This window comes from Eschscholzia californica, unplaced genomic scaffold (genome assembly GCF_041429995.1).
Source record: "Eschscholzia californica isolate CP2 unplaced genomic scaffold, dmEscCali1.0.p SCAF_2, whole genome shotgun sequence".
NCBI classification, from domain to species: Eukaryota; Viridiplantae; Streptophyta; class Magnoliopsida; order Ranunculales; family Papaveraceae; genus Eschscholzia; species Eschscholzia californica.
This window is the reverse complement of record NW_028238309.1, coordinates 26368174-26440262: the sequence shown is the minus strand read 5'-3', so window position 1 is coordinate 26440262 and position 72089 is coordinate 26368174. Positions and strand designations below refer to the sequence as shown.

The 72089-nt window shown below is 37.0% G+C and overlaps 2 protein-coding genes and 2 long non-coding RNA genes across 7 annotated transcripts; 1 reads left to right on the top strand and 3 right to left on the bottom strand.

The window, feature by feature from the left end:
* Nucleotides 1-8204: 8204 nt before the first annotated feature.
* Nucleotides 8205-11520, bottom strand: LOC147557164 (uncharacterized). Its single transcript, XM_086658154.1, has 3 exons — nucleotides 11033-11520; nucleotides 9351-9580; nucleotides 8205-8775 (listed from the first exon to the last, which is right to left on the bottom strand). The coding sequence occupies exons 1-3, from the start codon at nucleotides 11379-11381 to the stop codon at nucleotides 8497-8499; spliced, it is 858 nt and encodes a 285-aa protein (XP_086514280.1). The 5' UTR covers nucleotides 11382-11520; the 3' UTR covers nucleotides 8205-8496.
* A 14498-nt stretch (nucleotides 11521-26018) lies between these two features.
* Nucleotides 26019-42155, bottom strand: LOC147557163 (uncharacterized). Its single transcript, XR_015233875.1, has 2 exons — nucleotides 41506-42155; nucleotides 26019-28353 (listed from the first exon to the last, which is right to left on the bottom strand). It is a non-coding gene; the product is annotated as an uncharacterized LOC147557163 (long non-coding RNA).
* A 12169-nt stretch (nucleotides 42156-54324) lies between these two features.
* Nucleotides 54325-60090, top strand: LOC147557161 (uncharacterized). Its single transcript, XR_015233874.1, has 5 exons — nucleotides 54325-54695; nucleotides 55546-55727; nucleotides 56979-57101; nucleotides 57950-58084; nucleotides 59981-60090. It is a non-coding gene; the product is annotated as an uncharacterized LOC147557161 (long non-coding RNA).
* LOC147557162 (uncharacterized) lies at nucleotides 56137-59563 on the bottom strand. 4 transcript variants are annotated; one of them, XR_015233873.1, is made up of 6 exons: nucleotides 59402-59563; nucleotides 59128-59323; nucleotides 58667-58778; nucleotides 56610-58351; nucleotides 56339-56512; nucleotides 56137-56252 (listed from the first exon to the last, which is right to left on the bottom strand). XR_015233873.1 is itself a non-coding variant. In XM_086658153.1 (4 exons), the coding sequence occupies exons 1-4, from the start codon at nucleotides 59539-59541 to the stop codon at nucleotides 58230-58232; spliced, it is 570 nt and encodes a 189-aa protein (XP_086514279.1). In that variant the 5' UTR covers nucleotides 59542-59563; the 3' UTR covers nucleotides 56137-58229. The 4 variants fall into 4 exon arrangements, 2 of the variants coding, with proteins under 2 accessions (XP_086514279.1, XP_086514278.1); XR_015233872.1 differs by having other exon boundaries at nucleotides 56339-58351; XM_086658153.1 differs by having other exon boundaries at nucleotides 56137-58351.
* Nucleotides 60091-72089: the final 11999 nt, after the last annotated feature.

Below are 72089 nucleotides of genomic sequence, written 5' to 3'. Positions count from 1 at the left end.
GCTGGGAAGCGTCTGGCCTAGGGCCAGGACTCGTCCACCCGAGGGACTTGGCGCGGTCAGGGACGTGCCAATCCGGGTCCGACCTTGGTCTGGACCTTGACCGAGACTTGACTGGGTCTAGTCAAAGGGTCCCTTGACCAAGTTTGACTTAAGTCTTTAAGTTAGACTCGGGTCTTTTGGGCCTTGACTTAAGTGGGAGGTTTCTGTTTTCTTCTTCCGACTTTGACCATATTTTTTCCGAAAGCGACCCGGGCCAACCAAAGCCTGAATCGGAGTTTTTCCAAAACGATTTCAAAATCTTTTAGGATAAAACCAGAACGAGCCGTTAGTCAGAATTATGAGATAATTAGACTTAAGGCATGTTAGACATAGAGATGTCGGTAGTATCTCCCGAAAAGCTATCTAGAACATAGCAAACCTAGATTCGACCTAAGTAAGCGAATCTCATACATACTTGGGTGTTTTATGATTGTCATATTATTATGTATGTATGGATGTGAATGCGGGTTCTAGTATGGCCATAGAATTGTTCTATCTTGTTTTTAAGCACGGATGGGTGCCCGATGTAATTAATTTAATTTCAAGTTTTATACGATCTGCGAATCGTTGAGTCTTGTAATTAGAGTTAAGGGTACAATAGAGTCCATTGAAGAGCCAAAGGATGAGATCGTGGTTCGAGTGGGAGAATTCAATGGATGTTCGAGGATGGAGATCCAGGCGAACGGAGGCTAAACAAGCAAAGAACCTAAGAAGATTAGATCTTTTAGGTTAGGGGCCATACTAGGATCATATCTGCTTGATTTATTTTCTCGCGCGCATTTACTTATTTACGTTTTGTGTGGTGTATGATTATGTTAGAGTTCACAGTAATGCATGCAAACAAAAACGTAAGAGTCCCCAAAAAGGAATTTTGAGTAATGCCTACCCAGATTAAGACACCTGTTGCGCCCTTGTTCATCGATGGTGGGTCATGCCAAAGCAGGGTGCCATCTTTAACCTCGGGACAATACGGGTAGACCTATGAAGAGGTCTACATGTCTAAATGGTTATTCTAAACGAGTCAGCAAAAGAGTTTTGGATTTCGAGGCAAAAGGATGAATTGAACACATAAGTGTTATTCATCAACCAAGAGTCATATGAGATATGATCAGTAAGGAGTTACTCACCCAGGAGGGTGAAGTTAAGGGCAGTGCCAAAGTACGCTTAGCTTCACAGGAATGGGGTCTTGGAATCGTATTATTCATAGGGGGACGGTTTTCATTGAATAATATGGCAAAAAGTGTTTTTGCGTAAACATTGAATGTAGTACTTAGCAAAATCCTTATTTTGTTTCTGTAGAGTAGAGATGGCAAATAGTATTAGTTCACGTTTAGATAGAGATCTATACGACTTTCTAGATTGGGAAGAAGATCAGAGAAGAGTTCTCGATGCTTCAAAGAAAGAAAGCGTAATAGAGCTACCAGAAAGGGAAGTGGAAGTCGGTGCCTATGTTATAGAGGTCAATTTGGCAGATATGGCTGACTCTCCCTCATGGGTATATGATACTGGATGTGGAGCACATATAATTTCAGAATTAGATGAGCTCAGGGAGGTCAGGTATCTGACAAAGAGCGAGATGGTTCTACGAGTCGCAAACAAGGCAAGAGTTGCTGCTGTGGCTGTAGGAACTTTCGAGCTCAGTTTAGAGACTGGGTTGATATTAATGCTACGTAATTGCTATTACGTACCGACTATATCGAGGAACATCATCTCTGCGTCGGTGTTAGACAAAGAGGGATATCACGCTATAATAAAGGACAAGAGTTGTTCTTTATACAAGGGTGAGATGTTTTATACCAGTGCTAAGCTGCGTAATGGTCTTTATGTTGTGAACATAGAAGACGAAATCCTGAACATAGACATGAAACGGCTTCGTACTCATGATTCTAACCAAAGTTATCTCTGGCATTGTCGTTTGGGTCACATTAACATGAAACGCATGCAGAAGCTTCATGCAGATGGACTTCTGGGGTCGTGTGATTTGGAATCATACGATACATGTGAGCCATGCTTAGTGGGCAAGATGACAAGATCGTCCTTCAAGGGGAAAGGAGATCGGGTGAGTGAACCTTTAGGACTGATACATACGGATGTATGCGGACCTATGAGTACACTTGCGAGAGGTAACTATGGCTACTTCATAACATTCACTGATGACTTCACTAGATATGGTTACGTGTATCTAATGAGGCATAAGTCGGAATCGTTTGAAGTGTTCAAACAATTCCAGAATGAAGTAGAGAATCAGCTTGGCAAGAAAATAAAAGCCATTCGATCGGATCGAGGTGGTGAGTATTTGAGTCAAGAGTTTGAGGATCATCTTCGGAGTTGTGGAATAGTTTCACAACTCACTCCTCCAGGAACACCTCAGATGAACGGTGTGTCCGAGAGGAGGAATCGAACATTGATGGACATGGTTCGATCGATGATGAACTTGGCCGATCTTCCTAACACTTTCTGGGGGTATGCTCTAGAAACGGCTGCTTTCACACTTAACCGAGCTCCGTCAAAAGCTGTAGAAAAGACGCCATATGAGATATGGACTGGAAAGGTTCCAAAGTTGTCTTTTCTCAAAGTCTGGGGTTGCGATGTTTATGTAAAGCGTTTACAAGGAGATAAACTAGCACCAAGATCAGACAAGTGTCTCTTCGTCGGTTATCCGAAAGAGACAAAGGGGTATTACTTCTACAACCCATCAGAGAACAAAGTGTTTGTTGCTCGCGATGGTGTCTTCCTTGAAAAGGAGTTCCTTTCCAAGAAGACAAGTGGGAGAAATATAGAGATCGAAGAGGTTCGATCTGAGCAACAAACTGGCACCGTTGCACCGATGTCAAGGGTCGCGATTCCTAACTATTATGAGCCGATAGAGAAGGAAAGAGAGGATGAGATGGTAGATCTCGGAGATCCTCCCGCGCAGAGCGAATGTGATTCGCAGGAGAACCCTCAAGGAGTTGAGAGTGTCTCACCTGTTGCTCAAGCCCCGCGTAGGTCCGCAAGGCTGATTGAGTTATCTCAACGACAAGAGTTGTTGTTGGTAGAGGATAATGAACCCAGCACCTACAAATAAGCTATGACGAGCCCAGACTCCGAAAAATGGCTGGGAGCCATGAAATCCGAAATGGAATCCATGTCTGAGAATCAAGTTTGGAACTTGGTTGATTTGCCCGATGGGGTAAAACCCATAGGATGCAAATGGATTTTCAAGATGAAAACAGACAAGGATGGAAACGTGAGCGTTTTCAAAGCTAGACTCGTGGCAAAAGGTTACAGACAAGTCCAGGGTATAGACTACGAAGAAACCTTTTCCCCTGTCGCGATGCTTAAGTCCATTAGGATTATTCTAGCAATTGCAGCTCATTACGATTATGAGATTTGGCAAATGGATGTCAAAACCGCCTTCCTGAACAGTAAACTGGAAGAGGATGTGTACATGACACAGCCTGAGGGTTTTGAGGATTCCGGGAATGCTGGAAAGGTTTGCAAGCTTCAAAGGTCCATCTACGGGTTGAAGCAAGCAAGTCGGAGCTGGAATCTTCGATTCGACGAGAAAATCAAAGAGTTTGGTTTTCTGAAGAATGAGAAGGAATCTTGTGTATACAAGAAGGTTATTGGGAGCAACCTAGTTTTCTTGGTCCTGTATGTGGATGACATACTGATCGTTGGAAATGACATCCCTATGCTTGACTCCGTGAAAGAGTGGCTTAGGAAGTGTTTTTCAATGAAAGACCTAGGAGATGCAGAATACATATTGGGCATCAAGATCTATAGAGATAGAGCGAGGAGGATGATTGGACTTAGTCAAGAGACTTATATAGATAAGGTTCTTGAGAGGTTCAAGATGGAAGACTCTAAGAGAGGATTCCTACCCATGACACATGGTACGACGCTTAGCAAGACTCAGTGTCCCCGAGATCCTGATGAGCTAGCACACATGAAGAAGGTGCCTTATGCTTTGGCAATAGGATCTATCATGTACGCCATGATCTGCACTCGCCCAGACGTCTCATATGCTCTGAGCATGTGTAGTCGTTACCAATCTAATCCAGGTGAGAAACACTGGACCGCAGCCAAAAATATCCTGAAGTACTTGAGAAGGACTAAGGATCACTTCTTGGTGTATGGCGGGAAAGACGAACTAATCGTGGAAGGCCATGTGGATGCGAGCTTCCAAACGGACAGAGATGATTTCCGATCGCAGTCGGGTTATGTCTTTTGTCTAAACGGAGGAGCAGTAAGCTGGAAGAGCTCAAAGCAGACTACTGTAGCAGACTCTACCACGGAAGCAGAATACCTTGCCGCTTTGGAAGCAGCTAAGGAAGGAGTTTGGATAAAGAAGTTTATCTCCGAACTTGGTGTAGTTCCTAGCATAGAAAATGGGGTTACTCTGTATTGTGACAACAATGGAGCTATCGCCCAGGCTAAGGAACCAAGGGCACACCAGAAATCCAAACATATCCTAAGGAAGTACCACGTGATTAGGGAAATCACTGAGCGAAAGGATGTGGTCATTTGCAAAGTCGATACGGACGACAACGTTGCCGATCCGTTAACTAAACCACTGCCTCAGCCCAAGTATGAGAGTCATAGAAGGGGCATAGGTATAAAGCGCATCGATGAATGGCTTTAGGTTGTAATTGGATTAATGAAAAGGGGTTTTCATGTAATCAATTAGCTACATTCAATAAAAAGGAATAAAGGAGTTATTTCTGTCGTTAAATAATGGTTTAGTGTTTAATGGCGGTCCAAAATAATGAGGAATTCCAGGTAGGTTTATCAGATACGTGATCTGGTAAATGGAACCCTACTAAGTGAACGTGGAATAGATTCATTATTGAGTCCCTAGTCCAGGTCATTGCATGGACAACAATGACTCAAGAAGACTAGCATGGGAATTGACTGATAGCGCAGTTCCATGGGCTATAGGAATATGGTATTTAAGTCAATTACATGAATGTAGATTGGGGAATCTACATTGGATTAACCCAAAGATGAGAGTTTTTTTCAAGGAGTTGAAAAAGGCGTCACAAACTCTCATAGGCAAGATTGGAAAGATTCCGTAAACATGAGTGCTCCACTCATCTTATGTAAGGAATGTCGAACTTTGGTACTGTCAAACGCCGCGCCGTAAAAGGAGGTTATAAAGGCAGCATACTGGGGGAGACAGGATAGACATGAAGTTAAGTGAGAGTACAAGACTGGATGATGTCCTTCTATTAAGTTAGGAATAAGTATCTCCGGGCCACTTGAGGAGAAGCAACTGGAAAATGTGTGGCCGCACTCAAATGGATTAAGAGTTAATCATTTGAATTGACAGTTGTTCTCTGGATCAAGAAAGTCTGAACGGTGTGACGTATCAGATGAGATACTAAGCGACATGGGAATCGAGCATTGCACTTGTTCTAAGTACAAGTGGGAGACTGAAGGATTTATCCGTTCGGTCTGAAGGAGATGTCCTTCCGAAGGAGTGTCCTTCGACCAAGGTGGCAATGCGGTCAATTTGTCAGTTAGGATAACGATGACCACACGTAAAGATCATCCAGTCCGGTCCAATTAGGGATCGTAATGCTTTGCTAGAAGCCAACTACGATCGTCGGATCAAGGAGTTGATTCGCGACTAACATAGACCGGATCCTACAACGGGTTACACATAAGAGTGGTTACTTGATCGGAGAGATTTGACTAGACGGGAACTGGCTAAAGTTGGATGGGATTCAACTGGAAAGGCCGAAAGGGTCCGAATGGAGATTCGGGACAAGATAGAAGGAAGGCTCTTTGGGCCGGCCATGAGATGGCCGACCAGAGTAAGTGGGCCGGCCATATAAGGCCCATAGTGGGCTGCCCTGGCCGGCCACACTTAAGGGGATTATCAAAATACCCCAAAAAGGGTATTTTGGTAATTATCTTTTCTGTGACCCAGAAAATAGAAAACTTAATCTGAATGAGATTCTAATTAGGGTTTGTCTATATATTGGGTCAGTTGAGAACAGAAAAGGTGTGGATTTTTCTTTAAGGAAAATTATACAGCTCTCTCTCTCTGAATATACAGCTATTGGAGAGAGAGGAATATAGAGAAAAAGTTCCCATTCTATCAATCTAGTCAAGAAGAAGTGTTCTTCTCAACCTTCTAGTAAGTCCTAGCAGTCTGAAAGGAAGGGAGATCAAGTCTATTCACTCGGTGTCTCAAGTAGAGGAGCTACAGTTGGAGCTCTCGATCTTTGCATGCGATTGGAATGGTTCGAGGGAAAAACGCGTTAAGGTATTTATCCCTCTCTAGTTCATTGATTAGTTTATGCATGTCGATCCTGGGCAATCTAGTGTTAAACATGAGATGTTTGAGATTCCGCTTACAACACTAGTTAGTGTATAGGATACACAAAACCCTACAGTGTCACCAACAACTGATGACGAGACGGAGTACATGTGTCGGGTGCCTTATGCAAATGCAGTAGGTAGCATTATGTATGATATGGTGTGCACAAGGCCTGATATTTCACATGTTGTTAGTGTAGTAAGAAGATACATGGGTAGACCTGGGAAAGGTCATTGGCAGGCTGTGAAATGGATACTGCGGTATCTGGGAGGAACTGCGGAGCTTGGTCTGGTTTACGACAGAAGGGCTGACACTTCTAGACCGGTAGTTGGATTTGTAGATTCGGATTTTTCGGGGGATCTTGATCGGAAGAGGTCGCTGACGGGATATACGTTCACACTCTGCGGGAGTGCCATTAGTTGGAGAGCAGTGCTGCAGTCGGTAGTAGCTCTGTCTACAAGGGAAGCTGAGTATATGACAGCAACAGAGGCGGTGAAGGAGGCAATATGGCTGAGTGGTTTAGTTCGGGATTTGGGCCTGAAGCAGGAAGTGACAGAGATCTACTGCGACAACCAGAGTGCTATTCATTTGACCAAAAATCAAATGTACCACGAGAGAACTAAACACATTGATGTCAGGTATCACTTTATCAAGGACGTGATTGAACAAGGGAAGATAACGATGAAGAAGGTTTCTACGGCAGAGAATCTAGCGGATATGCTGACCAAAGCAGATACAACTTTCAAGTTTAAGCATTGTTTGGACTTGATTGGGATTTCCAGATGTTAGCCCTACCATGGCTTGAGCGACGATGGCTCAGAGGCGCTGAGCTATGATGGTGGTAGATTTAAGTCAAGAAGAGCATATTCAAGTCTAGGTGGAGAATTGTTAGAAGTGACTCGAATATGGATTGATATCGGACCCGGTTTACGACCCTCCAACCCGCTTACAAGGCGAAGGTCTCGGCCGAATTTTGGACCCGTTAGCGGAGCTGATTACTGAGACAAGGCTGGTATGCGAAGCAAGGCTGTGAGGCAGAGCTGGACTCCGACACAGAGCTTGGATGCGGAAGCTAGGCTTATGTCGGTGATTAGTGTTATCTGTGTATAATGTCGGTTGTAGAGAGTCGGTGAGGCGGTGGGATTAGGGTTTAGTGGCTACATAAACTAAACCATAAGGAGATATCAGTAACACAATCTCACGAATCTCTTGTGTAAACTTGTTTGCTTATCATAGTGGAAATCATCGTGCCGTTGTCGCCCTGGAGTAGGTCTCACCAACCGAACCACGTAAATCTTTGTGTTTTGTTCTTGATTGTTCTTTACTATTCCTATTGCTTATCTTGGATTACTCGTATTGATCACATTAAACCCCGATTGACATAACAGATTTCATCAACATCCTGGTCTTTTCTTTTTCCACAAAAGTTGAGAGCAAGGTAGAACGGATCAACAGCCAAGAAAGAGACCAGTGCAAGAGAAAGTTTGTCTGTTGCTGAGTAGGTGACTTGGGGAGAGATGAAGTATCAGTAATGCCTGTTGTTGTAAGTTTGGCATTGAAGTCCATGTTATCCAAACCATTAGTTGGAGAGACTGACTGATTATTGGTCCTGGAAACTTTTTGTAACTGAATTTTAAAACATTACCACCATCAGAAAGGATAGAATTTACCACTGCCAAAAGTGGAGCACTGAAGGCATTAACTAAAGCCACAAAGATAGGAAGAAAGCACACAAGGTGAAAGGTAAGCAAGTATCTGTTTAAATATTTGTTGTTCAGACTAAGGAAAACCAAATTCATAAACTAGCTATATTTGTGATTACACTGGTTTTGAGACTAGAGGCAAGAATCAACCGTGATCAATTGATTCTAATTAAGGTTCGATTAAAAAAACAAGATCATAATCATAACACATACAGAGAGAGAGAGAGAGAGAGAGAGAGATCTGTCACTGGCTTTGAACCTATCTAAACCATCTCAAAAGAGATTACATGACAAAGAGTTCATGTGAGGCACATATGATTAAATCTTGCAAATGCATCAATCTTTATCTGCTACCAGTCTAGAACTTATAGATGTCATTAAGAAATTAAACTGCGAGAAACATAACCATAATCCATCAGTTAATTGAAACCAGACGGAGTAATTTTAGAGAGAGGAGAAAATAGGAACTCCTGGTAGGGTCTGTCCTGCATCAACAATGAACTCGTTTCCAGTTATATACTCTGACGAGTCATGAATCAAGAACCTAACAAGCGATGTTAATGCTGGATCTGTTTCTCCAAATTTTTTCAGGGGAACGGTTCTTTCAGCGATTTTCTTGAGCCATTTTTTCTGCATGAGTTGCTCTGTTATCTCAGATTTGAAAAGTCCAGGACATATTGCATTCACTCTGATGCCATTAGCTCCTAATTCCAGTGCCATTACCTGTCACAAAAAATAAACACATTTGGTTGAGATCAGGAGGGTGTTTCAATAGGCACCCCTTGGTTAGCTATTGGCAGTCAGCCGGTCAAAGGCAACCGAGTGTCTTGAGTTGGATCAAGGGGGCACCAAAGAAGTGGGCCCACAACCGACATCGGACGGAGCCTTCAATAGTGTCAAAACAGGCTGATAAGAGACAGACATCACTTAACTTGACCGAGCCTTGACTAGGGTTAAAACAGGACTCTGGGGTGGCTATAGTCAAATGGGACTGTAGAATTTTCTGAAGGGAACTTCTAAGAGGGGTTCCTATTTTTGCTGAACACCCCTCCTTGCACAAGACTTCCTGTAGAACGAGGCAAACGGAAGGCGCCTTCAGAATTTCTCTTTACGCAACGTGTTTGGTAACTTGAACCCAAATAACAAGCTGGATCGAAAATATCATAGTCTTAATAGTAGCATTATCTAACATTAACCCTTCATTCGAGGTACTGGTTAAACTTTTTTTTATCATTTCATCATTCATTACCAACGTGGGAGTAGTAAATGGAAAAAGATCTAAGTGTAAAATGGAGTACCTTAGTGATGGAGTTCATGGCCGTCTTCGATGCAGCATAGGCGATACCTCCTGGTAATTGTCCACGTTGAAGACCAGCGATGGATGAGATATTGATTACTGATATTTTCAGATTCGCAGCACGACTACGTCTACATACAGACTTGGAGACTAGCCATGTTCCTGTTAAATTAGTAGCAATAACGTTCTTCCATTCTTCTTCGGACAAATCTATTGCTGAATTCACCCCACCTATATGCACATAGAACACAATGAGTTACAATATTATACAAACAGATAAACCTTTCTCCTGCAAGGACCATAGTTTGGGACTACATGAACAAATGATAGTGGCAGCTGATATGGCAAGAACACGAAATCATCATCCTTCACTTTACCCCACATGGGCTACCATATCATATGAATTGCTAATGTAGTCGAAATATATAGTACTGAGAGTAACAAGTTAACACTTCATATTGGAATTAAAACTATTTTGGTTAAGGTGAGGATTTTTCAATTTGGCTGCAGAGGTGACAAACATAGTTTTTTTACTTGCATGAGGCAGCATTGATTGTTCTTGAAGTAGTCATATCCATCCCCTTAAAATAACATATATTGCTCCCTTCATTAGATATTTATTTTAGGTCCCTGGCATCCAAAATATTCTTCGGGACCTAAAGACTTGGTCTTGACTTAGGAGCAACCTAAAATTTAGCCCAAAACTCAATTTGATTGTATTTTATATCATACTCTTCATCTTCACCTCATCTCAACTTCCAACCACCCGCTACCACCGATTCTTCTCCCCAATTTGTGCTTTTCTCTCTTCCTCTGTCTGAAAAGAACCCCATGAGAGACGTGATGGCAGATGAAGACAAAGGGGGACACCCTTTGTGGTTATATGCTGCCTTGCTGCTAAAAAGGATTCCTTCGTCTTCATCATCCCACGTTAGATCTTAAATCTATTGGAGTTCTTTCAGAGGGAGAAAGATAGGATGAGAGAGAGTGAAGAAGATAGATATAGAAAGAAAGAGAGTGAGTGAGAAAAATAATTGGTGGTGGGCGGTGGGTGGTGGTAGGTGGTTGGAAGTTACGGTGGTTGTAGAGGTAAGAGTTGTAATTCACTAGTTATTCGAGATGCTCTCCAAATCTGAACAAAATCCGGAGGTTATTTGTAGTCATAGGAAGCCCCACCCACATCATCATTCAATATCTCTTGGCCCACGATTTGCCAAACCACTTGGGCGTTCGGTCAAATGTGACTAGGATCGCTTCATAGTTAGAAAAACGGGCACTATGGAAAATATGCAGTTTCAATTAATCCAGCCAAAGTAAATTAGACCTAACACGATTCCAGAGAGTAAAACTTCAAGCATTTGGATACAAGTTAGATCTGAAATTTCAGACAATTCAAAGTCTATAGACAAAGAAAACCCCCATTGTGGGTCGGAGTCAGATCTGAAATTTTAATAGGTTCTTTTCAAATTTCCCTTTCAAAAAAAATGTCTAGAGATCTGTGTAGAGGTATGAAATAACTCATACTCCAAAAATCTTTGTTTTTCTGTGACTCTTCTAAAATGTCTAATGTGATCATAAATATTTTGGATTCATTCAGATTTATACTAATCAATTTCAAACAACAATTAATAAAAAAACAATCACCAAATATGAAATCCCAAATAAATAATCAAATCAAATTACCTCTAAAACCACCATTATTAATAAGAGCATCAATCCGACCAAATGCATCCCAAGCTTTTTGTACAGATTCATCAATTACAGAACCAGAAGCAGTCAAATCAAGTTCAACAGCAACAGCAACTAATTCACCTGATGAAGATGAAGAATTCATTAATTTATTATTGATTTCTTCACATAAGGATTTCAATCGATCTGTTCTTCGAGCAGCAGCAATTATCTTACAACCTGCCTTAGCAAGATCTAAACAAAATTCTAAACCTAAACCTGATGATGCTCCTGTTACCATTACTATTTTTCCGTTCAAACTCTTCCATGGTTCTAAAGTTTTTTCTATTACTTTTTCGGCCATTGGTTCAGTATCAAAAGGGTTTTAGAGGTTTTTGAAGATGGCAATTCTAGGGTTCTCGTTTGGTTCTTATAGGATGATATCTGGGTATTCAACGTCGTTTTTTCTCTCTCTTGAATCATGGTATGGGATTATGCATTAATTGAAGAACAAATGGAAACAGAGAGACAGAGAGAAGAATTTAAAGTGACAAGTGTTGCTGATGTTTGACTTATCTAGTGGTGCTTATAGCTGTAGATTTTTTTCCTTTTAAATATTATATTAAATTAAAATTATACCTCATACTAAATAAATCAAATGAAAATGTTACAAATATAAAACTAAAAGATAACGAGTCAAGCATGAAGATTTTTACTTTAAAACAAATAGATCTTAAAATATAAAGTAACGAGTAAAAGCGTAATCCCTAATAATTAGTCGGTAAAAATTAATGCGTCTAAGAAAATTTATGAAGCTTACGTAAAAAGTTCTTCACTAACATAAAAAAATAAGAGATTTTATCGAGCTTACCTTAAAAATTTGTTATCGTAGTACAAAAAGACAAAATTTATAAAACGTACACAAAAATTTCTAATGAAACTTAGCGAAATTTTTATATATTATTTACCTAAAAGATTTTATAGTATATACCAAAAAAAATTTCACTAACTTAAAAGTAAAAGAATTTCTAAAACACACATTATAAATTTTTTTATAGAACTAATATACTCCCTCCGTCCCAAATTAAGAGTTCCGTATTAAAAACGTAATTTTTTTCACAATTTTTACTTTTTCATTTTTACCCATATTAATTTTTAACATGTTTTTTGAAATTCAAAAGAATTAGCACTATATATATATATATATATATATATATAAGATTAGTTTCCATAAAGACAAATTATTCTTATCTCTTTCTAAAAAATTACCAAAATACGAATTGTTTTAATTAAGTAATAAATACATTATATATTGTCAACACGGGTATAATTGGAAAATCTATGTATTTTATATGATAAAAGAGGAATGGGTCTCTTAATTTAGGACAAACGAAAAAGAATACGGGACTCTTAAATTGGGACGGAGGGAGTAAAAGATTTTATAGAATTACCTGTTGTCTTCTCTAATATAAAAGGAAAAGATTTTATAGAAATTACTTAAAACTTCAATCATTTTATATAGAACATAATTTATAATATATAAATCCTTAATAGGAAATATCTTTTTGGGAATATACCTTCCTCTGTAATGGTTGAGATCTCCTCTCCCCAACTTATATTGAATGGGTGGGATTTCTTCTCCCACCTATGGAAAAGTGTAATTTTGATCAACTGCTAGGGTTTTAAAGTAAAATCACTTAATTTTGAATTTCATAGTCTTCCTGAACTTCTCTTTCTCCCGCTCTCTCCAGCTCTCCGTGTCTGAAATTATTCTCTCTCTCTCTCTCTCTCTCATCTCATCCCATCCCATCCGGCCATCCCCCCTCTCTGCTTTCTCTCACGCAACTCCCTTTCAACTTCTCTCATCATCCTCAACATCTTCAACATCTTCTCTCATCCAGCCACAACTCTGCTCTCTCTCAAGCAACTCCTAATGTTGGAGGTTTTAGATTTCTTTTCCTTTACTCAGGAGCTGGTAAAAATTCTTTTCCATCTGCTGTAAAAACCTAGACAATAGTTGGGTTTTTATAAAAAGTCTAAGAGCATGTGGTATTTCATTTCATGTTATAGACTTCTCACAGATAATACTGTAACATGAAACCAGTATTATCAATTTTTCCATATGCTCTTGGACTTTTCATTGTAAAAATCTAGGGTTTTTGGTTCTTCATTGTGCTTCTATATTTAGTGACTAGACATGGTTCTCAAACACTAATTTCTCAAACATTAATCAAAAAAAAGAATTTGAGATTTGTAAGTCTTATTTATCGGATTTGATCTAAATTTCATACATTTAGGTTAATTGCAAGTAAGCAATTTGATAATGGGAGTTGGTAGTTTCTTCAACTAATGAAGATGATGTCTGAATTCTTTTTTCCTCTCTTGCGCACATACATACACACAAAAGATCGAGTTTGGACTTCCTCTCATCACCTTCGGTCTTTGTTTCTCTCTGTTGCTCGCAGTCGTCTCTTTCTCTCTCTCCCTCTCTCTCACACACAGACACACACACACACACACAAAACCTCTTTCTCTCTTTCGATGCAGTGTTTTGGTTTACCAATAAGATTGAGATTTAGGACATCTTTCAGTTCATATTTAATTGTTTCATCTGTTTTTTTCTACTTCATTTGCGTTCATTTTTCTGTATTTAGGTGAGGCTATGTCTATAAAACTTTGTGTGTTGGTTGCTAAAATGGTGATATTTAAAGTTTGTCTAGCTCACTATATTAACACTATATTAATATGACTCTGTGTATTGGTTGCTAAAACGTTTGGCCTTATCATAGCTGAAATGTTTTGGCTTATTATATGTTTGTACGAGGGTGTAACCCGTGCCCAAGGGCACGGAAAGTATTTTTGAATGAGCTTCAAGGTTGCGCATTTCTTCCCATCTGATTGACGTTGCAAATCGACAGCTTATTTAGTCGAGCTAGTTATAATATAATCTAGTCAAATAAGTTTTCTTGTTATAAAGTAAATATTCGACTGAGTATTTACCATTTGAAAAACTGTCCCTGACATAAACAACAAAACCATGAGCTTCAAAGGAGACGATTACCTGTCTTCTTCGTCTATAGGCAGACCACAAAATTGATATAGCCCCAAGCGTATTTGACCGTAGTCATTCCTCACACCTATAGGCGCAAAGGTCTCGGACCCTTCACGCACGTAATCTAGGGAAACAAATCAAATCAAGTTCGGATTATGGATCTTCAAGCTTGAATTTATTCATGAGCTCTAAATATATATCATACTAAATGATTTATGGAACTCCCATGGTGTTTGATGATAATATTTGTTGATTTTCAAATTGAAGTTTGAAAATTGAGAGAGAAAAACAAACAAAAAAGAAAATAAGAAAAAGTTTGTGCTCGGGGCGCCAATTGGATTTACAAGGTGTGCCTACAGATGGATGCCCCTATAGCAATTTTGGGAGAATGTACCTGAAATTGGGGTTTGCACCTGCTAAAAACAAATAAGAGGCTAGGCTTTTAGACTAATTTTATGGGGCTCAGACGCTGAAAAGTTTCCAGTCAAATTTAAAGTTTGGGTTATTTCCCTAATAGCCTCTAACTTTATGACCGGTTTCCTTCCCAGCCTCCTATTTTGTCAAAAATATTCATATGGTCCCCTTTTATTCCGCTATAACACCGTTAACTAGTCATCATCTTTCTCTCATCCAACTCATTGTCTCTCTCTGCCACCTCATTTTCTCGCCACCTCATTATCTTTCCCGGCGACCTTCAAACATTTAAAAAAAATAATCCGACCCATTATTTCCTTCACCCTGAGAACCCAATTCAGGAAACTTTGCAAGTGACTTATTCAAGATAGAAAAAATGAATCTTTTTTATGGTCTGGCCAAAGAGAGAATGATCTTGCAGATCCCAAAAGCACTTGCTTCCTTCTCAATTTTTGATATGTAAGCAATTAGGTCTGAAAATTCAGTATCAGTAGGGCGAAATACAGGAGCCAATGGCAACTCTTTGAGCCAAATGGGTATATCCACACGACCCATAAAAATCCGATTTTTTTTTTAAAACCAGAACAATACAAGGTGAAGACTGATGTGAAGTTGTTAGTCCCAAAATTGGTCCCCTTTCAATAGTTAGAATTGAAATAGAGGAAAATTATAAGGCCCAAAATTCGGGTCAAAATAGCAAATGAAGCCCAACCCCGAATAATAATGCAAAAAAAACCCAAAATTTGAAATTACAAAACATTTATGAAAATTTCTGAACAAAACACAATTTGCTCTCAACAATTTTGTAAATGTATGAACAAATTTGTTTTTGTTTACACATAATTATATATGTTGTCACAGTTTCAAAAGTGTTGTAATAGTTTCAAAAGTGTTGCCAACAGTTTAAAAATTGGGTTTTTTTTACATTATTATTCCCGAGTGGGTTTTTTTTTCGTATTTGGGCCCAAATCTTGGGCTTTTCTTACATAGTTTCTTCTTAAAATGGGTATTAGTTGAGTGTTTGTATAAAGCCTAGATTGTAATTTCTTCAAACTACAACCACATTCAAGTATAAATTGGAAGATCAAAAGAGCAATAAGTTAGGTAAAATTGGAGTGAAGAGATGAATATAATCTGCCATTAGCAATTGGAGATATCTAAGAAGGTCTGTTGCAGACCTTCGACAGACTCCGGCAAAGGGAAACCCCCTTCGTCGGAGTACTTGGAGAGAGAGAGAGGGGAGACAAAAAAAATTTAGAGAGAGAGATGAGAGTTAAAAAAAAAATTTAATGTTTGAAGGTCGTCGGTCGGAAACTTGGCCGCCCGACGACTTTCGCCGGGGAAGATGATGAGGTGGCAGAGAGAGGCGATGAGTTGGATGAGGGAGAGGTGATGACTAGTTAACGGTGATATAACGGAATCTAAAAAAGAGGGCCATATGAATATTTTTGACAAAGTAGGGGGTTAGGCAGGAAACCGGTCACAAAGTTGAGGGCTGTTAGGGAAATAACCCTTAAAGTTTTCAGTTTTGCCCCATTCAACTTTCTTTCTTTTCTTTCTCTAGCAGTCACACTGCCTCTCGCTCTACTTTATTTTTCCCCGTTTAAATTTTTTTCTCTATATCTTTATATACAAGATTTGAAGAATAGATGAACCTTAGAAAACTAAAGTTGATGGAAGAGAAACAATGGTGGTGATGTTCGAGGCTTCATCTTCTCTCACAAATATGGCATTCCTTAATTAGTGAATATGGTGAAGAAATCGGATTTGGTGAAAATTTAATGGTGCATTAGTCAAATCTATGATTATCAATTTCATAAGAGTTTGATCACTTCAACATATTTATTGAAACTTCAATAGTGAAGAAATTTGATGATGAATAAATTTGGTAAAATCAGATTAGGTGAAAGTTTGATGGTGAAGAATGTTTTTTTCTTGAACATAGATTCATGTGGTGAAGAAAATTTAGATTTTGGTTCAGAAACAATGTGCGTTGCGAATTTGGATCATCACCGTATCTAAACCGATCCAATAAAAATGATGAACATGTCAACAACAACATGATTTTATTTCTAGTTTTGCGTTTACTTTAATTGTGAAATTTTATCGTTGGATTAGTTTATTTTAGTTGTAAAACTAACGGTTGGAGGAGTTAACAACAAGAAGACTTAGTCAAACTTCAAATTCTAACCTTAAAACTATTATTACTTCAAAAAGTGGTTTGATTGGTAATATGATTAAAAAAAATAGCAAATAAACTTTAAATAAAAATTAAGTTGATATTCAGAAAAGGGGAACCTAGGGTTTTCGAATCCATCCATGTAATCAATTCTAAATATGAGGTATTTGCATTAGTTAATCAATTTTCTATTTTTCTCGGGTTTTATAACATTAATGGTATAAAATCCGGAATATATCATCGTTTAAAAGCAATAAGAATTCAAAATAAGGGAAATTCGATCTAAGAATTGATTAACTCACATATAAATCATATCGGTAAAACTAATTATGATGAACTTCATCTAAAACCCTAGATGGAAAAATTAGTTACTCATGAAAATTATGATCAAAATCAGAAAATAAAGTAAGAAGTAAAGAGGGGAGAAAACATAACTTTTTTCTCGCAGAAAATGATTTCCTTCTGATTTTCCCGTTTATCCGCCAAACGCGCCTTAAGGGAAAATGATTTTCTCGTCTTATAGGAATTGAATTCTCTGTGGGAAAATAGTTTTCTCGTCTTCTCCAACTCTCTTTCTCTCTCTAACTTTCTGTTTCTTTCTCTCTTTCTACTATAACTCCTTCTTTTCTATCTAATGTATGCCATGGTCTGCACTCGCCAGACATCTCATATCTCTGAGCATGTGAAGTCGTTACCAATCAACTCCAGGTGAGAGACACTGGACCGCAGCCAAGAATATCCTGAAGTACTTAAGAAGGACAAAGGATCACATCTTGTTATATGGCGAGAAAGAAGAACTAATCGTGGAAGGCCATGTGGATGCGAGCTTCCAAACGGACAGAGATGATTTCCGATCGCAGTCGGGTTACGTCTTTTGTCTAAACAGAGGAGCAGTAAGCTGGAAAAGCTCAAAGCAGACTACTGTAGCACACTCTACAACAGAAGCAGAATACTTAGTCGCTTCAGAAGCAGCCAAGGAAGGAGTTTGGATCAAGAAGTTTATCTCCGAACTTGGTGTCGCTCCTAGCATAGAAAAGGGAATAACTCTGTATTGTGACAACAATGGAGCTATTGCCCAAGCTAAGGAACCAAGAGCACACCAAAAGTCCAAACATATCCAAAGGAAGTACCACGTGATAAGGGAAATCACTGAGCGAAAAGATGTGGTCATTAGCAAAGTCGATACGGACGACAACATTTCCGATCCGTTAACTAAACCACTACCTCAGCCTAAATATGAGAGTCATAGAAGGAACATTGGTATACAGCGCATCGAAGAATGGCTTTAGGTTGTAATTGGATTAATAAAAGAAGTTTTATGTAATCAATTACCTACATTCAATAAAAGAAATAAATAAATTATTTCTGTCATTAAATAATAGTTTAGTGTTTAATTGACAGTCCAAAAAATAATGAAGCATTCCAAATAGGTTTATCAGATGCGTGATCTGGTAAATGAAACCCTACTAAGGCGTCATTTGGATAAACGGATTCTATTTGCAGTTGCTTTTCTTTAAGCGCTTAATTTTCAGTGCTTCATAAAAGTCAAATTTTGTTGTTTGGTAATATCTTGTAAAAGCGCTTTTTAGAAAATAAAATTTAACAGCGCGCATTTGGCAAAAAGAAAAAAGTGTTTTTACCTAACAATTACATGTTAATCTTATTCATCAAAACAAACCTTACTTTTTTTTTTGAAAGATTTTTAGACCTTACTTGGTTTAATAGAGATTCCATGAGAATGTTAATTAGTATAAACTTTTGATTTGAGGCACTCAAACTATACTCATATTTGTTAACTGAGTTTGTTAATGGAGTAATGAAAAAAACAAAATATTGATAAGGTATTGGAAGATCTTGAATCTCAATCATCTTTGCTTTCTTTCTTTACTCTTCAATGGAAAAAATTGGAAGAATACATTGATTCGATTAAAATATCAATTGAAGAAAGCTTTGATAAACTTGAATTGAAAGAGAAGGGGGCCATTAATGAAACTAATTCTCTTCCTCTTGTAAAAGAAAATGGATTGAAGAAATGGATAAGGAGAGGAAACACGTGATATAAGAGACGAATCAAGATGAGGAGATCCGACGATCAAGACTATTCCAAGATATTTGAAGATATGTGAAGATCAAGAATATTCAGTTCCATATATTTAGAATATTTCTTGTAATATATCTAATATTATTATTGAGTTAATTCCTATATGGCTCCCTACTTTGTGACCAGCTTCAAATATGGCCCCCAAAATTCTGTAAATTCAAATATGACCCCCTTTTTTTATGTAATTGTCCTAACTACCCTTCCCTTTAAATCCTTGTTCAAAATTAAAAATAAAATCTTAATTCCACCTCATTTCCCTCTCCACCACACATCTCTCTCCATGTCAACTCTCTCTCTCTCTCTCCACATCACCTTTTTTTCCAACTCACCTTCATCTTCTCCGATTAAAGTCGCCGGCCGGAAATTTTCTGGCCAGCGACCTCTAAAAAAAAAAAATTTAGAGAGAGAGAGAGATGAGAGAAAAAAAATATTTTTTTTTTTGAGGTCGCCGGCCGGAAAATTTTCCGGCCGGCGACTTTAATCGGAGAAGATGAAGATGAGTTGGAAAGAGAGAGGGGTGAGTTGGAGAGAGAGAGAGGTGAGTTGGAAAGAGAGGTGAGTTGGAAAGAGAGGTGAGTTGGAAAGAGAGGTGATGTGGAAAGAGAGAATTGACATGGAGAAAGATGTGCGGTGGAGAGGAAAATGAGGTGGAATTAAGATTTTATTTTTCGGGTCCGTTTGATACGTGTAAAAATGTGAGTAAGAAAGTCGTTTTTCCAGGAAAATCAATTTTCCGCTGTTTGGTTGGCCACTTTGGGTAAGTAAATCGATTTTCTAAGAAAAAATAAGTGTGCAAATGGTCTAATTTTTTTCCACCTTTTAGATGGAAAAGTTACTTTATCATTCTCTCCCTCCTCCCATAACTCTCTCCTACTGTAACTTTCTATCTCTATTTCTCTCCTACCGTAACTCTCTTCATCTCTCTCCAATTAATAAATAAAACCGAATTAATAAATAAAAAGAAATTCTAAAGGCAACCCTTAAATTCTAAAGGCATCCCTTAAATGCCTAACATTTATATATTGGTTAAAGGCGCAATTATTAAAACCTAACTAATAAACATTTGTCTAAAGGCACCCCTTAAATTGTAAAAGCACCCTTTAAATGCCTAACATTTATATATTGGTTAAAGGCCCAATTAATAAATAAAACATAATTAATAAATATTTGTCTAAAGGCACTCTTTTTCTCACCTTTTCTCACATTCTTATCAAACACCTAAATTTGACTTTGAGGTAAGAAATCTCTTTTCTTTCTAATGGGAAAGAAAGTTGTTTTCTTACCCATATATTTTCCCGCGTATCAAACGGACCCTTCATTTTGAAAAAAGATTTAAAGGAAGGGTAGTTAGGGCATTAACTTAAAAATAGGGGCCATATTTGAATTTACAGAAATTTGGGGGTCATATTTTAAAATGGTCACAAAATAGGGGGCCAAATAGGAATTAACTCATTATTATTAGATATATTTTATATTGTTTCTTAGTTTAGTTAGGAGAAACTAGGAAACCCTAACCCTAATTTCTCTATAAATAAGAAAGGGTTGTAAGGATTAAATCACTTGATTACTAATCAATCATTGTAACGAATCACCATAATTGTGGTTAATAAAGTATGTAGCCATTCTGGCTTTCTCCGAGGATGTAAGTCGTGAATGTCCGACTGAACCTCGTTAAATATGGTGTCCTTTATTTATGTTCATTTATCTCCAATTATCACATTATCGCGAATTTCTACAACAATGACTCATGAAGACTAGCATGTGAGATCGACTGATAGCGTTGTTTCATTGGCTATAGGAATATACTCCCTCAGTCCCAAAATGAATGACCTATTTTGAAAACCCAACTTATTAAGGGAACATCGTTAATTGTTGTTTGACTTTCAAAAATAACATGGTGTTTCCACTTGTATCCTCATTAACTTTTTTATTAAAATGAAAAAGTTGAACTTATCTTTAAATAAAGTTGTCATTAAATTTATAGTAATGGGTGTTATTGAAAATAACAAAAAGTTCATTTCTTTATTTTTAGAATTAGGACTTTAAAATGGGACAACTTAAAATAGAAATTAGGTCATTTATTTTGGAACGGAGGGAGTAGTATTTAAGTCAATTACATGAGTGTATGATTGGGATTATACACCGGATAACCCAAACATGAGAGTTCTTCAAAAGTTAAAAAACGTCATGAACACTCATAGGCAAGATTGGAGAGATTCCGTAAACATGAGTACTCCACTCATCTTATGTAACGAATGTCGCACTTTGGTACCGTCAAACGCATGCCGTAAAAGGAGGTTATAAAGGCGGGATACTAGGGGAGACAGGATAGACATGAAGTTAAGTGGGAGTACAAGACTGGATGATGTCCTCTTATTAAGTTAGGATAAGTATCTCAGGGCCACTTGAGGATAAGCAACTGGAAAATGTGTGGCCACACTCAAATGGATTAATGGTTAATCATTTGCTTTGATAGTTGTTCTCCAGATCAAGAAAGTCTGAAAGATATGACGTATCAGATGAGATACGAAGAGACATGGGAATCGAACATTGCACTTGTTTTAAGTACAAGTGGGAGACTATAGGATATATCCATTCTGTCTGAAGGAGATGTCCTTCCGAAGGAGTGTCCTTCGACCAAGATGGCAATGCAATCAATTTTTCAGCTAGGATAACGATGACCATAATGTAAAGATCATCCAGTCCGGTCCAACTAAGGGTCGTAGCGTTTTGCTAGAAGCCAACTACGATAGTCGGATCACTTCGGTGATTCGCGGCTAACATAGACCGGATCCTATAACGGGTTACACATAAGAGTGGTAACTTGATTGGAGAGATTTGACTAGACAGGAATAGGCTAAAGATGGATTAAATCTAACTAAATAGGCCGAAAAGGTTCGAATAGAGATTCAGAACAAGATAGAAAGAACCGAGCTCAAAAGGGGTGCCCGGAGCAAGGCTCTAAGGGCCAACCATATGATGGCCAACCAAGATAAGTGGGCCGGCCAGATAGAGCCCATAGTGGGCTGCCCTGGCCGGCCACACTAAAGGGAATAGCCAAAATACCTTAAAAGGGTATTTTGGTAATTATCTTTTCTGTTACCCGGAAAATAGAAAGACCTAATTTGAATATGATGTTAATTAGGGTTTCTCTATATATGGGCCATTAAAGAATAGAAAAGGTGTGGATTTTTCTCAAGGAAGAAAAATTATACAACTCTCTCTCTCTCAATATACAGCTAGTGGAGAGAGAGGATTGTAGAGAAAAAGCTCCCGTTCTATCAATCAGTCAAGAAGAAGGGTTCTTCTCAACCTTCTATTAAGTTTTAGCAAACTGAGAGGAAGGGAGATCAAGTCAACCTACTCGGTGTCTGTAGTAGAGGAGCGACACTTGGAGCTCTCGATCTTCACACGCGATTGGAAAGGTTCGTGGGAAAAACGCGATAGAGGTATTTATTCCCTTCTAGTTCATTAAATAGTTCATGCTATATGATCCTGGTAATCTAGTGTTCAATATATAGATGTTTGAGATTCCGCTTAGAATACTAGTAATAGTATGTATTAGATACCTACAAAACCCTACAGCATGGTAATGTAGGACTTCCCAGGTCTTTGTACTTAGATGGAAGGGTTTGCTGGATAAGAGAGCTCACTTGATTAGTCAAGAAGACTTTTTATGCACGTTCATCTTACGCTTTCTTGTACATAGGTCTTTAAGGAACTTAGCGTAAGCTGGGATCTGTTTAATAGCATCTAATAATGGAATGTTAATACTAACCTGTTTGAACATTTCCATTATCTCCTCAAACTGAGTCTTCTTCTTTGGTTCTACCAAATGCTGAGGGTACGGGGCTCTAGGAACATATGACTCAGGCACAATGGGTGGGTTTTCAAACTCAGGAGCCTTCACAGGCTCTTTACTAGGGGCACTAGTTGGTCAGGTTGGTGGTTCAGAGTTTGGTTCACTATCTTCGGGAACTTCTACCTTATTGTCAATTACCCTACCACTTCTAAGGGTGGTTACTGCACTGGTCTGGTCCATCGACATTTTACCCATCGGGTTTCGCTCTGGCTGACTAGGAAATATACCCTGTTCTCTCTGTCTAAGGGCTTTTGTAAGTTGACCTACCTCGGTTTTTAGACTAGATATAGTCTGGTTGGTCTGTTGTGCAAACTCCATTTGGGCCTTAGCTAGCTGCTTCATGGTTTCCTCTAAAGACTCCTTGTTTTGAGAAGGATATCGGGTACTAGATTGACCCTAATTTTGAGCATAAGGATTCCTAAGAGCATTAAACCCAGGAGGGTTCATTGAACTACTAATCTGACCCTGACCCTTTGACCAAGAAAAATTGGAGTGATTTCTCCAACCCGGATTATAAGTGTTTGAATAAGGATCATATTTTTGGCGGTTATCTTGCCTAGAGTTTTGATAAAGAGCATTAACATGCTCTTTTTCGTCAGGAACAAATAATAGGGTATACTTATTCCCAGTATGAGATGGGTCTCCATAGACCGAGCACGGATAAGAGATGGATTAATTTCCAACACTCATGACCTGAGTGGGATCCTCCCTGAATGCTTTAGGCTGACCAAGTAGTAGGGCTTCTATCCTTCTCATCATGGCGGCGAGTTCAAAATCTGACTCATCAACTCTATAGATGTCACCTTTATTCGGAGTAGGATTTGCCCTCATAGGAGGTCCTCTAGAAGTTTCCCATTGCTGGGATTTCTCAGCCAACTCTTCTAGAAATGCCATACACTCATCGGCGGTTTTATTGATAAACCCGCCACTACAGAATGATTCTACCATGGATGTAGTTGGGCAATCTAGTCCGTCATAGAGAATCTGGACTAGCCTCATTTTTTCAAAACCATGGTGTGGACACTGTAGTAAGATTTCTTTAAATCTCTCAAGATATTTGTAGAGAGTCTCTCCTTCTTACTGCACAAAATTGTTAAGACTTTGCCTTATAGAGGTAGTTTTGTGTTTCGGGAAGAATTTCAGAAGGAATGAACTGCTCAATTCTTCCCATGTAGTAGTGGAATGGGGTTGTAAGGCATACAACCAAGATTTTGCTTTCTCTTTCAGTGAGAAAGGGAACAACCTAAGTCTCAATATTTCGTCACGTATATTGGGGAAATTCATAGTCCCACAAATTTCTTCGAAATCCCTAACATGGTAGTAGGGGTTCTCGTTCTCAGCCCCACGGAAAACAGGGAGCATTTGAATAATGCTCGGCTTCAACTCGAAGTGAGTCGTGCAGTCGGATAACTGTATGCATGACGGTTGACACGTTCTAGTAGGATTCATGTAATCTCTGAGTGTCATAGGCTGTTTTCCATCCCTGGCTTGGTTCAGATTCTCACCCATAGTGTCACTCAAAGAGAGATTCGCTAAAAGATTACTTAAATGTGTTTCTCTACTGATGAAACGACCTCTCTTATCACGATATCTATCGGGCATAAATTAGAGCCCAATGACCAAGGATATTCGAACCAAAGAATCACTATGAGGACCCTAGAGGAAAGCAAACACAATCAGGCTGACTCCACCAAGCAACCTAAACAAAATCTAGCAACAAGTTGATTAGACTTAGATTTAGTGTATGGGTTTGTCAGATTCACCTTAAAAGTCTAGACAACTTCTATTTCGTAACAAAGCTTGAACTATAATGTTTATGAGGGTTACTCCGTCCAAGTACTATGGTCAAACAACTCCCGGAGACGACCAACGATGAACGTTTTGATAGCCGTCCTACCTGGTAACGTTTCCTCTTCTCGAGGCGACCTTATAAAGAGTTGAGTGACACTTTCCTTTGACGAATGCCCAAATAAAAATTAAGTCCCTGAATTGTTTCAAAGATCCTATGAGTTCGAAACCTTAGGGGCTAATGTCTAAATCAGATTTTAGCTTTTTAGGTGAGGTTTAGGATCGTAAATGTTGTTACCTACGTGGGCAAGAGAACGGTGATGAAACCCGTCTCCTATCTTGTAACTGGGTTAGTGCCCTTACTAGAATGATTACACTAACAGTCCGGTCGAAGCAATTAGGCACACGAATTCACACAAATACCCACTGACAGGAGATTCGTGGGTGATCAAGAATTTTACCTCCCGTTCAAGACGGGCGATGACCTTTGTAGACGACCCGTGCCACTCTTCCCTCAAGTGTTCCAACCCGAGGCTTCGTTTCGGTTTTCGGTTACAACTTATAAAGCCCTCCAATTTAGGGTCAAAACTTTGAAACCAAAATAAAAACTAGAAAGTCTAAAAGTCTCTCTCTCACCAAAAATAAAAAATAACAAAAAATAAAATGTAAATTCTTCTTCTTGAGCTCCTCTCCTTGTTGCGCCTCTTCATTTGCTCCTTAGTGTTCTACACACCAAAAATGGAAAAGCAATTCAAAGTGTCCAAAAATAAAAACTTACCAAAAATAGAAATAAAATTGGATTAAATTCAAACTAAGTCCCCGGCAGCGGCGCCAAAAACTTGATGGGCCTAAAAACTTTCCTAAATAGATCTACACCCGCAAGTGCACGAGTGTCAAGTTGTAAATTCCGGTAAGACCGGGTCGATCCACAGAGACTTAGTCAAACTTCAAATTCTAACCTTAAGACTATTATGACTTCAAAAAGTGGTTTGATTGGTAATATGATTCAAGAAAATAGCAAATAAACTTTAAATATTAATTAAGTTGATATTCAGAAAAAGGGGAACATAGGGTTTTCGAATCCATCCATGTAATCAATTCTAAATATGAGGTATTTGCATTAGTTAATCAATTTTCTATTTTACTCGGGTTTTATAACATTAATGGTATAAAATCCGGAATATATCATCGTTTAAAAGCAATAAGAATTAAGAATATAGGAAATTCGATCTAAGAATTGATTAACTCACATATACATCATATCGGTAAAACTAATTATTATAGACTTCATCCAAAACCCTAGATGGAAAAATTAGTTACTCATGGAAATTATGATCAAAATCAGAAAATAAAGTAAGAAGTAAAGAGGGGAGAAAACATAACTTTTTTCTCGCTGGAAATGATTTTCTTCTGATTTTCCCGTTTATCCGCCAAACGCGCCTTAAGGGAAAACGAATTTCTCGTCTTCTCGGACTTGAATTCTCTGTGGGAAAATATTTTTCTCGTCTTCTCCAACTCTCTTTCTCTCTCTAACTTTCTGTTTTTTTCTCTCTTTCTACTATAACTCTTCCTCTAGTGTAACCAAATAGAGTGAAATTATCTTAATGAAATCAATAGAAAATGAGTTTATAACATGAACTTAATCAAAATCTCTCTCTCTACAATCTCTCTCTCTCTCTGTGTTGTTCTCTAAAACTTCTCCCTGTTTCCTTCTCTCTCTGTAATCTCTCTCTCTCTCTCTCTCACCAAGAAAAAAGATTACAAACAGAACAATAAAAAACAAGTGATGATGATGATAATCTTTTTCAAACCCAAGTCTCTGGTTTGTTTTCTTCTCCAAACCGTGGGTTAGATCATAATGGCTCCCTCTTTTCTGTTCCCTGAAAACGTCCTCCCTCTTCTCTGTGCTTCTCCTTCTGTTTTATAGATCCAAAAAAAAAATCGAATCCAACCCAAATCCGAACCACCCTCTCTGTTGTTATCTTCAATTTGAAGAGATAAGATTAGGGAACGAGAGAGAGAATCACGTACGGTTGTTGACTGATAAGGTTGAATGATGTTGTGCTTCGCGGCCAGAGGAAAATAAGTTGCGACACCAGCCCAGCAACATAGGATCCAAAGCAACGTCCACTAGTCGTCGGATGTTGCTAGCGTGTCCAGGAACAACTTAAGTATCATGTGTTCGGTTATACTGGATTATGAACACCGAGAATCCCGAATAAGCGTCCCACACAGCCCACCAGTATACAAAAATTTCACCCTAACGTTAGGATGTGCGCCATGTGTCTCCTATCTAATATTTGGTCAACTTTCTTTGACCAAATCTTTGACCTAATCCATCTTGCTGGTCCGGACTCTGATTTGACTTCTGTTTTCGCCTACGGACTCGTCATGGACTATCCTTTCATCCGAGTATCAAAATTTGCAAAATCGACAAATCAACAAATGAACAAATAACCGAACTCCGTAAAAGACACCTGAGAAAGAAAATCAAACAAATTATCAGAGTAACCGCTCGAACTGGATTAACTAACCTGAGTTAAGAGATTTAGATGGGACATTTTCATGTCTCATCAATTAGTATTTTCAATGTTTTCAAAAATATTGATTTAGTGGTTTAATCTAAAATTTTGGGGCATGAGACTAGGCCTGTAAACGGTTGCTTATCGGATCGGATATAGGCATATCCGTATCCGAATCTGATAAGCTATTTGAATCCGATAATTATTCGACGAATATTAGAAATCAATATCTGAATACAATAAATAGGCACTACCGCACTAGCATTGCCAATGAAGGTGGAGGCGTCGTGCACATTTTTTTCCTTGAGCGAAGTATCACCAGCTATGTTTTCCTTGATGGAAGAACCATGGTTTATGGGCAATTCAGCTGGTGAGCTCAGATGATTCGTAGAGACAGTGTTTTCTACTAGTCCGACACCCGAACTTACAAGCTTATCAAACTGTTCCTGCTGCATTGGAGCCTCCTCTATAATGCTTTTCATGGGTGACGTAGATAACTTCTGAGTCAACTGTTTTAGTAGAGAACTATTTGATTTATGAGGTATCCCAGTTTCTTGAAATCTAGTCTTACTCGAGGAATCAGACCTGGAAAAAATCAAAGCATCTTCTATGATGTTATGATCATTGAAACTTTGCTGTTCTATTTCCTTTCCCAGCGTAGAGAACTCCGGGAGGATAACTTCCGCAGATATCTTGTACCCGTCTTCTCGGTCTTGCACGGTGGCCACAATCTCTTCTATCTGTCTCGATCTTTGGGTGCTCCTCTGTGTCCCATCAGAAAATCTAAGCGTTTCAGTTCTACCAATCTCTTATATTTTCTCTGGAGGAACAATTGGTACATTCTCTCCTCCATTAGTTACCAAAACGTTGATTGGTTTCTTATTAGGATCTTTACTAGTTTCAATCTTACTAGCTACAAAGGAAGGAGGATAATTTGACAAAACAGGTTTTGAAATTTCATCTCCCACACCTGAATGAGAAGACTCACAAATGTTCAATTTCGAAGTGTTTTTAGCAATAGACAAAATACGAGCATTGCTCCTTGTGTATTTTGAGGAAGAGCGGGGTGGTTTCCCTAAAAAAGGAGTGACTAACAATTCACTCCTAGATAAACCAGCAGTATCATTAAATATTTGTCGTCGTTTGGCACCTAATGAGGATACAGAACCCTCCAATGAAGATCCAGCGGCTAGATTATTCTTGAAACCAACGTCAGGAGTACAACTTGCTTCAACTAAAGATTCTTTATTCATTCCATCACCAACGTGACCTAGGGATTCATAATCACCACCTATCGTAATCTTCTCCCTCGGGGGTGTTAAGGTGTGGTTACTACCACTGCCGAACCCCATATTTGGACCACCAATTTCTTGTATTACATCTTTTGTCGAGTCCGTATCCGTGTTGGAAGGCATTCTCTGTAATGGAGGAAGTAATGGAACATGTCAATACGTGTCAAGACCTTCACTCTTCATAATGAGACCATTAAAATAAATCTATAGATCTAAAAGCCAATGGAATTCTAATTCGCTAATGCGAGTTCATGAAATGACACTCTGCATGCACGTGGAACAACATAGAAAGGCAGCACTAGTAAGCCGATGTAACCACGTGAGACTTACTACCATTTAGTTCCAACAACTAAATACAAAAGAAAGAAACAGAAAACAGCAAAGCATCACAATTGAAACAGATAAACAATAAAACTATCATATTGTTATAAATCTTTGATTTATGGTGGATGACCACCACACTTTGGTAACTCCCACCACCATAACTTCTCCACCATTATTTGTATTCAAGCACCATTGATTATATGTAACTCTTGTATTAGTTTTGTAACTCATCAAGAGGCCTATATAAAGAGGTTACTTGTTAGTGAATATGATGGACCAAACTAGTGTACCAATGTACCTAATATACCAATATATCAAAGTAGAGAAATCATCTACAAACATATGAATACAAATCAAGTTCTTCTTGTCTCTATATCTTTTGTCTATATTTCCATTATCTTTCTTCTTCCCTCCTTTATTTTTCACAACACGTTATCAGCACGATTTGCTCTATGCCAAAGGGAAGAAGAAATTATCAACTCCTTGATCAAGTTACAAACAAATAAAATATGGGTAAGTTTGGTCAATTGTAATTGGTAAGTTAAAAGGTACGTGGGTTCTCTTTGTTAAAGTTTCAAACTTATTATTTTTACTTATCTCTAACCATTGATTTTGTGATTGTAGAGGCATAGTGAATCATATCAAAAAAATATTAGAATTAAGTAGATGATAATGATGAAAGGGTTACAAACATGAATATCAACGCAATCTATTCAATGGTAAGGTCAAGGTAAGTTATTCCTCCAAATTAAATTGATATTACTCTCATAACTAATGAAAGGGTTACAAACATGAATATCATCTTAAGGATGATGGATTATCTTATATTTACCCATCAAATTTTGGTGACAATCAAATGTAATCATCTTTATGTATATGAGATTACCAAACCTGAAGTTTGGTGTATATATTTCTTCAAATCTAGACAATTCTAAAATGATTATTAGAATAAAAAAAAATCTCAAAGGATGAAAATATAATATCCCTTATGAGTTGGTAAATTGTCACGAAAAAGGGTAAACCCTTGAGAAAACAAATTTAAATGCGCATTCCTGAAGAATGACAAATGTTAATTTTTCAGTGGTGAAATTATTTTCCATTGATTATGAAAGGATTATAATTTGACGGTGATAAGAAAAATCCTACACCGACTTCATATTGGAAATAGAGTGACAAAATTGAGAATCTCATTTTACTATACCAACATATAGTTTGATTAAATTTGACAAAGCTATTCATCGTGGAATGTAACTAATTTTTGTGAAACTCATCATATATTAAGTCAAAATCCAGAATATCTATTCAGGTGATGATGATGATATTTTCTTACGTGTCTGTAGACAGTGACGAGTTGTAAATTCCTGACAAATAAAATTGTTTGATTATTATATTTCATATTACACCTGAAGAGAAAGTGATGATGGATTTAATAAATAAAATAAAATAAATTCACATGAAGATGATATATCTCACATGTAATTAATCACACCCGAAGTTGTGATATTATAACAAATTGCTCACACCTAAAGCTGTGATCAGATAGTAGTTTTTGTCTAACGGAAAATATGATAAGAAAATAAAAATCAAATTTGCCTAAAGCAATTGATTTTTCCTTCGTCATTGTCACATCCTTGAAGTATGTGCTCATAAATAAGACGAAAATCTATCGACATTAGGGGGAGGAAGTCCTATATTCAATGTCGTAAAATACTTGAAAATGATCGAGTTTCTCTCATTTGGAATCAATATACGGAAAACTTACTACCTCAAGATATTAATATTTTTCAAAGCTTAATATGCTTATATCCAGATAAAGGTAATAGAAAATGATCAGAGTTGATCAAAGTGACATATACTCTTTGACACTGAAGGAATAATTTTTCCTCCTGAAAAGGCTATCAAATTAGAAATGAATGTGATTCATATTCTTAATAAAATCCCCTGAAGAGGATATGTGTAAAAAGAGACACCGATCTTTTACAGAGGCACATATATGACATCATTGAACTATGTATGCTGTGAAAATTTGAAAAATCAAATAAATCATTTCAGACGATGTATTTCTGAATATAGTAGCTACTGGGAGCATATTGATCCGGAATTACTCTAAGTAATATTGGTCAACTTTTGACGAGATACTTCATTACTTGTGGATTTTCTTACAAAATAATTAAGTCTTCAGACATGAAGTCGAAGCACCAATTAAGAATTACCCCGAAGGTAATAAAGTAGACATGTGTAAGAAATGTCTTCTAGTCTATAAAGGATTTTACGTCCACTTATAAAATTTCAATATGAATTACAAATCTCTGAATTATATTATGAAGTATTTATAAATCCTATTGTGACTCCTGTAGAGTTTATCAAAGTTTGACAGTAGAGTATTGAAAAAGATTATTCGAGTAAAGAAAATCTTGAAAGTAAACATATTCTGAAATACTAAACGGCTATAAGCTTCAAAGCAACTCATATTGTCTTAACTTATCATATGTCATGAAAATTCAGGTCCTGAAGTACCTAATATAGTTCAGACAATACATTACGTCTGTTGAAATGTGGTTTTAGAAAACAAACATCATTCATATATAAAATGTCAATCGCGTTGTACTCTTTTTCCTTCGTTAAGGTTTTGTCACATTGGGTTTTCCTTGTCAAGGTTTTAACGAGACAACTATGCGTATTGAAAATTGTTATAATTTGTTTAAAAGTTTTAGTCTTTTTCCTTCGTTCAGGTTTTGTCCCGTTGGATTTTCCTGACAAGGTTTTGGCGAGACAACTCTATTTTAAGACAATAGTCATCGAATGATGAATTTAACACCTCTTATGTGTGTCAAGTGGATTATACAACGAAATGTGATAAGTACATCAATTTCACAAGATGTTATAGTTATCTTACTGATGTACATGATACACAAATACGGATCATTAAATAGTGACTTCAATCGATATCCCTAAAGGATTAACAAGCTTCAAGTTAAAGTATGCATGAACTTTAAGACATTATACTAATGCAACTTGAAATGTCAAATGCTACAAATTGTATTTTGTGTATATATACCAAAAAGAAGCTGACGATAAAAAGTTGAACAATGCCCTCAACCTTCATGAGGGGGAGCAAGTTTATGAAGACACTATATACTATATTTTCACAAAGTACTCTTTTTCCTTCGTTAAGAATTTTTCCCATAGGGTTTTTCTTAACAAGGTTTTAATGAGGCTGATTATGTGTTCATCAAAGATGTACATAAACAAAGAATTTGTACTCTTTTTCCTTCACTATGGTCTTGTCCCATTGGGTTTTCCTAATAAGGTTTTAATGAGGCAATATCTGATGTGGTGGACATCCAGGGGGAGTGTTATAAATCTTTGATTTATGGTGGATGACCACCACACTTTGGTAACTCCCACCACCATAAGTTCTCCACCATTATTTGTATTCAAGCACCATTGATTACATGTAACTCTTGTATTAGTTTTGTAACTCATCAAGAGGCCTGTATAAAGAGCTTACTTGCTAGTGAATATGATGGACCAAACTAGTGTACCAATGTACCTAATATACCAATATATCATAGTAGAGAAATCATCTACAAACATATGAATACAAATCAAGTTCTTCTTGTCTCTATATCTTTTGTCTATATTTCTATTGTCTTTCTTCTTCCCTCGTTTATTTTTCACAACACATATGAGAAATATCTCACCAGTGTAGGTGATGTGGCGTGAAAATGCCACATTTAGGTCACTTAACTTTGATGAATTAGTTCTTTTCGAGTTTTATTTCTAATTATTTATGTGTTTTATTGCTAGGTAGTTTATTTGTGGTTTGGCGTGTAATTCGGAATAAAGAGAGCGAATTATCACATTTTCATCTTATGAAAAGAGCACCAGGGGTATTTTGGTCATTTTGGTCAAAATCAGAAGTCAAACAACAAGTGAAGTCAATGATGAGTCCGACGGTGAAAACGGAAGTTGATTCGGAGTTCAGACGGGAAAGTTATGAAAGAAAGAAGCCAAGGTCTTTTCTTGAAGGCACTTCCCTTGGTTTTAATGTAGAGACAAGATGGAGGCACCTCTTGATTTCTAAATCAAGCCCAAAACCAAGCCCAAAGCCCACATAAACCAAAGAAGAAGAAAAGAGTTGAAAATATATGGGCACCCTCTTTATGGTTCAAAGTCAAGTTTGAGTCAAAGTCTTGACCTAGGGTTTTAGTAGTAAAGGGTTACTATTCATCATCTTCTTCATCAACCAAGGAACAACTAAGAAGCAAGAGGGAGGAAAGGAGGCTAGGGTTGTGCTAGGGTTTGTTCTTGGAGATTCAAAAGGGTTGAGAGCTAGAAAGAGAGAAGGAAGAAGGAGGAGGGTCGGCCAAGCATAGGCCGGCCAGCACACTAGGCCGGCCTAGCTTGGTCGGGCGAGCAGCAGCCCGAGGTGCAATACGAGCAGCAGCTCGGGGCTGCTGCAATACGGGACGGCATAGGGTAGCTCGGGACGCGACCACGGTAGCAGCAGCAGAAGCGATCAGCAGCTGCTCCGGCGCGACATCAGCTCGGGTGGAAGCTCCTCATGACCGGATCTTCACGGAGCTACTGCTCGCTTCACAGGAACCTACCAAGATGCGGCTGCAGAAGCTTCCAAGCACGGGACGGCTCGGGACAGTGGTTTCTTGGCCGGATCTCACCATTTTGGCCGGATTTTGACCATCCTTTCGCCGGAATTTTCTAGGGTTCCGGCAACCTTCTTGATCCGGAACCTTAGGGCTTTTACTCTCCATGTCTTGATCTAGCTTCTCATGTGGTTTGATTTCATTTTGGGCTAGAAATTGCTAGAGAGAGAAAGCTAGGGTTTAGCTTCAATGGAGTTTGTGATAAATGGAGAAGATGATGGTGGTCGCTATGGGGAACCCAGAAAATTGCTAAGGGGAGATCGGCTGCACCTTAAAGACTCATATTTTCCAACGATCTTAGCCTCGAACCACATCGAAAAAGGGGGATTTTCTCATCATTTCCTTTCCATTTCTTATTCAATCACCATGTTTAGCTAGCTTTAGTGTGTCGATTATATGAGATGAAATGTGATGAATTCGTGATTATGTTTAATATGATTTGATGTTTAAATTATAAATTGATGTTCATACATTTCGATTATCGTTTTGATCGTATTTTCATGTGTCTTGTCAAGCACTTCGCATAGTTAATAGACGAAACGAAGTATTCGATATCGATCGTAGTCTAAGTCATAATTTCATGTGTCTTGTCATGCACTTCACATAGTTAGGCGACTAGACGACACTTTCGATGACTCGAGATTAACCGATTTAGATGTTTGTTTGACTAAGTATGATCTCCGGATATACGTAGTGCTTATAGACATCACCTTAGGAGTCGAACATCGATTATACTTTGGAACGTTAAATCGGACCATACATAGTTGTAGGTTTATCATTATGGAGTCCCGGACTTCGACACCTCGCTCACTTATTTGTCTTCCGACTCTTGTTGCCTCCCGACTCTTGTTTCCTTCGACTCTTCTCTCGAATCTCTCTCGCCCGTTTTACTTATATTGTTTAGTTAGTTTTGCTTGTTTTCTTGTTTTGTTACTCATTCAATCTAAACCCCCTATTTATCTTATTTCCTTTCCTTTTTAGCCTAAGTTAGTATTTGACATCTAAACCGAGGGATAGGACCCTTCGTTATCCAAACTACCAACTTATCCTTGGATCGACTCCGGTTTTACCGGTTACTACTTGATACCTCCGCTTGGGTGTGCAACCTTTTCGGGTGCATCAAGTTTTTGGCGCCGCCGCCGGGGATAGGTTTAGTAGTTTGGATACAGGTTGTTTGTTTTGTTCATTAGTTTAGGGTTATTTGCTTACTTAGGCGTTTTTGTTTTCTTTTACTTTCTTAGTTTCTTACCTTTTCTTGTTTTTTTTTAGGTACCTGTTCTTCGAAAAGAGCTAAAAACAGACATTGGATTGGAAGAAAAGAAAGGAATCAAGAAGGGTAGGAAAGAGAGAAGCGGAACAAAGCAAGAGGCTTTCGCTAGTATCGTATTATATTCTCTCTTTCTTAGTTGTGTGTGATTAGTTGGAAAAGTGTTAGTTTCCATTCATAGCTTGTGTGTTATCATCATTGAACATAGTTGTAGTATCGTCTCATTGGTACAAAATGGCACATTATTTTAATGATTGGCCTTACGATGAGGATGGTGACTACATCAGTGATCCCCATGCCATTAATACTAGTCGACCACCTAGAAGTCTCCAAGACAATAGACATGCATATAGGCACGACCCGACTAGTAATGGGAATATGTGATTTGAACCTGACCGACCTCGGATGACTATGGGTCAATACCGACAGATGTATAGAGACGGTCAGACTAGAGATGGATACGGTCTTAGGGATTATGAGCATGAGGGTGACCAATCCCGTAGGAGTCTTCGAGACTATCAACAAACATTTGGGTTGACCGCACCTTCATGTTTGTCATTTGATGATGCCCGTAGTTGTATTACCAGTGATCGACCATGTCGAAGTCTTCGTGACTATCGACAAGCATATATGAATGGCTCATTTAGTGATGAAAATACCCGACTCAATGATTCCACTCAAAGAGTCGAGCCTATGTATCTACATGAGGGTAGTGAAGAAAGGACCATGGGGACCATTAACCCGGTTTGTGCTATTTGTGCGAGCTTAAGCCATTTGACCGAGTATTGTCCCATGCCCCGTGTTCAGCGAGAGTCTTCATCTAGTTATACTCGTATGCCTTATTACGAGGAGACTTCTCAAGATAGTCTCCAAGCATTTTTAGAGTACCAGACTAGATTTAATCGAGATGTAACTGAGATCACGGAATGGATGCTCAAAATTGTTGATAGAATTGAGTCGGAGCTTATCGTCGACGAGGAAGGGGTTTTCCCACCCCAAACTCAAGAGGAGACTAGGAATGATGGTGAGGGTAATACACCTAACCCTAGTCTTAATTTAAATGTCGAAGATGCTCCTGGTAGACCCTTTGAGCATGAATTGATCGATGACCCTTATTGCTCGCTACCTGGACCATTATCGTCTCACCATGATAGGATTACACTAGACTTCGATGTTCAAAATGATGGCTATATGAGCAAGTTTGGGAATGACACTATTCTGAACTTTCCGAGTTTTGACACTTATAAGGAGTCAGTCTTAGATGCCATGTTAGGAAGGCCTGATATTATAACTGACTGCGAGGCTCTAGATGCCTTTGAGGATATTGATGACGTAGTAGTTAGAGACATGTTGGATAGTTTTTCAGACCATTTACCTAAGGAAATCATGGACCTTAACTTGATCCCCGAGCCTACTGCATTATCCTTAGAGCCTCATCTGACCTTCCATACAATCTCAGACTCGATTGTTGATCCCTTTTGGGACATTTCAGACGTCTTCCCGAAGACATCTATAGACATAGTGGATATTTTATCCACTAAGCTTGCAGATGATTTTATGCCTTCGACTGACCTTTTGACCCTACACTTGTATGTTGATCCTTTCGATGACTTCTTAGTCTTCACTCCTTGTACTTATGCCTACTTAGTGGATTGTGCACCCACTAAGTTTGAGGATAGCTTCTTTTCTTTTGTCGTCTCACATGCGCTTCTTTACGTTGATATTATTGTGAGACGATTAGCACCTGTATATATTTTTATTTGGGTTGATCCCCAAATCTTTCGTCTTTTGTTATATGATCGTTGAACCGATTAAGATAGGTTTTGATGTTTGTGGGTATCATCTCTGGAAACCCTCCACGAGACAAAACTCGTGCTCTCGTGCATACGAGAGACTCAAAGGCTAGTTGCATAGCTTGATGCAATCGAGTGATCCCGCGTGAGTGGTCATTTTTATATGGTCATGCTTATGTTTCATTCTTATTCTATTTATTGATGTGTTAGGAGTGTTTCTCAATTTGTATACTTTTGGGACGTGGTTCGTTCCAAGTTTGGGGATGGCGATGGACTTATCATCAACTTGAAACTCGAATACTTAAGTCTTGGTAGTATCACTTTTTATCTCCTTCGGCTATGGTAATATCCTTCCACTATTCTCTTTAACTTATTGTACTTCTTATCTTTTGGTGATTATATGCTTAGTACATTGAGGACAATGTTAGTTTTAAGTTTGGGGATGGGGATACGACCATTTAGTCGCATGACATCATGACCTTAGATTTCAAAAGACAAGAGGGTTCAACAAATTGACCAAATTTGAAATTTTTTGGGTAGATTTGGTATGATTCTAGTGGTATTCTTAAGTATGTTGATGCATATGGCTCTTTCTCGATAAATCTTATGCATGCTCTTAGTCTTTTCATGAATGTTGAGTCCTTTAGTGTTCGTGTGCTATCATGTGAGTATCATCTTAAGGAAGAAGGAACACTTCTAAGTGACCTAAAATAGTCATTAGTGGAGACTTAAATCCATGTGAGATATCTGAGCCTTTTTATTGCCTATGAGTTTACTCTTCCGCGCTAACCCCGAGTAGAATGAAGAGCTACTCAACTTCGCAACTTTCAACTGAGCTTAGACGATCTCATGAGCTCAACTTCCTTAGCCACTAGGAGTGACATCAGGATAGCGAATAAACCTTACTTTTGTAGTCCATGAAACCCGATAATGGTGTCAACTGTAGGAAAACGGATACTCCACCATCCATTCATCATACTACTCTCGAGAATGAAGGCATGAGAAGTAAAGAAGAAAGAATGTGAAAGCAAAATGTGAAAGTAACGGTGATTTGTTGAGAATACTAGTTGTATTTTTATTTTGGTGTTTGGATATGTGTGCAAAAAAATAAAAGAAAAAGTAAAAAAGAAAGAAAAAAAAGAAAAAGAGAAAAGAAAGAAAAAAACAAACAAAAAAAAAATGTTTGGTTATATGTGTTATTTTGTGTTTGTGTAAGTGGTATGGAAATAAAGTATTCAATGCAAGAAGTTAAGTTTAAAGGTTGTTTGAGTGTTTCTTTTATCGTTGAAGGCGTCGACATTCTCGGGATTTCATCATCTTTCATTCCATCACTTGTATCCGTTGACCTTTGGGAGACATTATTAGAGGGTAGAGTGGGTGAGAAGAGTGAGTGAGCTTCCCCATTCCGTTAGTGGTTATTTCCATTCCTAAGAGATCATTTCGTTTTATAACTTGTTATCCTCATTTAATTTTGTTGTGTTGAGTTTACTTTATTCCATGCTCACACCTGAGAGTGAACCATTACGATTCGATTTTGAGTGATTTCATGTTTAAGAGCAAATGACTGTGAGGCTAAAGTCGAGGCGAAATGTGCTATGATAGGAAATAAGGTTTTGTTACTTTAGCCTTGGATGATACTCATGATGATGGGATACTTACATGTGAGTATAAAACTATTAGTGAGGAGACTCTTAACATGCTTTTGTGTTTATTGGTTTGATTCATATGTTTGACATACTTTAGTCTCTCACTTGTTGATCATCACCTTAATTGCATCGATAGTTGAACTCTTTTGTCCCTTGGAATTTAGAACTTTGTGGGTGTATTCACTGTAAACCCTCACGAGACAAAACTCGTCCTTTAGGGGTAACCTAAGGGTTTAAAGGCCTGTTGCATACGCTAAATGCAACCGGGAGTCCTCCGAAAGTGAGCTAGGTTTACTTTATTGTCTTGTTTTGTTTGTTTGCTCGAGGACTAGCAAATTCTAAGTTTGGGGATGTTGATGTGGCGTGAAAATGCCACATTTAGGTCACTTAACTTTGATGAATTAGTTCTTTTCGAGTTTTATTTCTAATTATTTATGTGTTTTTATTGCTAGGTAGTTTATTTGTGGTTTGGCGTGTAATTCGGAATAAAGAGAGCGAATTATCACATTTTCATCTTATGCGGCAAAAGGGAAGAAAAGAGCACCAGGGGTATTTTGGTCATTTTGGTCAAAATCAGAAGTCAAACAACAAGTGAAGTCAATGATGAGTCCGACGGTGAAAACGGAAGTTGATACGGAGTTCAGACGGGAAAGTTATGAAAGAAAGAAGCCAAGGTCTTTTCTTGAAGGCACTTCCCTTGGTTTTAATGTAGAGACAAGATGGAGGCACCTCTTGATTTCTAAATCAAGCCCAAAACCAAGCCCAAAGCCCACATAAACCAAAGAAGAAGAAAAGAGTTGAAAATATATGGGCACCCTCTTTATGGTTCAAAGTCAAGTTTGAGTCAAAGTCTTGACCTAGGGTTTTAGTAGTAAAGGGTTACTATTCATCATCTTCTTCATCAACCAAGGAACAACTAAGAAGCAAGAGGGAGGAAAAGAGGCTAGGGTTGTGCTAGGGTTTGTTCTTGGAGATTCAAAAGGGTTGAGAGCTAGAAAGAGAGAAGGAAGAAAGAGGAGGGTCGGCCAAGCATAGGCCGGCCAGCACACTAGGCCGGCCTAGCTTGGCCGGCCGAGCAGCAGCCCGAGCTGCAATACGAGCAGCAGCTCGGGGCTGCTGCAATACGGGACGGCATAGGGTAGCTCGGGACGCGACCACGGTAGCAGCAGCAGAAGCGACCAGCAGCTGCTCCGGCGCGACATCAGCTCGGGTGGAAGCTTCTCATGACCGGATCTTCACGGAGCTGCTGCTCGCTTCACGGGAACCTACCAAGATGCGGCTGCAGAAGCTTCCAAGCACAGGACGGCTCGGGACAGTGGTTTCTTGGCCGGATCTCACCATTTTGGCCGGATTTTGACCATCCTTTCGCCGGAATTTTCTAGGGTTCCGGCAACCTTCTTGATCCGGAACCTTAGGGCTTTTACTCCCCATGTCTTGATCTGGCTTCTCATGTGGTTTGATTTCATTTTGGGCTAGAAATTGCTAGAGAGAGAAAGCTAGGGTTTAGCTTCAATGGAGTTTGTGATAAATGGAGAAGATGATGGTGGTCGCTATGGGGAACCCAGAAAATTGCTAAGGGGAGATCGGCTGCACCTTAAAGACTCATATTTTCCAACGATCTTAGCCTCGAACCACATCGAAAAAGGGGGATTCTCTCATCATTTCCTTTCCATTTCTTATTCAATCACCATGTTTAGCTAGCTTTAGTGTGTCGATTATATGAGATGAAATGTGATGAATTCGTGATTATGTTTAATATGATTTGATGTTTTAATTATAAATTGATGTTCATACATTTCGATTATCGTTTTGATCGTATTTTCATGTGTCTTGTCAAGCACTTCGCATAGTTAATAGACGAAACGAAGTATTCGATATCGATCGTAGTCTAAGTCATAATTTCATGTGTCTTGTCATGCACTTCACATAGTTAGGCGACTAGACGACACTTTCGATGACTCGAGATTAACCGATTTAGATGTTTGTTTGACTAAGTATGATCTCCGGATATACGTAGTGCTTATAGACATCACCTTAGGAGTCGAACATCGATTATACTTTGGAACGTTAAATCGGACCATACATAGTTGTAGGTTTATCATTATGGAGTCCCGGACTTCGACACCTCGCTCACTTATTTGTCTTCCGACTCTTGTTGCCTCCCGACTCTTGTTTCCTTCGACTCTTCTCTCGAATCTCTCTCGCCCGTTTTACTTATATTGTTTAGTTAGTTTTGCTTGTTTTCTTGTTTTGTTACTCATTCAATCTAAACCCCCTATTTATCTTATTTCCTTTCCTTTTTAGCCTAAGTTAGTATTTGACATCTAAACCGAGGGATAGGACCCTTCGTTATCCAAACTACCAACTTATCCTTGGATCGACTCCGGTTTTACCGGTTACTACTTGATACCTCCACTTGGGTGTGCAACCTTTTCGGGTGCATCAGTAGGCTCCTCAGCACTTTTATTCTGGTGACCAGGGCTAGAAGCATTGGCATCAAGGAGAGTGTCATTTGTGCCCAATGAGGAAGTATAACTAGTGTGGTTGATAATATTGGATGCCGTTCCACTATTTCCCTCAAAAATGACATCAGAAGCCGCTTCAGTGATTTGATCATGGATATCATGATTCTCTAGATCATCCGCCCTAAAATCCTTTGGTTCCACTTCCACTAACTCACCTGTCCGTTCATCAATTTTCTTAAACCCAATATTCTCTTTTACATGATTAGGTTAGGTGGCTTCGAAACATTGGCTGGATCAGAAACAGAGACATCATGCATAATGTCGACGCTTTCATCCAGGATTGCACATAGATTAGGGGATAATCTCCCATAATCATACATATGAGGGTTATCTCCTATCAAACTCATATCATTTGAACCACTACCAGCGCTAGATTTATCATTAGAAAGAGATGTATGAGGAATTGGCTTATTAACTCCAGTCAATGCCATGGAACTCCCAGAGTTGTTAGGCGTTGAATTTCCAGTCTTCCCTTCAAAGGTCATATGCAGATCCATTCTTGATGGTGTTTTGAAATTCCCTTCCGAATCTGATTGCATAAGACTACGAAAGTGCATCGAAAACGCTGTTGAATCTAGAGTTAGTTCGTGTTTATCATCTGAGGCTCCCGAATTCGATAGTTATCCAGATCTAATAAAATCTGCTGAAACAGGCCCAAAAAAATTTCTTCTGCAAAAACACCATGATAATACTTAAAAGAACAATCTTTACTATACAACGTGGCAGGATAAAGGTGAACAAGAACTCTGCACCTAAGAGCTCAATAATATGTAAGCTCGAAACTCTCTCCATAAAATTCCCTCATTTTGCAATGAAACTAAACAAAAGACACGGCAAGTATGACGAAGGAACACTAGGATGATATTACTCAACTACTAAATTTCAAATTTTTATCACATTATAAATCTCATGATGAATCTAAGCATACGGGCATACAAATCAAAATAACAACTATTACAATAAATTTCATACATTTAACCTAATTTGTCCTATATGAAATTCAAAAAGCATCAATTAAACTCAAATAATGAAGTAATTTCGTTTTGATAAACTTACCATCATTTGAAGTAGCAGAACCAAACCCACTTACAGGAGAAGAAGAAGAATCAATAATAGGTCGAACAAAAAGACCTCTATGTTTTTTTTTTGAATTGGTAAGCGTGTGCTTCGAACCCTTGACCTTTAAGTTGGAAGACTTACCTCTTACCACTTGAGCCAAGGGTTGTTGGCAAAAGACCTCTATGTTCATCATCATCATCTTCTTCTTCTTCATCATCTTCTTCTTCATCATCTTCTTCTTCATCATCTTCTTCGTTACTAGATAACTCCTTTAAATCATCACTATAAACAAAATCTCTTAAAAACCCAAACCCCTCACTTGGATGTGATGATGGTTCAGTAAGAAGATCTGAACTAGGTTTTGTTGAATTTGAAGGTGTAGAATCACATTCTTCATCTCTATCAAATACATGAACTGAAGTGATTTCAGCAAAGCTCACTCTTCTTAAACGTTTCTTCTCTCTAGCTACTGTTTCTTCATCTGGTGCACTATTACAGAGATCTTCACGGTCTCTGGTATCCGTTAACTCCGGTGAGTAAATGAATCGGAATTTGAATTTTGTTTTAGAAAAGGGAAGGGTTTTATTCCCGGTTCAAAAAGCAAATTAAATACTTATTCCAAAATATAAGAGCAAAGCAAGTGTGGGCTCGGGCTCCCAATTTTGAAAGCCCCTCAATTTTGGGAGCCCCGAGGCTTTGTCTCAATTCTAACGTCAGGCTCCTGATCGGGGTTCCCAAATCCAAAATAATGTACGTGCGTGAAGTACGTGTAAGAAATATTGATTTTAGATTTCGGCTACTAATTATTAGATTGCGACTATGAATTAAAATGTGATATTATTCGAGATAGATAATTTCAACAAGATAACCCACAAAAAAAAAGAGGAAAAATAAGAAATAAATAGTTCAAAACATTTTAACAAAATTGAAAAAACAAATCAATTGAAAAAAAATTAAATATAAGTGGGGATCCACCCCAAATATAGCCGTTAGGATAGCCCAACGGCTATATTTGGGGGCTGGGAGCCCCCCAGACCGGGCTCCCATTTAGGAGCCTGGGATTCCCAGCCCCACTTGGAGCCCAGCCCCGGGGCTCCCGGATTGGGCGCTAGAGACTGGGGGCTAGGCTCCCAAAATTTGAATTTTGGGAGCCTAGCCCCCTCACACTGGCTTTGTCCTAAGAACAGATTCTAACTTTTATTTACACTCTACTTACACCACATCTCATGTCACATTACTCACGTAGTACATATTTTAGTGGTTTTTTTTTTGTTGAACAAGTACATATTTTAGTGTTGATCGTGTTGGATTTTTTTGTGATGATTATTACGTGATCCTGTTGGGTCGGAAATGCTAAAAACAAGACATTACTAACTGTTGAGGGTCATTGTAAGGATGTTGGATTGGTCTATTTGATTCTGAAATTTTATGTTACTAAGATTATCACGTAAGTTCAAAACTCGTCTAAACATGCTTACACTTACAAAAAATTTGGGATTTCAGACTATCTTGGATTCAAACAACATTCAAAAATGTGTTCATTGGTGTGCCCTTTTGTCACCCAAACTAGGCCCTCAAACGCCTAATTAGGCATAAGCTAAGTATGAATTGTATGGGTAAGGGATTTGTGAAGGAATTAATGTTGAATTCACTAAACTAAGTAGAAATAATGTTTTTCTGCCATTTTGACTAATTTTGAGTTTTTTTTGTTGAAGGGACTAATTTTGAGTTAAAATGGCTTATGTTTAACACAAAATTCATTCAATATAAGATTTCTTTGTTTTATTTTTCAACTTAACTAGTATTACAATTAAAGAAATTACTATATCACTATTTTTTTTGTTAAGATATATTACTTAAAATATAGTTCCTCTCATTAACTCCGCAATAGTTTTCTAATGAACAATCAATTATCTCTCGACAATTACCAACATGTCGAGTTTGTGCAAGATATCAAGTATCATTCTGTTATGTTGAATTTGTAACCTATAGTACACGAATTCCGCATGTGTAGAAAAAAATTTCAGAAAATTTTCATTGGCATGTAAGAGTTTTCATGTGAGATTTGAGTTTTATCCAATTAGCGCACCCCAATAAACCCTACGATTCACAACCAAAAAACTCAAAACCTAATGCTAAATAAATTCTATTCTCTAATAGTATTAGAAATAAAATTTTATTTATAAAATATGTTTAAAATCTTTCATTTAATAAACACTAAATAAATTCTTTCATTTAATAAATACTATTATAAATAAACTTTCCATTATAAAATTTGTGTCAAGGGCTCAACACCTCCAAACGTCTGCTTCTTCCTCGCTCTTACTCAAAGGTGGAGCCATGGTGGGGCGGACCCTGGCTCCAGGCAGGGGTAAAATTATATCCTAAGTTAAATTTAGGCAGATTTATAAGAAGAAATAGAGACAATCGGGATAATTAGTAAGGTGGTTGAGCGCACCAAAGGACCTGGATCGAAACCACCAGCTAGCCAGGGCTCACATAAAATCCTAGCCCCGCCCTTGCTCTTACTCCCTCTTTGAAAAGAGAAAGATACTTTATAAATAAAAAGTTATTTCTAATAGTATTTATTAAACAAAGGAAATTATTTAATATTTTAAATAAGGGACTATTGCAGTCATATTTTACAAAATAAGTTTCTCTTAAGTCTTTAATAACCATTTTGTTTTGTATAGTTCTGTTCTTCAAATTAAAATGTTATTTTCTCTCTTCTTTTGTTAATATGTATTGTATTTTTATTTTTCAAAGTAAGGATACTAGTTTTTTTTCTTAAATGTCTTGTAGGCGAGGAGTGTTATTGTTATTCTAATGTTTGAAAGGTTTTACTTATTTTCGTTTTGCATTGTAAAGGTGATATTCGAAGTATTGGTTGGAACTTTACTTAATTTTAGACTAGTTTATTTAATGTTTTAGTAATACGTGTTTAGTTTATAAAAGATGTGTTAAGTTAGAAGTGAAGTATTTTATTTTGAGCTCTTACAACATATTTTATAAATGAAAGCTTGTTTATAATAGTATTTATTAAATGAAAGCTTTCACTTAACAAACAATTAATATATTCTTTTTTATAATAAAAACTATTATAAATAAACTTTCATTTATAAAATATCTTTCAAGCGCTTAAGGTATTCCAGACGTCCGCTTCTTCTTCCTCTCTTTTACTCCCTCTTTGTGCCCTTAAAAAATATTTTATGAATAAAACATTTTGTTTTGCTCTTACTCCCTCTTTGAAAAGAGAAAGATACTTTATAAATAAAAAGTTATTTTTAATATTATTTATTAAACAAAGAAATTTATTTAATATTTTAAATAAGGGACTATTGCAGTCATATTTTACAAAATAAGTTTCTCTTAAGTCTTTAATAACCATTTTGTTTTGTATAGTTCTGTTCTTCAAATTAAAATGTTATTTTCTATCTTCTTTTGTTAATATGTACTGTATTTTTATTTTTCAAAGTAAGGATATTAATTTTTTTTCTTAAATCTCTTGTAGGCGAGGAGTGTTATTGTTATTCTAATGTTTGAAGGGTTTTACTTATTCTCATTTTGTTTTCTAAAGGTGATATTCAAAGTATTGGTTAGAACTTTGCTTAATTTTAGACTAGTTTATTTAATGTTTTAGTAATACGTGTTTAGTTTATAAAAGATGTGTTAAGTTAGAAATGAAGTATTTTATTTTGAGCTCTTGCAACATATTTTATAAATGAAAGCTTATTTCTAATAGTATTTATTAAATGAAAGCTTTCACTTAACAAACAATTAATATATTCTTTTTTATAATACATCTATTATCTATTATACAAAACACATCCTTGTGACTAGGACATAATAAATACAAAGTAATATGACTAGGACAAAAACATAATCTGACTAGGACATAACAATTATAAATTTCTTTTAGTAATTTGTTTCAACTTCCTAAACTCCTCAAATTCTTTGCAATATCTCTCCATCTTTTCTCTCTCATTGTCACTCTTTGTACCTATTATACAAAACACATCCTTGTGACTAGGACATAATAAATACAAAGTAATATGACTAGGACAAAAACATAATCTGACTAGGACATAACAATTATAAATTTCTTTTAGTAATTTGTTTCAACTTCCTAAACTCCTCAAATTCTTTGCAATATCTCTCCATCTTTTCTCTCTCATTGTCACTCTTTGTACTCAAAATTTTAAAGAACAAAACAAAAGACAGAGGAAATCCCAAAAAAATGTCTCTCGGCAACAGTTGCCAACTGCGTGTCTAGGGTTAGTATCCTTTTTCTCCCTCTCATCCCCACCATTACTGAGTTATTGGTTTCTTAGGCTCTATCTTTCAATTCCTTAATCATCTGTTTGTTAATCTTCGAAGTGAAGCTGTTTCAAAGCTTTTCATCAAAAAAAATTCGGACGTTTATATGATAAATTTGACCTTAAATTTGTTTTTGCTTGATTTTTACATTTCGGTTCATTTGAAATTGGATTTCTATAAGACTATTGATTTCTATTTACTTGAGTACTTTCTTATGATTGTAATCTCCATTGGTATTTCATTTGACTTTATTTGAAACTTTTGGACTTTAGGTTTTATGCTTGTATGAAGTGAGTTTCACTGAAATTTCTTGAGAAGAGAGTGTATTTATATATAGATTTAATTGAAGATTACTTCATGTTAGAGGAGTTGACTAGAAAATTCAGTCCTTTTTTTTTTGCTTAAGAACTTCAAATTTATTTAATGAAACTCTGATTTGAAGAGTTTTACTCTCAAACTCTGATTTGAAGAGTTTTACTCTCAAGTTAAGGCTTAACGCTGAAGTTATTATGTAGTCCATGAAGAGTAGATTTCTATGGTATAATCACTTTTTGACCTAATTAGATTCTGAATAGGGCTATTACTTCTCTATATTTCTATTTGACTGGTAGATGTTTTTGGGGAAGAAGGTAAACAGAGAAGCTAGAAAGAAGCAAGACCAGAAAATAACTACGAGTCATTAAGTAGTCAACTATATTAAGTATAAGTGAAGAATGTAAACTCAATTGAACACCATTTCGTCTAGCTAATCCTTTTCTTGGGGTTCAATATAAATTTTTTTATTCCTCCTTACACCCACATACAGTCACCTGAATGGATGTAAAAACTTAGGGCACTCTCTAGATGGTGATGTGATTAGTAAAGATATATGCATTTATGAAATTGAAGCGATTGAAGACGTTCATTATGCCAAACTTAGATATATGATAACACCAATACGTAAAAGGACCGCAAATCTTTATCTTTTCTTTTGACCTCTTCTCAGAGGAATTTTAAGATTGATATCTTCAATTTTCACAGATGGCGGATGGATTTCCAAATGAAGACATACCCATTGAAGTCTTATCTCGGTTGTCAACAGAGGTTTTGCTCCAATCAAAGCAAGTTTCGAAAAAGTGGCGCCAAAAAATTAATGATAAGTCCTTCGTTCAGGTTCAATCCGAAAAATCAAAACCCATCTTCTCTGGTTTCTCTTCCAAGAAAAGTTCCAATGGTGCAAGGATGATATTGAGACTGCCAGCTATATCCCTGTTGAAAGCGGACACACAATTGTGCATAAATCGGTGTTTGATTTTCCTGCTCGAAAAAGTTGTCCTTGTGGCATCAAGCAATGAGTTTGTGTGTTGTAGAAGTTGCAAACAACAAGTCTTCTCAACCTCTCATCTATATTTCCAATCCCTCTAACAAGCAATAGATCTCACTAAAATAGCCCGATATTATAGGAAAAACCATTGCAATAGCTCTCATGGGCTGGACTAGGGGTGGGAATTCTGCCCGAGAATCCGAAACCCGGCCCGGACCGCCCGGATCCGGCGAGAAAACGTTCAGCCCGGAACCCGACACGGGTAGTGCCCGCCCGGCCAGCCTATATATAGTGGGCGGGCTTGGGCTCTATCTTAAAAACTCTTACCCGTGTACTAAGCCCGTCAAGTAAGCCCGTTTCATAAAGTTAGGCTAAGGTGCTGTTTTTTTTTTTTTTTAATGTCTGAATCTGAATTGGCTGAATCTGAATTGGCTGAACTGAAATGGCTGAATCTGAATTGACTTAAATATTTCACAAGTTAGGATGTTTGTTTTTCCTATCTGAATCATTAAATCTGAATTTGTATTTTGGCATTAATACCCTTACTTCATATTTTTAACAAACAAGCCCTAAGCTCTCCCTGGTCTGAATAAAAAGAAAACAAAACCCTAATTCTTATATCCCTCTTTCTCCATCTCTAGCAAAAACAAAACCCTAGTTTCTTTCTCTCTTTTTCCAGAAAACCCTAGTTTTTCCCTCCCTCTTTCACCATCTCTACAGTTTACCTCTCTCACTCAATCGTTCTCCCTCTTTCACCATCAACGAAGGTTTTCGTTTCCTTCTCTCTAAATCGCTCTCTCTTATAGTAGATCGACAAAGGTTCATCTCTCTCTCTCTAACAGTCGTTTTCTCTCTCTTTCTCTCTCTCTCTCTTTCTCACATAACCCAGTAACAAAATTACATGAATATTCTGTAACTGATGATGGGTAAGAGCCTGAGCTTGAATCTGGGACTGGTTTGAAAAAACCCCAAAATTTGGGTTGTTCTTGATAGGAGCAGAAACTGGACTAGGGTTTCTTGGGGGACCGAGTAGTCCTCTGCCATGGTTATGGAAGTGAGTCATTTCATCGTTCATCTTCATCCTTACAACTTTTCCGGCAGCTGCGAATAGAAGACCCAAGCGTCGTCTTTCTCGTTTATGGTTGGTAATGGTGGTGAGGAAACCTGAGAACGTCCATTAGGGCTTCCATGGTTGAAAAACAAAGTCGATTGAGGAGAACCAGACATAACCCATACCTAAAGTCGATTGAGGCTTCCATGGTTGAATTTTTCTCTTCCATGGTCTATTTTGTGGAGGCGACGGTCTGGTTGGTGATGGTGGAGGCGGTGGTGTGTTTGTTCCTTTGGTGGTGGTGGTGGTGGTGGTCTTGGTGGTTGTCCGATTGATGGTGGTGGTTGTCCGATTGATGGTGGTGGTTGTCCGATTGATGGTGGTGGTGGTGGTGGTGGTGCATTTGACTGAGAATATTTCTAATTTACGAGGGTATAAAGGTCATTCAACATATTTCAGCTATTGGACATTGTTTTCAGACTTGTTTAGAAGTCTGAAAAATGTAAAATACTTTTCAGCCTATTCAGCCAAAGATTCTATTCAGACGACTTTTCAGATTTTCTTAAATTAAAAATACAAACATCTGAAATCTGAATTGACATCCAATTCAGATTTCAGATCTGAAAAATAAAAAAAACAAACAGCACCTAAGTCTAACATATAAAAATAAACTTTCCTTTCACCCAAAACCCTAATCTAATTCTAACCTCTTTATTCTCTTTTCACTTGCCGTCTGGTTAGAGATGGAAAGGAAGAGATGCACATTGTCTCCTTGGTTACAGAGAGAGGGAGGGACAAAAGGATAAACATAGATCAAGAGGCAAAAATAAGAACTAGATTCTTCACATTTTCTAACCTTCTTCACTCTTCATTTTAGGGTTCATCTTAGGTTTTGCAACTCAACTCTATCCTCCCTATCGTTCTTTAAATTTGTCTCAAGAGAAAGGGTTATAGATCCGTTCATGACTCACAACATTAACAGAACTAATGGCGTTTATCTTCTCTAGAAATCGATTGTGCATTCGATGTTTATGATGATGGTGATACAAGATCTAAAACTTTTATTACTTTGAACAAAGCGATGATGATGATGATGATGATGATACTCCTAGATTTATAACGTTTTAAAAATTTTAATCCGGTTTTTTAGATCTATAAAAAAAACAAAAAATTCATATAAGATGAAGATGGTGACCCTTTGAGATTCATATCTCTGAATCTATGATTAATGGTATGATGATTGTTTTAGATTTTGACTGGATTTCTCTCTATTTTGGTATCAACTTTACTTTCCATATTTTTTAATGAATGGCCTGAAGCCCGGCATGCCCGGAACCCATTCAGCCCGTCGCGGGCTAGTACACATCGCGGGCTTTGGACAAAAGAATTCTACTTTTGCCCGGCCCGAGTCCGCCCGCCAAGCTAGATGGGCTTTCACATAGGTTACCCGAAACGCCCGAACCCGAGTTAGAGGTGCCCATGGGCGCCCGAGCCCGGCCCGATTCCCACCCCTAGGCTGGACAACCATTGTAGAAATATGACTGGGACAAGCATTTCTCATTCAAATCCAGGCATCCACTTTTTTCCTGCTGACTAGGATGCGTCCGCATAAATGTGGCTGTCCAAATTCACATGTTTTGGAGTAACCCTCATCTAAAGCTCTTTCATTTAAACTCTTTGATGTCTCCCTACAGCACTGGAAATTTTCTCTCCATTCCCACTTCCCATAAGCCATAACAATCCAGTTGCTCTCTTTCTCTCCCCAACTATCTTTCTCTCTCAATTCTGACAATAAAACAGACATTGTTTGTCTTCAGGCAGCTTCCACCTCCCTCCATCGTCTCTCCCTTCGCGAGGTTTTACCTCTAGCTTAAGGTTAAAATTAACTACAATCCTTGAAAATCCTTTACAATAACTTGCATCGAAGGATTGATTAGGTGCTTCAAAGATCATTAATAAATTCTTCTTTAAATGCTCTGGATGGGAATGATGAACCTAGCGATGATGAAGAGAAGAAAGTTTGCTTCATAGGGTGGAATTTAATGAATCTGATGGACCTATTGATGATGAAGAAAATAATAAAAGTAAGTGATTTCATCTCTCTTATTTTTATTATTGTCTAGATGTTTTAACTGTTGTCTTATTATATAGATTCATCACCCCAAATGTAGAAGCTATATCAAAGATGATTACTAAAAATGCAAGTGAGGAATTTTAAAATTTATTAAGCAACTATTGTGCACTTTAGGTAAATAAAACATTTGTTTATATCTAATTCCGAATTCTGATAATAGTACTGAAAGGATGAATATTTTGATACTCTTAAGGATTTACAGGTTCGTAATTCTAACTCTCCTTATGTCTTTCATGTTTATTTTCCTCACCAAATATGAAATTCTCCAAACAAATCTCTTAGTAAGATGATGAGTTATTAATCGTATTATTATACTTTTTCATTGCAGGAAAACGTGTTCGACATAGTATGTGAAACGTGTAATGTGATCTCTTTTCAGGTGGGGTACCTTGAGTATTGCAAGACCGATGCTTAACGAGGTGATACATTTGGGATTGCCCTCTATTAGAGGGTGCTTCTGAAAACGCCTAAATCGGATAAAAAAATCAGGTACCGGTGAGCCAATTAACCTTCATTACATTTTTGCTTCAAAATTTAACCCACAGTCCCTCTAAACTCCACCATTCTCAGCATAACTCAATTTAAATGACGTAGCTTACCTTCTTCACGTCTGTCGTTACCTTCTTTCCTCTTCCCTCGTAATCAACGGGCTTAGTGAAAAATTGAAATCGATTTCATTAAGTGCTCATCCAAGGTTACTTATATTTGTGATTCAATTCGTCATGAGAACTCGACATACAGATTGAGGTATTTTTCTTCTAATTACAACAGATTGAGGTATTTTTCTTCCTTTTTACTTACTTCTTCACTTTGATTATGATTTTAATGAAAATATTTGTTCAACTTACTGCAAGTCTCTATGTACTGGAACTCTGGTAATGCCACTAAAGTTCTTGTTGATGTCAGTACAAGCTATTTTATCTAGGTTCATTTTCGATTTTCTTTTACTGTTTCCGTTATGCATCTCAACTCAACATTTTTGAACCTTAACAGTATTATGATTACAGAGCTTTATTTGAAGATTCAATTTTTAACTTTTGAAATTTATTAGTTTGTTTTGAAATTTTATGGTTTTGTTTCAAATCTAGCTAGATTTATGGATTCGATACTTTTATTTTTAGGCAAAAGATATTTAAAATGTAGGGTAGATGATTTTGGGTTGTTTGAGTGGTTAATATCATAGAGGCATAGATAATTTCCTTGTGCCATGAAAGAGTAGATGAGCAAAAAATCCAATTGATAACTTGGAATAAGAATGTAAATCATTGAGCTTCCGATAAAAATAACATAAGTTGGAGCTTTTGGAACTCCACAGAGTATCCTGGTGGTCAATATAATGAAGGTTTAGAGAGGAATTACAAACTCTTTTAGTACTTACCGTTCATAATGTTTCTAATTTATCGCCTAAGACATTTACTTCTTCAAACCCCTCATCCTATTCCATTGGGAGAGAGTGTCAGTGACGAATAATTAAAAGGGGTTGACTCGACAATCATACTTGAAGATTCCACTTTTTATGAATTGATTCCAACAAAAATTTCTCATATGTATGCTACTATTGGTGTGACCGGTTAAGGACAAAATTATCATTGGTTAAAGATGTTCCTATGATTTTCTCAACTGATCAAGTAAGTTCCATATGGCATGATTTTATTATTAATAAGACCATGAACAGAAGAATTTACAACTGAGAATTTCTTTTTAATAAATCTTCTTTTGTAAAATAGCTGGTTTACAATCATCGAGTACGGAGAACCAATAAGTAATAACAACCTGTTTTTGTAGGTCAGTTCATGCTAAAGATGCATGGCAAGAAATTAAGCACTCGGCGACTGATTTATCTCGGTCAAAAAGGCTCAGTAAAAGATGTAAAATTCTGATTATTCGAAGGACAATCGTCTTAGGTCAGTACATTTCATTACTCAACTCTATTAAACAAGAAATGGGTTTCTCCATTTCCAGGTTCAAATTTTCATGAAAGCATAACATTACTTTGAGTCATATAAAACATTCTTTCATTTCTACAATGTGTTCATCCCTTTTCTGTTCTTCTGTCTGAGCCTTCTTGGTTCAAATAAGAATATAATCCTTCTCTTATTTTATGTGTGGAACTATTGTGTTTTTATAGGAAACGAGTTTTCCAAGTTTGCCAAGAGGTTATAAACTAACAATAGATGTGTGATGGTTGAAATCCTTTTGTCAGAAATTCTTCTCATGGAAATCAATGTACTTGATATCATATTTGTCTAGAACAATCTACATGATCTTTGGTCGCTCCTTAATTTTCTTCCTCCAAAGATGTTTTGTTCTGCTTAAACATGTAAGGAATGGTTTCTATTGTCTTGTGAAAATGACCAGCAAAAGGTTGGTCAAAACATCACCTGGTAAGCTTCTCATTTTTTCTTCTCTTAGTGTTGCATTAATTCTAGGATTGAGTTTTATTCAAGAACCTTTTCATCTCTGGGCTTTGTAGCACCTTTGCCCTTTCTACTATAAAGGTTGAAATCTGATGTATAGAGAGGGTTGCCTTAACGAAAGATACAATACTTAAAGTAGGCATGTCTCCATTGTTCGTGAAGTTTATCGTGCTTTCTTGGAGGATCTAGAAGTTGTTAACACTGCTGGAGAGCGTAAGTGTTTGCTGAACATAGCAATGCAACTCTGAAAATGTTACAATCATCCATGCCTATTTCGAGGACCTGAACTTGGTCCTCCTTACACTACTAGGGATCATCTTATTACGAGTACAAGTATGTTATTTCTTCTGTAATGCTTATTGTTCTTTGATATCTATGTTTTATTTTTTTTAACCTCCTGATTGATTCATGACAAGTTGATGTTTTCTCAATGTTGTATATAGGTAAAATAATTCTTTTAAGTAAGCTGCTTTCAAAGTTGAAGGATCGAAACAACAAGGTTATGTTTCTCAATTTTGTAAGACTATGTAATAGAGGTCATGGACCCGACCCGCTAGGGTTTGGCCATGTATCCCCATGCACACATGAAGGCCCCCTGCAAACTAACCACACAATAATCCTCCCACATCAAGACTCAAGGGTCAAAGAGACAATCTTCACCAACTTGTAATACTTATCTGATTGTATTGTATTTTGTATGTTTACTTCTTCAGATTTCGTTAAGGACATTCCCCCGCCCGTAGGGCGGGGGTTATGCCTAGTACTATTATAAATAAGCTTTCATTTATAAAATATCTTTCAAGCGCTTAAGGTACTTCAGACGTCCGCTTCTTCTTCCTCTCTTTTACTCCCTCTTTGTGCCCTTGAAAAATGTTTTATAAATAAAAGTTTGTTTCTAATATTATTCATTAAACAAATGAATTTATTTTTAATATCTTTAATATAAGTTCTTAACTGTAATATTTTATAAAATAAGTTTATCCGATGTCTTTATAACCTTTCATTTAATAGAACAGTAGATAAATAAGCACCTGCACGCTGCACCTATCACTAAAATTGAATTATGTGTGCACAAGACATTTGACATGCCTTAGTGGTTGTCAATTTTTGGCGGGTCTGATTGTAGTCAATGTTGTTTGACTGGTTTAGTCTCTAGGCATCCACCATTGGTTAAGCCACTAGTAGCCCAGTTTGAGAGTTGTCGAACTTGATAGTTCAAAACATCATCAACTCTATTGGATTGTCGAGTCATGTTAGGTCTCATATCGGATCAGTTTAAGAAGGCTCATTCTAAAAAACACCATTACTACCCAATATACCACTTTAAAATCACTCGAAATCAACCTAAAATATCTATATAACAAAACACAATGTTTTGTGCTGACTGGGACAAGACGAAAGACAAATCCAGTCGTTCGTTGAGATTTTGATACAATCCCCACCTTTTGATCCATTACCTTCCCTAAAAAATACAAATTTATTCACCCACTACATCCAAGAAAGTAAATTAGACTCTGAATCTAGACCGTCGAAACTCCCCTGGCTGGTTCAACGTTCAGATTAAAATAACTCTCTCTCTCCACCAACTACCTGCAACGCCCAAACCCCTTCACTCTTTCTCTCTCAAACGCCCAGACCCCTTAATGAGATTTCATTCTCATTCTCTCTTTCAGTTTAAGTTTTTCCCATCAATCTCTCTGAAACGCTTAAACTTCTTAATGAGATTTCATTCTCATTCTCTCCCTCTCTCACTTTCTGATCCAAAAACGTTGAGAAGAAGACAACCCTCCACCTTCTCTCATTATACCGTCAGTTGTGTCTCCACTGGAAGAGGAGTGACTCTTCCATTCCATCAGCATTACAAATTCTCTTCGATTTCTCTCTCTATCTCTACATCGGTTTCTTCAATGAGAGATTCATCAGATGTTTATGGAACTTTCGTATTTGGAATTTGTTATCTAACATGTAGGTATTTCTTCCCTCTTCTTTTCTATTCTTTTTAAAGCTTCTAATACTTTAAATTTGATTGTTTTGCATTTAGGTTACTGACTTTGAATTATTAGTATTGATTAAATCATTTTTCATTACTCCTTCTTTTCGGTCTCAACCTCCACTGATTTCGGTTAGAGAGAGTGTGTATAGGATAAGAGAGGGACAGTGAGAGAGAGCAGGCTAGGATTAGGAGCAGTTCAATTTTGTGGAAGTTAGGGTTTATGAACCCTTATGTACCTAAAGTTGATTTTGTAAAATGCTTATCAGTCTGAATGCTTGGGTTTGTGAACACTGTTCCACCGAAGGCAAATCAAAAGTAAAAGGATTTGATCTTTTTTGTCCATAATACAAATTTTTCTGAATTCACGTGTTTCATGTTCATGTGAATGAACTATAACCCCCCCCCCCCTAAAATTGGGCGTCTGAATTCAGTAATGTTTGTCCCATTTGTTCTCAGTTAATTGTTTTCCCTAATTTTAACCCCCAATTATCTAAAATGGCGGATCACTTATGAGAGCCCTAATTTCTTTACAAACCGCATGGTTTCCTTCCTTTCTAACATCAAAGTCCGAGATTTTCGATCAGGTTCGTACATCTAAGAATTTTGTATCATTGTTTTCTCTTAATCTTTCCTTGCCATTTTCCACCACACCTTAAACATACGTTGTTTTTGTTCACGAGATTTCTGTGTTTCTTTCTTCCTGATCTACTCGATCATTGACTTGATTTGTCGTGTGAAATTTCCTTTGATTAATGCGTGAAATGTTTTGGGTATGAATACCTAAAAAGTCTTTGATCTGCATTATTTACTAAAATTTTGCAGTTTCAAGTTTTGAGAACAAATCAAAGATGGCGGAATTCCCAAATATGTTGTATATAGCTGTCCCTGTCATTGGTGGTGATGGGGATAAAGAAGGGAATGGAAGTGAATCGTTTTGATACACTAGGTCAGTTTTGCAAAGCGCTCCGCAACTCATGGGATGCTAAGCTAGACATGCCTTCAAGGTAATATTTCCCGTTATTCATTTCGATTCATTATTTTTTATTTTTCTGGTGGAAGCAGTGGTGGAATGAATTGGTTAACGTTATTTAGTTGTTTTCTTGACGGGAAAAAGAATGATTTGCGAAAAATGGTAATTTTGCATTAGAATTGCTTAAAATTAGGTTTTGGTAAATGGTGTCTGTTAATGATCCCATAGGGTCTTTCTTTAATTCGCTTAATGCGGTTAAAGAAGTATTTTCACCACTTGAATCTGGATTTTGACGAGCTGCTTAAGTCTAGAGTTGTGTTAAAATATTTCCGTAGCTCGAATAGTGAAACTCCAATCTGTCCAACCTATACCCTAGACCAGCCCCTATGGCTTTGGTAAACGCTTCTTTTGCGCACTAATATCTGAAGACAAACACAAGTACATAGGAAACCAGCTCAGTTTCATGAGAAACTGTTAGAAACTTGAAAGAGCTGTTACAATCTGACACGTCCATTGGATAATCATATTAAGTATAATTTTCCGACTCATTTGCGACATCCTAAGAACCCACGAGAAAGAACTGTTAGAAACTTGAAACTCGGGTTATGTGAAAGCCATCGTCGATAGATAAAAATAACTTGTTACCTCAGTGTATGCCTCCAAGTAAGACTATAGTTCAAACCTCGAGATCCAATTACGAACAATCCCCTTCTCAGTTTTAAAAGTAACTTGGAGAATGTGAGCATGGTCTGTTCCAAAAACTTTCTCAAGACGCTGGCCGCAAGTAGTACCTACTGCATCGGGTAGCACTCTTATCACCTGAATTATTCAGAAAAATTGAAGTACGTGGCCTCATTCCCAAGTTTTATATGAGTTTTCTAAGCGATAAGATAGAAAGATAAGACTGATGATCAACCTGTATATCTGCACTTTCCTCGTCCAAAACCCTCGGTTGTCCTTACCTTCGTATCAAACTCCGTTATTAAATGCTTTTAAGAAAATTATAATGGTGTTTAACATTTTTTCTGTGTTTGATTCAAACTATTTTGTGTTCCGTGATATAGCACGAAGAAAGAAGATCAATAGGTATGTTTTTCCTTTTATCAAAATTGCAGTTTTTCTAATAGCCATGCAAATTCTCATTCATATTATATATTGCAGATTTGTTTGATTAAGTAATTATATCTTCCATTGATATGATTTTATTATTTTTTTTCTACATGTGTTGTATCCTCCATTTACATGAATTTGAAGGTGAGAGATATACTTTTTTGGTTCGTTTTAGGTTCGCGGATGTTCGTATAAGACATCCGAAGAGCTTTGGGAGTCAATAAAATTCTGGTTAGAAGCAGTTCTTCCACTAGGAATCATCTCGGAAATGCTTTGTGTTGTGGCTACTCATGGTAGGGTAAGTTGATGCATACTAAGAAAATCCTTAATTTTCTAACTTTAATCGTTGTCTTTCAAATACCAGATATCTGCCGAACGGAAAACAACTTGAGACCAAACACCTTCTAAGGAAAAAATCCTAAGCTTGATATAATGTTGTGAAAGCTATAGGTGATTTTTCCGTTCTCTGGCTCATTTTGGTATTTGGTAACCTGTCCAGTGACCATCTTTTTTGGTTTGATTATGGCGGTTTAGTACTGATTTCTGAAAATGCAATAAAATGTTCAGGTTCGATTGAATCTAATCAGATTTGTAGTTTATCTTTGAGATGCCTTACAGAGTATATTTTGTGTTGAAATGGTTGTCAATTTGTCATCTATCTATGTAAATGCCTTTTTTTGTTTCTTCATATCCATCATTAGTGTTTTATTATTGTAGACACAGATTATAAACTACTCAATTGCATTATACTGCCGTCAGGTTACTTCGTATTTCTCATTCCGACTTTATACTACAAATGGTTGTCAAATTTAGTTTTGTCAAATTTAGATAGGTGTAAGAATGTAATGTTAGTATTGTAAATATAGTTCTATTTTAAGTTTAGATATTCTATATTTGAAATTCGTAGTAGCATTTGTGGCCAAGTAGTTTGCTAATCTATGGTTCACAAGATGCAAATCTAGGTTTTATCCCCAACACCCATAGTATATGAATTCACTACACGATATTAGATGCAAATCTAGGTTTTTCCCCAACACCCAGAGTATATGAATTCACTTCACGATATTTTATGCGGTGTTTGATGAATTTTGAGTAAAGTTTATCTATCGTTTTGGTTTCGTACGTAATCTTCACAAATTTATGCAGGTTCAGGTACCCTGTTTCGTAGGATAGGCAGTCAATGTTACAGAAAACTTACCATGAAATTTGTGTATTGATCCTTGGTACGTCGTCGGTGGAGTGAGTTCACAATATATGGCAGCCATGCTTTGTGAAGAAAAGGTTAGTTTTGGTACTGCTTTTAAGAGACATAATTTTTTTACTTTTATCAAACATGATTTAATAGTCTCAAGTTTAGACAAAACTTCTTAGAGATACCAATATTGAGAAATTAGGACAAAATAGAGGTAGTGGTTGAACCACGATTTTATTCGCGAGTGGAGTCATAAGTGAATGTACATACCAAGTCGTTACGGATGCAGCTCCTGGCATCATGATATGCAGCATGCAGTGAATCTGCTGCAGGACCATGTAGATCTTTCTCTAGCTCTTGAGATGATCAAAATTTCTTATGTTAGAAGGCATAAAATCTAAGCTGGGGATCTAGGTTACTGTTAAAAACATAAAGCGAAGGATGAACTCATGAACCGAAAAAAAGCACACCAATCGGAACGTCACTGGTCATCTGGTCAAACTTAGATCTTATCAATCCATCGTTGATTTAAATGAGACATAGCAACATGATGAGATTTAAGAAGTTGTAAGGAGAAATTTACTTGTCACATTTAAACAACAAAAGATTAGAACTACTTGATTTCCAAAAATAACTCCTAAATGATCAAAGAGAAGAAAATTTTGACTAACCTTTCAGAATGGAGACTCGAGTCTTAGCATTTGCAATTGGAAATCTGTGCCCAAGCCAATGAAACTCTGTCATGGATGCTGCTTGTTGGGATTTAGCCTCTTCCATAACAGCCTGCAGATCCGAAAATGGTTAGTGTTAGACTCATATATTGGATGAAAGAGGAACTCATCATACTAACTTATGCACTCAATAATTGTTACTTGTACAGTAACAATCCAATTCAAGTCATTTGAAGTAAGTAAACAAAATTACAGGTTTCGAGATAGGAGCTTTAGTTTTTGGGCTTCACATAGTTGGATAAAGATCAATGAAGTTTGATTGACATATTTGGCGGCTAAGGCAGGAAGAAGCTGATGTTATCATGTGAATATTGAAGAGAAATTCTATTACTAAAAACTGAATATAGTTCATGCAAGCTTATTGTTCACAAGGGAAAAAATCTGCTCACAAACAATAATACCTCTAGCTTAGCTTTAAAGAGGTCCAATGCAGGTCCTTCCATCTTTCCAATATCCAAAAGCTCAGATGTTTGTATACTTGATTCACCGGCTTTGTGTAGGCAGTAGCGGATGTTGGATTCCAACTCTTCAACACGTTCACGGCACAATACTTGATTTTCTAGGTCACCATATTTTCCAAGTTCCTCGTAAACAGATCTGTCATTCTTACCTATTTTAGAGAACATTGATATGTGAACTAGCATCAGCAAAAATAAGTCTAACAGATTAATGCACCTGGCACTTTTGAAATTCATTAGTGCAGTGTCCCAATTGCGATCAAGGTCAAAGAGTAGTTTCCCCTTCATATAAGAAGCATAGGCCTGTACTTGCAAAAAAATATTGTTAAAGAGAATAGGAAAATGAAACCATGCCATTTTCTAGGACCCATATAGCAACTCGGACCCATATAGCAACTCAGACAGGACATAAATCTGTATGAAAGTATCAAATAAGAACAAGTATTTCAAATACAACTTCAAAACCACATACAAGCAAATAAAAATATAGAAGGAACGTCAGCTTCTAGATCTTATTTTGTGTATTATGAAAGTATTCAAGTTCTTGGTACATTTATTTGAAAAAATGTAATAGATCTTATTTTGTGTGTTATTTTGCTTGGATTTCATTGGCCAAATTTGTTTCTCAGTAGTGTTCGTCTCTTCAGATATACATTCAGAACTCTTTGTTTAAAACTATAAAGAACAAGGAAAATCTAACCTAACAACTAAGAAATGTGTAGAATGGAACTTTTTAAATTATTCCAAATACAAAATTATGCTTAAGCTTCTCTAATGTTTATACTTTGTCCTGCAGGTCAAAGACATAATGCTTTGATTAATGGTTTGATACCATTTACAAAGAGTACCTTGTGAGCATTTTGTGCTACTGCTTTTCTCCCGGTAATGACACTTCGATTAAAGATCCTGATGTTATATACACGTAAGATTACTATCACTAACAATTTCATTGTCGATTTGGAGGGATATATTCATATCAGTTTAGAATGTGTTCATATGATGTTTTTTCTTCTTCTGGCTTGGTGGTGGTGATGCAAAACTATGATAAAATTGTACAAGTAGATCAAAATCACGTAATTGATTAAGGAAATTCTTATATGAGTTAAGTGAGATAACTGAAACTACCAGTTGTTATGGAGGGGTTGTTCAAGACTCAAAGAACCAATTGAAGAAAAATATTTGAAAAAGCCAAGGCATGGGACTGAAGACTCTGAATCCGAAGATTAACAAGTTCCTTCACTCTTGCTCAAGAAAAGAGTCACGTGATGGGAAATAGTAGTTAGGGTATGGGTATAGACCTGCCAAATTTGGCCATGAAATCATCCAATGTTTGTCCAAAGAGCAACTAATGCCGGGTAAGTTCAATCTTTTTGGCCATGGAATAATATTAGCTTTGACTGGTATAATCTTATCAACTAATGTACTGGAAGTTCAATCCTTTTGGATATTAATGGTATTTTTATATCCTTATTTGCACTGTAAGGTATGAAGATCTCATAATCATCTGATGTGTTTTATTAAATATCATTCAATGGATGGTGAAGATCATAAAAAAATTTGTTTTTACCGTGCCGTAGGCACGGGCTATACCTAGTCTATTATATAAAACACAATGGTGTTTTTTGAGGTGGACCGTAGATTTATGTTTTGGATATTCACGTCCGTCCGATATTGATCAAGAATTGTCTAATCTAACCACTAAAATTGAATTTCAAACCCACTAAAACAGAAATTCCTTAATTCTCTCCCACCTTTTCGATAACTACCCACAAAAAATCACGACATTCCACAATCAAAATTGAATTTCAAACCCACTAAAACAGAAGTTCCTTAATTCTCTCCCATTTTTTTATAACTACCCACAAAAAACCAAAACTACCTAACATGCGTATAGAAATTTCCGTGACCATAGGGCACGGGCTATACCCTAGTATATATATATATATATATATATATATATATATATATATTTCAAGAATTCGAACATTAGTAAATTTTTCAAACACTCGAGTAAAAGATTTAAAAAACAGGGTTATGAAAATGATCTTCGAAACGAAATTAAGGTTTTATTACGTCTTTTTAGATCTCCTTTAAATGACGCACTACAAATAATATCTTTCAAAAAATACAAAAAAGACCTGATAAATTTTTTATAAAATGTTGTTCAATCGCTAAATTTCATATCTTTATTTGAATCCCGAGGACATATTACGTGCCCTTAAGTCTCACTTTTTCTTTCAACAAACAAAACTAACCATTTGTTTTTAAAGAAAATCGGCTAACTCAATTGGATGATGTCAGTGTGTTAGGTGTTACATGTATTATGCAACACATGAAACATTTTTATTCAATAAAATAAAACGACTATTTTGAGAAGATTCGAGGTTTACACTGCGCAACAAAAAACTTGGCCAACTAAAATTCTGAAAAAGTTGAAATTCTCAAAGACAGAAAAAATTTTGAATTTTATCAACGGAATAATTTTAATACGTAATCATAACAAAAAGATTTAATTCCTATTTGGCCCTCTACTTTGTGACCAGCTTCCTTTATGGCTCCTAAATTTCTGTAAATTCAAATATGACCTCATTTTTTGATGTAAATGTCCTAACTACCCTTCTTATAAATATTTTTTCAAAATAAAATTAAAAAGAAAACATAAATTCCACCTCACTTCCCTCTCCACCATTCATCTCTCTCCACGTCACCTCTCTCTCCAACTCACCTTTTTTTCTCTCTCTTCAACTCACCTCTCTCTCTCTCTCTCTCTCTCTCTCTCTCTCTTCAACTCACCTCTCTCTCTCTTTCTTCAACTCACCTCTCTCTCTCTTCAACTCACCACTCTCTTCTCCAACTCACCACTCTCTTCTCCCATGAAGGTTGCCGGCCGGAAAAAATTTCCGGTCGGCAAACTTTAAATTTTTTTCTCTCATTCCGCTCTCTCTAAAAACTCCGGCGAAGGGTGTTTCCCTACGTCGGAGTTCTGGTTTGTTCTTCAACAGACCAGTTCAGATCTGTTGAATAACAAACCGATCTGGTCTGTTCTGTAACAGACATGTTCTGGTATGTTGAAGAACAGACCAGATCTGATATGTTTTTCAACAGACCATAACTGCGGTGAAGGGAAACCCCCTTCGCCAGAGTTTTGAGGGAGAGATGACAGAGTTTTTTTTTTAAGTTTGAAGGTTGTCGGCCGAAAAATTTTCCGGCTCGCAACCTTCATCGGAGAAGAGAGTGGTGAGTTGGAAAGAGAGGTGAGTTGGAAAGAGAGGTGAGGTGGAGAGAGAGAGATGATGTGGAGAGAGATGTGTGGTGGAGAAAGAAATGAGGTGGAATTAAGGTTTTTTATTTTATTTTGAAAATATATTAATGGGAGGGGTAGTTATGGCATTTTTATGAAAATAGGAGGCCATATTTGAATTTATAGAAATTTAGGGGCCATAAAGGAAGCTGGTCACAAAGTAGGGGGTCAAATAGGAATTAACTCAAATAAAAATGCAAAAAGAAGAAGTTGAAGAGGGTCACAGACACCTAAACACAAAATGGGAGAAAAATGAAGGGCCACGGAAGGAAATTGTTAAGTACACTCACCATTTTTGTCGTATCCACTCACATCCACTTTTGACTTACCCTTTACGTGAGTGTATATATTAAACAATGTTGCGTACATTTAACATTTTTCCGAGAGAATGGGTGACTTCTAACAAAAACAAAAAGGGAGTCTGTAGGCGCTCAATCCCAAAATTACTCTCGGCCTGACTTCTTTGCGCTCTCACGAACTCAACAGTCTGAGAGAACTCGAACTGGGCCTAATTCTTGTTGGGCTTAAAAAGCACGGACTCAAGCCAATCTAAGACCCACGAAAGGTGCCAAAAAAGAAAGCGAGCCTACGTAACGGTCGATTGTTTGGCGTGTTCTAGTTGTATTCTATTTTCTTATCCTAGTTAGTGATTATTCTTCTGCCCTTTGTTAATGGTCTAGTCTTTTAGTTATTCGGACCCATCTTTTTCTTTACGCCCCATGAACTAAACAAGCTGAAGGACACTTAGATCTGGAGTAATCTGTGTTGGGCTTGAACAACATTGGCTGACGCAAGTTCGAGTGTTCTCAGAATGCGTGGTTAGTGGGCCCCGAGTTGCTCAACCCGAAATCCATGAGAAGTTCTAAGAGTGGAGGGAGGGCCGCTATCTGAAGTCCACGAGAAGTTTCGAAAGTGGAGGGTGCGCCTGAGTAAAAAAGTGAGGGGTGTGCCTTTAAAGGCACTCTTAGAAATATAATGTTAACTTGTAACCCCAGTACTTGTTCCCATTGTCTTATGTAGATTTTGGATAAGACAATTAGCATGCCTTAGTAGCTGTTAATTTTGGATGGGTCTATATGCGATCCACCCCTTTTGCTTTAGATGTCCCATTCGGTCCATTGAGTTTACTCGATGATGTTTGATCATTCTCTAGGCACCCACTCTCTAGACAGTCTGATTAGGCAAGCAGAGTCCCAGATTGACCCAGTCTTAGAGTTATCGGATTGGATGGTTCAAGACATTGCTTACCTTCACCGTCCAATCCGGTTGAGTTTCAGACCGGAACCGTTCGAAAATATTCTGAATTTTTTGCATTCTGAAAAACAACCTTACTAAACAAGTTATTTAAACCACTCAGAAACCAACTAAAAATATATGATACATATATATTTCCAAGGTTTGAAGACTTTGAAATCATTCAAACACCATTGTAAAAGACTTAAACCACCAGAAAAAAAAAAGGATTTATCGAACGGATCTTCGGAAAAAAATTGAAAATTTTGAAGTTTGTTTAAGTTTCCTCAAATAACGATACTACAAATAATATCTTACAAAAAAATTAAAAAAGAAGGTGATAAATTTTTAATAAACAATCACAATACAAATGTTAGAAGAAGAAGTCAAAATTGCTAGGGCCACCTACAAATAAAATGAGAGAAAAGGGAAGGACCCAGAGAATGGGCAACTCGGAACAAAAAAGAATAGGAAGTGTCTATAGACGCTTGATACCAAAAATTACGATTTCTTTTTCACACCCTCAAGGACTAAGCAGTCTGTGGGAACTCGAAATGAACCTAGTCTTTATTGGATTTAAACAACACGGACCAAATTAGACCCAGGACTCACAAAAAGTGCCAACAACTAAAGCAAGCCTAAGTAAATCACGGGGCGCCTATGGAGGCCCCAAAAAATGAGCACCACCTAAATATTAGAAGAGGGATTGAGCCATTGGTCCAAAAAGGGGGCCAAAATGAAAATTTCACTCAAAGTTGCCTAAAAATGAAAGGGAGGTCCAATGTGTCAGTTTGGGAGTCAAAATTACGTAAAGGGCCCTTAGAAAATAAAGTATTTACCGTTCATGCCATCGAAAATTACAAAATTGCCATCGAAAATTCTCGGGAAACGATTTTTTTTTCTGAAAATTATTTTATTTACTGGTAAAAAAATTTGAAAATTTGGGCGGGAATTTGAAATTTCGTTTGAAAATTTCAAAACATCGAAAAAAAAATTTGTGACCGGGAAATTATTTTATTTACTGGAAATTTTTTTCTGTACTAGACACTTTTGCTGGGCGGGAATTTAAAATTTTCAAAAAAATTTCAAAATTTGCCCGGAAATTTAAAATTTTCAAAAAATTTTGAAATTTTGGGCGGGAATTTGAAATTTCGTTTGAAAATTTCAAAACTTCGAAAAAAAAAATTTGAGACCGGGAAATTATTTTATTTACTGGAAATTTTTTTCTGTACTAGACACTTTTGCTGGGCGGGAATTCAAAAAAATTTCAAAATTTGATATTTTGGCCGGGAATTTGAAATTTCTTTTAAAATTTTGAAAATTTCGAAAAAAAAATTTCGTTTGAAAATTTCAAAAAAATTTGAAAATTGGAATTTTTTGTGTAAGGGAAATTATTTTATTTACCGGGAAGAGATGGTTTGCTGGGCGGGAATTTGAAATTTCGTTTTCAAATTTTCAAAAAATTTTGAAACTTTGAATTTTTCGTATACTGGTAAATTATTTTATTTACCAGACATTTTTTTTTTTCAGGGAAACGTCAGCATGTCCCGTCCAAGGGCAAGAGGGGAATAAAAAAAAAAAAAATCTGACATTTGGACCTGCAACTAATTTTTGGGCAAGAGTGGATTTTTTTTGGGTTTACCCCCCACTTTTTGGACCCCTGACTCAAAAATCCATATTAGAAACCCCTAAAATGATATACCTGTCATTGGTTTACCTTTTAGGTCGTTGGTCAACCTAAATACTAAAATCCTTAACAGGGACAAATCTAAAAATAACACCTTTTTTTTTGTTTTGTTGAAGTACTACATCTATTATATAAAACAGAAGGGAAAACGATGGCTGGGACAAACATCCTTTTTTAATTATGAATATTATCTAGGGATCTCTAAAATTTTCCACTATAGTCCCTCTTCGGGTTTCTCTAAATATATTATTTTTTTTATTGTTAGATTTGTAATTTTGTATTGTAGGGAAAGTGAGAGATTCCCCGAAACATAGTTTAATTTCTAAAAAGGTCAAAATAATATTGAAAATGAGTAGAAAAGCACAAAACATTTGAAAATTATTATTCAGGTCAAAAAGTGTGCAAATACTAAAATACCCCTTTTTGTCATTTTGTTTAACTAAATTTTTTTATTTTTCTTTAAATTTTAAATCGATATAACTTTTGTTTGAGATGTCGGATTTCTATAAAAATTATATATTTAGAAATGATTTTTCATTAGCTTTCTAACAAGATCCACTTTCAATACTTTTTTTCAAAAAAAAAACCCAGAAAAAAAGTTGTTTTTTCCTTTACGTTTTTCTGCAAACGTGTTTGCAACAATCTGTTGTGCAAACGTGTTTGCAACAATCTGTTCTGCAAACGTGTGTTTGCATAATGTAAATTGCAAACTGTGTTTGCAAAATATAGATTGCAAACACGATTTGCATATCCTGCAAAATCGATTTGCAAAACGAGAATATAAACTATTGAGATGTTCGAACCACTCGGTCCAGTCAATTTGTTGATGCATCAAATTATTCAAAATTTTCACTGCAAAAGAACAAGCTATCGAAGTTGTTTTGATGATTCGACAAAATAACAAGAAATATACTGATAAACTAAATTCTTATAGACAAAAGTACCATTCTTCGAATCAGTACAATACAATAAAAACTAGATATGCTATTGCGAAATATTTTCAGAACCTTAAAAAGAAGTAAGCGAGATAGGAAACAAATGAAAAATGCAGTCACTAAGATACTGAAGTTGCTTATTTGTGACCCTTTTTCTTCCACAAGTCGCCGAACATTCGAATTCCAGAGCCTTTCTTTTTTCCACTGTCAAATCCATCTTCAAAATCATCGTGTGTTAATGGTAAAAGGTGGAAACCAAAATATCCAACATCAAAGAGTTGTTTGTCCATTGACCCACATCTCCCAGCAACTCTCCCTTTCATATCTACTCCGGACAGTACAGTTGCTGCTGCATCAGCAACTTTCCTCCATTGTTCAATTTGCACTATGAGTTTCTGCATCAACATACTCAAAGACTTTACACACTGCTGAATTAGAATAGATGGACTAAGACACTCAAGGACTTTACACACTGCTGAATTAGAATAGACGGACTAAGACAGACGCATAAACAATTACCTTTGTAGTCATATTGGACATCACTCATCAATAATAAAAGAATATTTTTTTTAGAAGTAGGTAGAATATTTAGTTGATTATTTCAATTTACAATTACTAGCGCATTCATGAATAATAACAAAAATTAACAATGGGACTGAATAATGATTCAATACTCACATTTTTTGAGTTTTTTTTCCTATTTCTTCAAATATTGACTTCAAATTGAATGAATTAGTAAGCATGGCAGAGAGGAATCAGTATCAACAGTAAACAACCCATATGAATTTTCATGGAGGTCTATTCCAAGCAACTAAACAACCCTTTTCATTTCTCTTTTTTTGGGCATAAGCACAATGAAAGAAGTCCAATGAATCACATCTCTTTCAGACATTTCATCGAACAACTTGCGTCCACATTCAACAAATCCACATTCAACATCAAAGAAATAAAATAAAAATCGGAAATTGAAATTCTTCCTTAAGAAGTAGACTAAATTAGGGTTAGTTACTCATCTTGCCTTCTTCAATGAACTCATCAAGGTTAAACACAGTAATGCGAATCCATGTTTCATGCAAAAGTAATCACACACTTTATTTTTCGCAAGCTAATTAAGCATTCTTACATCCCCAGTGAGAACCGGTTGGTTACCAAAGACATTAGAAAACCTAATTGTTTCACAAATAAGTAGCAGGTAGTAACCAAATTGGCACTACTTCCAAGAAGGGCATTCGAAAACCAGTTCTGCAATTACAAAGAGTGAAACCTACTTATTTGAAGAGGCAATCAAAAACCCTAATTGCTTAAGAAGCAAATCAAAAACTACCAAGCAACTTTTTTGCATTTTATCCATATACATTTGAAAATGAGTTACCAGTCATAAGTAGAGAAAAGTGATTAAATCAGTAGAGATACGAATTCAACCATGAGAACGTCGTCTTTCAGGATCAAATCGAACACTGTACACTACTTGATGGAGAAGAAGATGGAGAAGACGTAGGTCATGGTATTTTAGAGAGAGAAAGTAAAAGTAAAGACATAAGTACGATATATTTTTGTAACAAGGGAAATAGGAGTGTTTTAAAGTTAAGGGTAGTTTTGGAACTAAAAAAATAGAAAATGACCTGATTGATAATTACCCATATTATTCCAAACCTTATGTATCATTATCAATAATATTATGACAACTTTTGGTTAATATGAAAAGATGATGGCTTTTTTGGTTATTATAATAAGTTTTTGAACCCAACAAGTCATATTCCCTTTCCCAACTTTCCTCAAATATAGAGAAAATCTTGACCCCTCTATCACACGGGTAAATATTTCTGAAAACAAATCTTGAAGATTTTTTCAATATGGAAAGCACTAACCCACATTTTTTCTATTAATTATTTGGGACTGAAGAGGACTAATGCCCATAAATCCATGTTAATCACTAGACAGTGAAGTAAGGAAGAAGGTAAAAGCTGAGAGCTTGATCATCTTTCCTATGAGAGAATTAAACAGTGTATCATGGTTCTTGAGACCTTGATAGTTCATTCCAACATGGACAGGTATATGCTTAGAAAATCTATGTGTAAAATATGAGTTTCTTTTTTGTATTTTTTTTCTAGATTCAATGTTTGATGATCAAGTTTGCATACTTGGCCCAAATAATTATTTGGGTTAAGATTAACCAATCAAAGCATGGACTCAATATTTTCAGAGAGATAGAAACGGTGTTTGAAGAGATTTATTAGACATAGATTACAAATAAGATGTTCAGAGAATGGTTCATGAAAAGATCTTTTAAAAAAGATAGACAATTAATTTCTTATTTATCACTTTAATATATTGCATTTATTCACTACAATGTGGATGTATGTTTATTACTACAGTAGTAAAACTTACAATATACCTCTTATACTTCGTTTAGATGTTTACTACATATGTTGATACCACAACTACGATTCGTGTTGTGTCTATGATGATTATCATTATTCACTCATATTTGTATCTTGGTCGTAGAAGTAATGCCATTGTTGACAAGAGACCTTGCATAAATCGGAACCAAGAAACAAATATATTGTAAAGAATGTGTTCTGAGAATGGTCGTTAGTGCCACGAATAACTTCTAACGAAACAATTTCTTTATCAACGTTTGTGGGCAACAAACAATGAAAAATATGAAATTTGGATGAATTTTTTTTGGTAACAAACCAAACAGTGGAAAACGGAGACAGTGGAAAATTAATTTTTTTTTCTCTTAACTAACCAAACTGTGGAAAATATAGAAAGTGTTAGAGAGAAAACGTTTCTTGGTGAAAAAATTTCTCGTAGTAAAAATTTCTCTATTTTTTTCTTTTCCCCAAATTACTATCAAACATAACGTTAGGTTTGGTTTAAGAAAAATTTAATTATCGTCTACATCTACATCCTCATTGTTTAGATTTTTCGAAGTTATTGGAGACGAAGAAGATATAATGGTCCAGATGACCCACGAAGCAGATGATGTTGTTATAATCCAGCAAGTATTTGAGGGTGGTTCATGGTCATCCATGGGTTTTCTACCATGAGAAAAAATGGTAAGATGATTTGCTTATGATTATGAATGATGTGCATGTTTAATAATCTCATGGGTTTATGATTGATGATCTACACCTTTTCTTTTTACCTTTGACTCATATTCTTTACACCTTCTCAACTCTTCTACTTCTCTCTCTGACCTCCTCTCTTTGCTTTGACACTTAAACACTCCCATGAGTAGTGATATTTGACTCAGAGAAAAAAAGATCTGACCAGATGAATACCCATGTGCGAATTTTTATTGGTTGGATTCCTTCTCTCACTAAAAGGGTTTACCCCTTCAGCAAATTTCGTCATGTGTACTGCCCTGTTGTAGGGAGATGAAGGGCTTTCCCCCTTCATCTTCCATGAGTAGAAGAGGTGAAGAGGAACCCCTTCATCATCTTTTTCTACTCGGAATAATCTGAGTTTAAGAAGATAGTTGTAGAGAGAGAAAGAGAGGAAGAAAGAAGAAGAAGAAGAATAAGAAGGGAGAGAGAAGATGAGAAAGTTGAAGATTAAAATGGTGGCCGGAATTTATGGTGGTCGAAATTTGTAGAAGTTGAGGTGAGAGGAAGATGAAGATGAAAATGAAGATTAAGGGGTAAGAGACAAACTAAAAAAATTTTGGGCCAAAAAATAAGTATGCCCTCTAAGTCAAGCTTGGTTGATTAAGTCTTTATTCCCTGGAGATTTTTATTTATTCCCCAAAACCGCAGCCACTTGAGTTCTTGCCTGTTTTGCTAAACTTGTCGGACGGTTTATTTTGCTCTCTGTTGATATGCGAAAAGGTGATTCCATGAAATTGAGGAAGCAAATCTCCAATCTTTTGGATGTGCGTATGGACTTGCAGTTGTATAGGATATTTTTTGCTATTGAGATGGCGAATGAGTTTTTTTTAACATGTGAATAACTGATTTTCGGTCGAGAGGAAACCGGGGTTTTTTTAGGAGAGAGAGAGAGCCGTGACATCAGCGGGCGATTCCTCTCCCCTTTTCACCTTCGAATTCTCCAACCAAGAACCCTAATCTAGGTCACACCCAAGTGATAACCAATCAACGGATTAGCAATTAATGACAGCTTCTTCACTCTTTCTTCAACTACTACTTCACAAAAGACAACTACAGGAACCACGCGAATCCTCTTCCCGAGATCTCAAACCCTAGTTATTGGGCGAAAATAGATTGTGATCTTCATAAAGACAGAATAATCATAGTCGGCTGAAAGTTCGAAGGGAATTAACTACACGTAGAGGCAAATCCCGATAATCCGAGTGGCAGAACCAACACGTAAAGGTAAACCCTAACTCTTCATCTTCTGTTAGAGTGGTTTGGTATTTATTTCGCCGGTTTTTGTCATAATCTGGTTTTGGGTGGGGTATTTCTCTCTCTTTCTCGATTATGTCCCCAATCACCACCAACCAGAGTGAGTAGACGGATTTGAAGTGGAGCGGATTCCCGATGACCCCTGCATGCGAAGCAATGATAGTATTTTGGTCGGATCTGTTCGTCCTCACTTTCAGAGGTCTCAGCTATTTAAGATGGAGAAGCCTCTGGTGCAGTTTCATCATCTTCCAGTCTCTCTTCTATCCTCTCTGTCCTTCAATGGCTTCACAATACTCTTTATCCACTAATGGAAAACTCACACTTAGGTTCTTTAAACCCTCTTCTCGGCAAGAGCTTCAACCCATTAACCGTGGATTTGTCGGTCGGTGGGTTTGTCCATACGATGTTGGGCTCACTTTCATTAAAAAAATGTTGTTCCCTCAGTCCAGATTCTTCAGGGACTGTGATTACTACCCCTCGAATGGAGCTGTAAACACTTTTATTATTAAACCTAAGAGCCAATTCGTCTTAGACGCGCTGAATTTTGGTCGACCATGGATCCTCAGGGGTATGATCTTAGTCCTGAAAGAAGTAGAATTTCCTCTCTCTGATCCAACAGATGATCTCTTTTATGAACCAATGTGTTGTACTCTCTAGAAAGTCCCTCAAGCTCTGCAGAACCGTGATGATTTTGATTTCATTTTTGGGTGTATGGGCAAAATTATCAATATCAAGCCTCGCAATTTCGGTAGGGTGAATAACAATACTGTTCGGGTTCATTTCCTTTATGACATTAGAACTCCTCTCCTCTCAGTCATTAACCCTATATTCTCCGATGGTGAGAAAGAGATTAAGATCAGTTATCAAAAATTTCCTGGGGCCATTTGTCAAATTTGTCGTATCGTCGAGCATCCTATAAGCAACTGTCCCATTTTTGCTGATTCTACTGATGGTGAGTCTAACTCTAACCATGATCTGATGGAGGACATCTTAGTGGACCCTGTTGAAACTTCAGAGCCCCCACTATTATTAGCTCCCCCTTCCTCTCCTGTTAATGGAGTTATTCCACCCCATATGCTCTTTCCTTCTGCAAGTAAGAGATTGAGAACTAATCCTGGGCCTGCTTCAGAGGGTACTTCTATTCATTCAGGGGATAACTCCAATGAGGACATCACCATGATTGAGAATCAGGAAGTGAGGAGGTTATTGCATGAGTTGTTGCTTCTTGATCAAAGCCTGAATATCATTACAAATGCAGGGAGTAGGGATGATGCTGCACTCTCAATCTCGTCTTCTCAGTGAATACTTCAGTTGGTGTCAGGGTTGGGGCAGGTGGTCCGTGTGTTTTGGTGGTGGTGTTAGTTTATTTCTTTGCTTGTTTG

Bases quoted from the DNA above. Each gene is read 5' to 3' on its own strand.
- LOC147557162 (XM_086658152.1), bottom strand. From the start codon at position 59,541: ATGGCATGGTTTCATTTTCCTATTCTCTTTAACAATATTTTTTTGCAA. The intron at 58,779-59,127 runs GTATTATTGTTT...TCGGATCTGCAG, and splicing joins TCTTTAAAGCTAAGCTAGAG to GCTGTTATGGAAGAGGCTAA. The intron at 58,352-58,666 runs GTTAGTCAAAAT...GATCATCTCAAG, and splicing joins TCGAGTCTCCATTCTGAAAG to AGCTAGAGAAAGATCTACAT.
- LOC147557164 (XM_086658154.1), bottom strand. From the start codon at position 11,381: ATGGCCGAAAAAGTAATAGAAAAAACTTTAGAACCATGGAAGAGTTTG. The intron at 9,581-11,032 runs GTAATTTGATTT...ATGTGCATATAG, and splicing joins TAATAATGGTGGTTTTAGAG to GTGGGGTGAATTCAGCAATA. The intron at 8,776-9,350 runs GTACTCCATTTT...TTTTTGTGACAG, and splicing joins CCATGAACTCCATCACTAAG to GTAATGGCACTGGAATTAGG.